The sequence below is a fragment of the Ptychodera flava genome, chromosome 20, assembly GCF_041260155.1.
Source record: "Ptychodera flava strain L36383 chromosome 20, AS_Pfla_20210202, whole genome shotgun sequence".
NCBI classification, from domain to species: Eukaryota; Metazoa; Hemichordata; class Enteropneusta; family Ptychoderidae; genus Ptychodera; species Ptychodera flava.
Genome location: NC_091947.1, coordinates 10,956,642 through 11,017,284, shown reverse-complemented (window position 1 = coordinate 11,017,284; position 60,643 = coordinate 10,956,642). Strand labels below are relative to the sequence as shown.

At 38.8% G+C, this 60,643-nt stretch overlaps 3 protein-coding genes across 5 annotated transcripts in view; 1 reads left to right on the top strand and 2 right to left on the bottom strand.

Annotated features, from left to right (window-relative positions):
- The window catches only part of LOC139120017 (MLX-interacting protein-like), a 40,858-nt gene extending 17,090 nt beyond the window's left edge, over positions 1-23,768 (top strand). The window contains 15 exon segments of the mRNA XM_070684020.1: positions 1-55; positions 2,221-2,425; positions 3,430-3,522; positions 4,709-4,825; positions 6,738-6,877; positions 8,032-8,898; positions 8,901-9,393; positions 9,817-9,941; positions 12,289-12,397; positions 13,057-13,112; positions 14,891-14,947; positions 15,436-15,683; positions 16,042-16,168; positions 17,632-17,761; positions 20,941-23,768. The exon segment at positions 1-55 is cut by the window's left edge and continues 35 nt beyond it. Of these exon segments, the coding sequence (XP_070540121.1) occupies positions 1-55; positions 2,221-2,425; positions 3,430-3,522; positions 4,709-4,825; positions 6,738-6,877; positions 8,032-8,898; positions 8,901-9,393; positions 9,817-9,941; positions 12,289-12,397; positions 13,057-13,112; positions 14,891-14,947; positions 15,436-15,683; positions 16,042-16,168; positions 17,632-17,761; positions 20,941-21,104 (2,986 nt within the window). The 3' untranslated portion in view covers positions 21,105-23,768.
- Positions 23,769-27,721: 3,953 nt separating this feature from the next.
- On the bottom strand, positions 27,722-32,539 carry LOC139120014 (ran GTPase-activating protein 1-like). The gene has a single exon (XM_070684007.1). The coding sequence runs from the start codon at positions 32,391-32,393 to the stop codon at positions 31,173-31,175; it is 1,221 nt and encodes a 406-aa protein (XP_070540108.1). The 5' UTR covers positions 32,394-32,539; the 3' UTR covers positions 27,722-31,172.
- Positions 32,540-34,041: 1,502 nt separating this feature from the next.
- On the bottom strand, positions 34,042-59,391 carry LOC139120011 (excitatory amino acid transporter-like). Of its 3 annotated transcripts, none has more exons than XM_070684004.1 (11): positions 59,267-59,391; positions 54,543-54,687; positions 53,718-53,829; positions 52,225-52,429; positions 51,529-51,571; positions 50,879-50,987; positions 50,591-50,717; positions 49,903-50,136; positions 49,101-49,295; positions 46,234-46,368; positions 34,042-37,257 (listed from the first exon to the last, which is right to left on the bottom strand). In XM_070684004.1, exons 2-11 carry the CDS (start codon positions 54,648-54,650, stop codon positions 37,014-37,016), a joined length of 1,512 nt encoding a protein of 503 aa, XP_070540105.1. In that variant the 5' UTR covers positions 54,651-54,687; positions 59,267-59,391; the 3' UTR covers positions 34,042-37,013. The 3 variants fall into 3 exon arrangements, with proteins under 3 accessions (XP_070540105.1, XP_070540107.1, XP_070540106.1); XM_070684006.1 differs by lacking the exon at positions 59,267-59,391 and adding an exon at positions 56,696-56,799; XM_070684005.1 differs by lacking the exon at positions 59,267-59,391 and having other exon boundaries at positions 54,543-54,795.
- Between the last annotated feature and the right edge of the window lie 1,252 nt (positions 59,392-60,643).

Here is a 60,643-nt window from a genome sequence, read left to right as displayed (position 1 = left end):
GAAACTGGAAACGACTGTCAATGACTACAGAAAATGGCGTATGTATGCTGCAAAGGTGAGTAGCATGTCTAACAAGCAATCGTACGTCTCAAAATTCAACAATATCAATAAAGTTTGTGTATGTATTATTGATGTGAATTAAGGTACATTGCGCCTCAGGGACAGATATTCTGACTCTAAAACTCTTACAGTATTCTTTGAATGAACCTCTTGTTGAGGCTCAATTTGAAGCTTATGGAGACAATAAATTTTCCCCCAGCTTATTTTTGAGAAAGTCAAAAATGTACATTTTTCCCTGTAGAGTTATCACAGGGATAGCGGCCATTTTGGATTTCCAATATGGGTAAATATTGGGTAATATTTTCTGTAGTACCAAAAGAATAAAAGAAGAACAAAAGAAGAAGAAAAGAAGAAGTATAAAAGAGAACAAAAAAATTTGGTCATTAAAATAACAGGGCTTGACAATTTTTTTTCCAGTTCACTTGTCCCTTGGACAAGTGGATTTTCAATTTCACTTGTCCTCTCAATAATTTTACTTGTCCTCCATTTGTAATAATCAAGACCAAAATGCTTGCGACGAAGTCCGTAGCGGCTTTCAGGGCTTCTTATCTTGGTAATTTTCGCCGATGTTGACGCCGATTTTTTTCAAAAGTTTACATTGAAGTAGGCCTGCATACGGTCTGTGTGTTTCCGGCGTCATACGGCCTCCACCACAAGAGAGGCCGTATAACGCCGGGAACTCACAGACCTGTACGCAGAGCTAATATTGAATTTGAAGGTACATATCATACATCGCTTCCCGTTTTGGCAAGCATAAATGCCGTCGTAAAAAGATTGGTCAGTTTCTGTCGCTGGTCGTCGTCATTCAGTTCACACATTGCGAGTGCGTGCGATCGGATTGTTGGCAAGTGAAACCGTACTATCGGGCTCAGCGGGAGCCAAAAAATTTCCACAATCATTGTCCCCGTCACGATCTCATCTGCGATGCGCCAAACAGTCCAAATGCGGTTGACTAAACACGTGAGACCTTATCGATTCAACGCGAAACATGTTGTATCTGTCAAGAAAAGCATTTCGCTTGGTTTGGTCATGGAGGTAGTCTCTTCCTACCTCCATGCTTTGGCAATGGTGGGGTATTTGAGACACGACGTACTGAACATTTTGGAACCGTCATATTTCAACCAAGGCCACTGTGCTTTCCAAATTCCATTTCGGGAGATAACGTCTACGGCGTTTTTCCTCATCATAACGCTTATGTTTAGATCTTTTGTCAGAAACATCGATCATCACATCGAGTCGTCGATTCTCAGACGATCCCACTCACGCTGGCCCTCGTGGCGCCGTCGTAAATCATCACAATGTCGTTTCTCAGAGTTACACAATGCCCATCGTCGTAAACTACGTGCCTCTTTACGGCAACAACTTTGCTTAGTTTTTGCGTAGGTCTGCGGACCTGAAATTACGCTCTGGCTCGCGAAAATGCACAATGCCTTGTTTGCATTAGTGGAAATATTACCGTAAAATACCCATATTTACAGCGATCACTCCACAAACTATCTGCCAACAATGTTCGTCTACCTCGCGAGGCTGCATAAATGATTTTGAAGTACTGCACGGTCGATTGCCAATAAGCACTATGGCATTGCGTTTTGCAATTTTTTACCTAATTTGTTGGGGCGGAGCAGTCAGCATACAACAAAGAAATGCTGTTTACGCCAAGTTTTAAGCAACTTTTTAATTGGACGATGAAACAATTTCATGTCGATCATCGAAAAATTGCAACATTGTGTGAGTCGGCAAATGAATCGCAGAAGAACGTCACAATTGTATCTAAAAAGTCCGTGATTGACATTTATTTTGTGTGAACGACAACGCAAATCGGGCGACACTGCAACTTAGGTTCGCGTTGATTGCGCCAGAAGTTGTATAAACAACTTGTCCGGCGGGCGACCAGATTTTATTTTTGACTTGCCCGAACGTAAATTCACTTGTCCCGGGCGTCGGCGATAGGAATTGTCAAGCCCTGAATAAGTGTGAAATTAAAGTTCACTATTGTACCTGAGGTCAAAACCTGTCCCCCTAATCTAAAAACACTTTGCTGTTTGAACTTGCACAACAACTGTAAATAGTCTCTTGGTGATCACACAAGAATAAGAACACCAGAGGTTTCACTCCAGTCACTCATCACCATAGCAATAATCTGAATCTTATCTCTTACAGGGAGAAAAGAATGTTTTCCAGTTCCAGACCTGGGAAGCCCAATTGGAGGAGGAGGACACCAGCACCCCTCATCCCCCACCCTCCCCATGCCGGGCCAGCCATCTCTCCTGTGATGATATTCCACTGCCAAGAAGGGACTTTGAGGACACTCTGTTCTCAAGTTTGAAAAGAGAGCACTTTGAATTCCCCAAGCCAAAAGAACTAGGTGAGAGAGAGAGAGAGAGAGAGAGAGAGAGAGAGAGAGAGAGAGAGAGAGATGAAATCTCTCATTGATTTTGTACTCATTGAAATTAGACACAGGGATCTATTTCGATTTGTTTGTTGTGTTGTTGATTTCTTCAGAGTGTTTGTGCTTGTTACAAATCATAACAATATGAAAGTAGGAGAAACAGATTACAAAAATCGCCTCAGTCACCTTTTTACCGCAGCCCTGTGTACTGATACTTTGTTACTATTGTGAATACTGATGAATGAGCCAAATTTGATGATAAAAGGTGCCAGAAATAATCAAAGTTCTTCTAGATCTCTGCTGGTTTATCACTTGTTATCCACTGTAGCTGAGTGATCATTTTTAAGATGTATTTAATGATCAATTTCAGTTTCAATTTGTGAACAGTAGGACAAAACATTTTGTCAAAGATGTTCTGAGTCCTTTCCAAACTGCTGTGTCAGGGCTCAGTGCAGAAAATGCTGATACACACTTGCATGAAGTGAACTCAGTGTGACACTTAACAATCCACTGACATCTCCAAAACACCATTTGTAATTAATTACGTGCTGTCTTGCCAGTATGGTCTGGCCATAACCCTGCTCATCTCAGTGTGTAATAATGCCAAGAGGGTGACATTCATATTCACACCAACAATACACATCAGTTCAACACGCTGTCACACGGACTGTGATCGTCTGTTGTGCATTCTTCAGATGCCTACCCTAGAATGCTAGGTCAAGCAATCTGACTGTGTATATCCATCTCCATGAAGTATTGTACAACATCCTGAACCTGCCAGTGTGTGTCACCGATCAGTGTCTTCACACAATACACAGCTGGTCGTATAATTCTAACCGTGACACTTGATCCACAAACTGAAGAAATGGATACCTGTAACTCGTCAATCGCCAAATTTTGATACGATTCTGTACTCAACCGCGGTAAAGTCAGACCTGTGATTAATTGATGTATTATAATTATGCGGGTTTTCCTTGCAGCCAAGAAGACTCAAAATGCAGATGTTATACAGCCAGGCTTGATGCAGCTTCAGCCGGATTTTGATTTCATGGAGACACTGGAATCTCTGCAAGGTATAAATTACATGAAAAGATAATTCTTTTTCTATCAACTGAGCTCCTTTGTCACTCATCACATACTGTGGTTAAGATACCAAACTGTGATTTATGTAACTTTCTCTGTGATATCAAGACGTCTTCTCAGATTTACATGTTAAGTAGGAAAGCTATCTCCTTCTGATGTTACTGTTTTATGATTATCACATTTCTTTTGTCTACGTATCATGTCCGGTGCTTGGTTCTTAATTCAAATAATTATTTTAAAATCAAAATTGACAGATTTAAAGATTCCATTCACAGTGTTTGCTGGGCTTCTTTATTATTGCTTTGATTTTTCACTGAAATGAATTATGTTGAATGTCTCTTTTGTGCCTGTGACATTTCTTAAAATGTGAGAAAAGTCAAGTTCAAAATGATGCCAAATTCAGACCTCTATGATTGGCTCGTGAATTGAAATCAATCAAGATACAGTAGTTGTATCTGCAAGCCAAGAGAAATTCTTGTATTACTTTCAATTAAATTCAGTGTAACCTGTCAGGAGAAAAAAAGGTTATATTAAGTACTATGTATGGCTTTGTTTTATGCTGTCATTCAACCAATCACTCCCACAAAGTGGTTCTATCCTATCGCTTTATTGTATGATCAGGGTGGGGGGTGTGGAAAAGTGGAGATACATGTAGGGCATGCCAACTTTGTTCAGGACTCTGTGTACAAATGACAGGGATAAGCAATTTCTAAGCTTCATGCTCCTGTAATTCCTAGTAACTGTAACTGTAAACAATTTTTCCTGCAGTTTGTTGTATCAACGAGATTTTCTCATTCCGAGGTGCATTGTTATTGTTCAAGGCTGGACAGAAATTTGATTGCCAACAAAAACAGAGCACCTAATCTATACGAGCTGAATACAGAGTATTGTACAAGCTAGATCAAGTAGCTGTGTTTGACAAATAAACAAAAAATATTGGAAAAAAAAAACATGTTTAGAGTTACAGTTACTAGGGGCCTGCTATAATTTGAGTAAATTCATCAATCCTTTAACTCACAGCAGATTGTCTTGGTCTCCAAACAGAGATTCCTAAACACATCCTCACAGAAAACAAACTATGTGACATGAACACGTGCTCATTCTTCGCTTCTGCTTCTTCACATTCTCGCTAAATGTGACCACAGACACTTTTTTCATTCTTTTCATCTTTTTCAGTATCTTCCATGCAAACTATCCTGCTACCAATTTCAGCTTACCTAAGCTCGCCATTTTCCTCTCTCTTTTCTCTCTTGCCATTGTCACGGACGGTTACTGTGCCAGGTTTGAATTGTGGTAAGGCGTCTCCTTATCTTTCGCTTTCGCAGAGACATCCATGACAACAACACCTCCCCTTCTACTCCCGTACCCCTCCCCTCCCCTTCCCAACACATTCTGCACAAACTCTGCTTTGCGTGTGAGCATCTGCTGACTACTGTTGCTTGAGTTTTGAGGCTGGTTGAATTGATGCATACTCTCACTTGAATTCGTGGTGAAATGGTATTCATCAAGATACAATACTATACTGAAAAGCTTTCCACCATTCTCTTTCAAAATCAAGAAAGATTTTTGATTTTCATAAAACTCCATGAGCTTCAAAATGAGCCTGCACAAGTGGTTGACCAAAACAGTATTGTGAAAGTTTGAGTCTGAAAATCTGTCCCTGCGGCGCATTCTACCTTAAAGGAATGAAGACGAAAATTGACTATGGTGTGTGATCAGTTTTCAGTTCTTCACTAAATTACTTGTTGGCAAGCAACTGTTTCTATCTAAAGGAATGAATACAAGATCAGCAACTTTATTTTAAAAAAATACAGCTTCACCAACAACATTCCAAAAGTGAAAGAATGAGCCCATATACCCAGCCTGATAATCAAGTCTGAAGCTTTTCACAAAGACCGTAGTAATGTTGTAGTTACCATGTACACCCTATTATTGACATTGCAATCCATTTCATCAGATAGAGCTCTTTCTGACTTGAACATGTTGCGTTGAGATGCGTACAGGCCCATCAGAGGAACAATGTGATAGCTTGACTTTCTAAGTGCTGAAGTGAAGTTGTGATATTGTCTCCTGGCAGGATGAGAGCAACGTTCTGTGACAAGTGATATTGCAGTACATTAGTATTCACATTCTCAACAACAAGCAGTGAATTCAGAATCGAGAAAATCAATTCAAAAGTATCTATCAAAATTTCAGAGTTCTCTTTCCATGATCAGGTACCAACTTTGCCTCCGATGTAAAAATTTGTCATCAACGAACCAGGCCTGTAATGTCCTGTGTGTTTGTGTTATGTGATGTCATTCTTCTGTAGTGCTGTGTTGCTATTGTATTTTTCCTTGTCTTCACAAGAGTACACTGAAATACTTCGGGTTTCTTCTGAGCATATGTAGTTGAATAGTGAAGAAGTTGTGGTGATAAGGTTGCATCACAAAAGCCATAATGAATGTTTGCTCCGAGTTCAATGTCACCAAATGAATGTCTGTTCCGAGTTCAATGTCATTCAATGAAATTTGAATACATGATCATTTTGAACGAGATGCAAAATGACCTGACACTGCAGCTTTTTCTTTTACAAGTTGTTAAAGGTTAAGGGTGAAAGGTGTTAAAGGTGATATGGTGGATTCAAATTTGCATATTGCATACCAATTCACAGACTGTAAAAAGTCATTTTAATCGAGGTAGTTCGCGCCTCGAAAGTGAAAGACTTAAACTTTTACTCAAACTTTTCTCAAGAAATCTTTCAACAAATTTCTTTCAAAATAAAAAGTAAAAATTTGGGGTCACCATGCAAATTTTAGTACCAGAGAAAAAATAACCAAAGATTTACCGATATTTGAAATTCAAAATGGCTGCCATCCCTGTGTTAACTCTGTGGAAAAAAATAAAATTTTTGAATTTCAAAAAACTAAGCCATTGAAAAGTTTTCTTACACCAAGGGCTTTAAAATAAACCCCCACAAGTGGTTTATCAGAATTGTAAAGGTTTGAGAGTCCAAATATCTGTCCCCGAGGCGCATACTACCTTTAGGCTTTGCCCATCTGTTGAATTTTACCAAATCCATAATAAAAACTACCACATCTGTGTGTTTCACTTTGTATTCACTGCATAGAAAGTAAACCTCACCATCATTCTATAGAGCAAGTCTGCTTGACAGTACTCGGGATGACATAAAGTTTAAAACCATACACTTCTTCATCATTTACAGATATTTTGAGCAGCAGCAAAAGTCCTCCAAGTGGAAGTTTCCTTTTCTCATCTGGATTTCCAGACACTGTGTTACAGAGGCAGAATGAGCAACCTCTGGTACATCATGCGTCAGCAGTTCAGGGGCTCACTGATGCACAGGTAGGCAGGCATTGACTCAAATGGGGAGGAGAGTTGTCTGACTCACAGACAGGTGCATTGACTCGGTTTTAACCCTTTCACCACTATGGTTTTTCCCAAATCCATTGTTTTCTATGGTAATGTTGGACCTGTACACAAGGAACTGGGGGTGAAAGGGTTAAGGGAGCTTGTAGGGATTGAGTGTGTAGGGGAGCTTACCTACCGACAGGGGTTCATTGACTTGTTTAAACTTGTTGGGGATTTTTGACTCACGTGGAGAGGGGAGCCTTCTGACTCACAGACAGGTTCATTGAGCTCATATTTTTTCGTCGACGTAGCGGTTGGAGATTTCACTTGCCCATTGGAAGGGATATAACAGTACTAGCTTAGTAGTTGGGGACCTTATTGACAAATGGACTGGGATTCATCATCTGAACTCAATGGCTCAAGGTGAACTTGAGTTTTATATCATCCCATAGACGAGGGGGTCACCAACATACAAGGGATGTACTGACTCCCTACAAGCAGGAGTTTATCTTCTGTAGGGTGGTAAAATTGCTCTTCCAACCATAATGTGCATGCATATACATGTAGCACCAGAAATTTTCTAGTATTCAAGGTATAAGCTGAGACTGAATTAATGCAAAATTTGATATATTTTACTTCCACTTGTAGCCCACCAATTAAGATTTACTGTCCATTTGACTCAGCTTCACTTTTAAATTTATTAAACAGTATAACATGAACAGCATTGCTTTAAAGGGACAAAGTCGGCCATTTTTCATGAATTTTGTTTGATACCAGATACTACTTATATTGCTTGACATGTTGAAAGATACTGAATGAATGGGTGACCATGAATATATTCCACCCTGGTTTTAGACAAATTAAATGAAACGCCGAGAAAATGAATTAATGGTCATGACCATAAATTCATTTGTGCGATGGTTTCATGAACTATGTCTAAAACCGGGGTCAAATATATGCATGCTCACTCATTCATTCAGTATCTTTCAACATGTCAAACAATATAAGTGGTATCTTGTATCAAACAAAATTCATGGAAAATGGTCGACTTTGTCCCTTTAAAGCTCTTATGATTTTATACTGTAATATCCTGGATTAACAGAAAAATTCCAGTAGTTTCTTCACCAATAAAATTGCGTTGTTTACAGGGTGGCCGAGACTCACCAATGCAAGTCACAACCGATGGTGCTGGGGTTCGTTTCCAAGGAGTCATTGATGGCATAGCACCAGTGACACAGAGCGGATTCCAGGCCATAACGACCATCCAGCAGCAACGGCAGCCAAGCCAACAGCAAATAGCACAGACTCTTTTCCCCTCCTTCCGGGAGGGCGAGGCATCTTTGGACGGTTTGAAGTTTAATCAGGTACTGATGGATGAGGATGATGAGGACAATAAACCTTTGATGTTTTCTGCTGGGCCACTTGAAAGCGATACTCAGTTCTCAATGGTCCTTGAGGAACCCATGGTGACGTCACAAACGGGGCATCAGTCTGACCATCTGACCATCGTGACAGCAGGAACCAATATTCAACAGGCTAATATGGTGACGATGGTTACGACTCCAACTATGGAGAATGATATCGTGACCATGGTCTCTTCTCAGAGTCAGCAGCCAGGCATGTTGCCCATGCAGTGGGTTTCATCAACACTACCAGAGCAGGCCAATGTCGTGAACACGGTTTCAAATACATCAGGTCATTCATATAACCACTCTGCGGTGTCATCACACCACTCCACGCCCGCGTCGTCTCGAAGTAGCTCGAGACCACACTCCAGGCACCAGTCGCTGACCAACGAACCCTCTCAGCAGGCCGAGCTGACAAAAGCGATCAGCAAGTTCATGCAACTGCAGCAGCAGCAGGACCAGCCGTACAAAGCGCAACAGATGCTGCTCAGCAGCAACAGGTTCCACAACCTTCAATACAACATCAACAACACCACCACCATCAGCAGCAGCAGTCACACAAACCACACAAGAATCATCACCACCACAGTACCAGCGCAAGCCCTGGCCTCAGCCCCTCGCCTGGGGGTCACCTGAATTTCTCTCGGCAGAATTCTTCTTTTAGTACCCCAAACAGTCCGTTCACGCCGTCGCCATACAATACCTCGCAGAGTTCCCCCTACAACACGACTCAAAGCTCGCCATACAATACTAACCAGAGCTCACCGTACAACACGGCACAGAGTTCTCCGGCACCTTCACCCCACTTATCCAGGAGATCCAGCATCGACCTAACCCAGGTGAAGCATAGTACAAGCATGGAACAGATCGGACTTACGGCCGGAATGGATCACGGACAGATGACTCCTCCACCGTACATGGAACCCATGCAAATCAGCTCTGAGCATGATCAGCAGCTGAGACATAGCACAGGAATGGAGCACCATCAATTCCAGCACGGATCTCTTGAAGCTTCGGCAAATTCCAGCCCCAGCAGTTACGGAAGGACAACACCGGAAAGTCCTAGCATGGACACGTTCACCTTACAAAGCCCACGCCAGAAAGGTTTGATTTTTGATTGTTTGTTCAGCACTAATTTCCTCCACAGATCCCTGTCACAGTTCAAAGGTCGTCACATGGTGACATTGAAAGAAAGCATTATACATTGTATAGCTAAAGCTAAACGCCTAATTGCTTGTCTAATATATTTGCAGCTCCTCAAACGAAAATGACTTCTCCTTTCGTAACTGCCACTTACTGTGTCTTTTTCATGTGTCTGCAACTGACCTAACAACTGTGTTAGAAGCTTCCTGATTGGTCCATTTTGATATATACTGTGTACCTCTCTGTTGAACACGATTATTGATCACACAAACTATGAAAGATTTTGGGACACTGGTGTACATGTAAGTTATTGAAAATGATTGTTGTGTAACAATATTTGTAGGCCCTTTATTACCATCATATCTTCCCCTACCACATTTGCAGTAGGCAGGTCTGTGGACAGATCACGATCACACCCATCGTCAAAAGCTACAAGTCCAATAGCAGAAATACCATTTAAATTCCCCTCTGGGCAAAAGCAAGAGCATATCAGTAGCCAATACATCAAGGTAGGTGCAGTTGCCTCATTATCAGTGTCGTCATGGCAATTTGGCATAATTCCAAATCCTATGCAGTGAACTTTGTCCCTCCAACAAAGCATTGTGGGTGTCACGACTTTTCAAAAATGCTGTAGTGTGTGTTTTTAATCTGACAGTATCCAGGTTCTTTGACATTTTAACCACAAACACTAAACATTATTTGATTTCATTGCTTTTGTAGACGTTTGTCTTTTCGATAACATCATTTGCGTTGTTTGTTTTGCTGTTTTTATCAGTCAAATAGCCAGACAGATTCTAATTTTTGCATATTTTTTGTGTTCAACGAGTTGTCCTGAACATTTTCTTTCAAAAAGAATGCCGAAAGTTTTCAAATAAGCAATTTCAGAAGTTGTAAACTGGCAACTGCAATGGGTGATGACTTCACAATCTTCTCTGCTTAGAAAACTGCAACCTCATTGATTTGTTGTGTTGCATTGTATGAAGGCTGTGCAAAGGAGCCCAATTATGAAAAAACCGCCACGAGAAGAATACAAATATCAAAAATGGAAAACCAATCCTTGCATTTTCAAAGGCATATTCCCATATCCCACTGAGCAGTACAATGACGAGGCGATTCCACCACAAAAACTGCCCCCGGCTACTACAGTCAGTGATTTTCTACTCACTGTTTGCCCAAACACATTTGCAGTTAAGCCTCCCAGTTTCACAAACCAATCTAGGAAGAAAGATAAAGAACTAAACACATCTGAGAAGCCACATTCTTGACACTTACCGAGAGTTCTATTTTTACACACAGCCAATTTAAGAGGGTACCTGAGATTTACACTTAGTATTAAAGGTAACGTTCGCTTCTTAAGTGAAAGATGTAAACTTAGCTCAAACTTTCCTCAATAAAACTTGCAACCATTCTCTTTCAAATAATGAATAAAAATTGGGGGTCACCATGCAAAGCTTTGTACGAGAGAAACAAATTACCCAAGATGTAGTGATACTTGAAATTCAAAATGGCCGCCATCCCAGTGTTCTATGGAAAAAATTAAAACTTTCATTTTTCAAAAAACAACAAGGTGACACCTTTTCTAACTCCAAGAGCTTTAAAATGAGCCCTCATAAGTGGTAGATCAGAATGGTGTTGGAAAAGTTTCAGCGTCCAAATATGTGTCCTCAAGGCACATTCTACCTTAATGTGTACTGATACCATTGATAAGATAGCCAGCAATTTCACTGTTTTGTGAAAAGATTGGCAGGTAAACAAACGGTTCTGCTGCTGTGACATTTTATCAAGCTGTCCATCACTAGAATTTCCTGACAAAATTTGATATTGAAGAATCATTTTAGAGATAAAGTTACAGGTTGGAGTCCCTCTGGCGGCAACAGACCTGCCTCTATCAGTATTGATAAGACAAACAGGCTGGCTGACCTATGTAAACTGTGGCAAGAGTTAGTTTGAAATTACAATACTAGTATTCTCAACTCCCACTGATCTCTGTTCTAAGTACAAATGATGGCATTATGTACTTAGCTTTGTGCTGGTTGGTCTAACCTGCATGTGTTTGCCTAGAAGAACACTATGTTGTGTGCTGTCAAAGACAGACAATTGGGGGAAGGCATGAAAAATGAAAAGAATTTGTCACGATGCCAGGTCCAATTTCTGTTTTGACTGTTTCCGTGAAACACTTTGGTACTCTTGACCTAGAGTGTAGTATTCCTCATGGCTCTGCATGTGTTCTAATGTGTTCTTTGGATACTGTCAGGAAGTGCTTAGCTATTGAACAAGAATAATTTTATCATCAAAATATGATGCACTTACAGCAACCAGTCTCTTATTTGAAACTACAACCACCATTCTTTGTTCCTCAAGTTTTCTGAATATTATGTGATCACTTCAAAAAAATTACATCTGGAAAAAATATATCAAGCAGCAAAGAACAAAAATAATTACACATGACTGTTTCCTACATGCAAATTTTTTGTGACATCATGAGTTTGATCAGACTTTTTGTTGAAGCAGCAACCTTGAAATAGTTGTAGCTTGTGAAAACTTGAACTCCGGGCAAAGTTCACTGCTCTGTCTGTCTGTCTGAAAGGAGGGATTAGAAAACGGTGAAATGACTCCTTTAAGCTGTGCAAATTGTGAGGGGGAGGGGAGGTAAGTTTTATACTGGACATTTTCTAATGCTTGTCGTATGCGTCTCTGTTGGAAAAAGTCAAATTTTTCAACCCTTAAGATTTTTTTTTCAGCCGCTACAGGTGGGTATGTTTTCTCTCTTTTGATTTGATTAAAAAAACAAAAAATATGCAGACATGATGACACTGCAATGTTTCTCTCTAAAATTTATCATATCCCCATCACTAGTCGGAGGCCAAAGGTCACAGGAAGCTTAGTGCTCAGTCAGTCAGGGAGCGAGACGCCATGGCAACGTGTGTCCCAGGCTCAGCATCGGGACAAGCATCCAACGCATCTAGTGAGTATGGGAAACCAGAGTTTTCCAGAAGCCCCACGTGAATATCTGTCCACAACCTAATCTGACCCAATGAGAATCAGTTGCAGGCGCTCCAAAACAAAATTGAAAACATTAAAATAAAAGCTCACGTATAGTATCACATGCTTCCTGGGTGGCAAGTATATGGCTTGTCAGTGTGTTGGTAGACACTGGCGACCGTCTTCTTTTCTGTGTGTTAATTCCTACTGGTGTTTGTAATCACAAGATTTGCTTAATTCTTCCTGTTGGTTTCACACTTAATATGACTGTTGCTCCGCACAAACATTTTATACTTCACTCATGGCGTTATCTTGATGTCATTACCTGCTACATTGTTTCAGCTTGTTCTTTTCAGTAATGAGTATGTAGCTTTCTTTATTAATGACTGAATTAATTACTGTATAAGAAATGTGTAATAATGATTTTCATTCAATTTTCAGCACGACACATCAATATGGAATCTTTCTCAAACATATTTTGTCAATCTGAACTGTACGTAAATTTGTTGAAGTACTTTCTCAAAAAGAAATTGACAATGTTGTCTGTTCTAGACTGTACTGAAAGATTCCATACTGATGTTTTCTCTGTTAGTTTGCAGGGAAAGAATTGACCACTGTTTTTGTGCGTTCTTCACAATGTAGGTGGTGCATCTTCTCCTGTCAGCTATCAAGATGCCCAAAGTCAGGAAAACTTTGAGGTAAGACCAGTAGTGTGTACTTCAGGTTGATGTCTGATGCACGTTCTTTTTCACTTAGAACGTAGCAGACGTGTATTGCTTTTGTGTAAAATTATACCGGCAGTTATCTGTGTCTGGCATAGTGAAGCAAACATAGCATGCGCCCCAAAAATGAAAAAACTTAAATTTTTGGTCAAAATTCCCTTAAGGAAAGTTGGCACTATTCTGTTCAATGTCAAGAATAAAATTCAGGGGTCAATGGGCCACTTTTGGTCCCACAGAAACAAATTATCTAACATTTGCCGACTCATGAAATTCAAAACGGGTGCCATCTCTGCATTGTATTTGGAAACAGAGAATTGGTTCGAATTTTACGAAAGTAATACTGTAAGGACTTTATTTACTCCTTAAAATTCAAATATGAACCCATAAAAGTTGTAGACCAGAAATCAAAGTATTTTAATAAATTTTAGAGGTCAAATATCTGTCCTTGAGGCGCATTCTACCATAAAAAAACAAAGGTTCACCAATTGTGGTGTTATGTTTGACTCTGTGAAAATCAAAGTTTTTAGAACCACTCACATAATCTCGTTGACAAAGAAAGCTCTAGCTTTCTTCAGAAAATGGACTAGAAAGTGGACATCTCTCACAAAAAATTATTTCTAATGGTGAAATAGGAAACATACATGCAGTATAACACCGGACAGATCTGAATGGTACATTAAAGCTTTGTTTATTTGTGTTCACTAGGGAAATTTTGTTGGCTACCTGATAAGATTAGATTTTATTTCACCTTTGGTGATGTAAGTTACTCTGATATGTCCTTCCCTATTAGTTCCAAAGTGATGGAGAGGCCTGAAGATTTGTATCAGTTTGTGGATGTGTAGGCATCATCCGACAATGCAAGAGTATTAACCCTACTTGACTACTTTTAATTTTTCTTGCAAAACTTTTCTTGCATTGTTTTACCAATTTTAATGAATTTTCTGTGATTTTGTGATAATTCTGGACCAAATGGACATAACTATCCAGCGGTTCTAGTTCTTTATGAAAGTTTTTGGAAAACTGGAAAAGAATTTGTCCTAATCTGAAAAATCTGAAAAAAAAATTGTCCGCTTCATTGTATAAGGCAACAAAAATTGACTTTGACCGTCAATGTGCTGACATATATACAGCATTCCCTTCAGTTGGTTCTGATGTTTAAATTTATGACATTCAATAACAGACGGCCTTTAATAATGAACAAGGGAAACAAAAATGACACTATTATGTCACTTTGTTATTTGAGTTTGCGTAGATATTGTACGGTACATCACCACCTGACCTTATGAACAAGGATTACGTGCCTCCAAAATCTCACTGAAAAAATAAAACTATTTGCATACATGATCAGTTGAAAGAGAGAAATGCCATAATTATCATAATCCCACATATGGCAAACAACGATCATAATAGTAGTATGTTTCCCAAATTTTCAGTAAGACTAGAACATTAACCCTTTGAACCCGGCTCGGACAGAAATGTCGGATGACGTCATAGAGTACCAGGGGGTCAGGGTGCAAAGGGTTAAGCCCATGCTGAGCTAAGTACAATTTAGCACTATCTTAGGGGGTATGTTCATTTTCATTCATCACAAAAGGCCCCCCTCAGGCCAGTTGTTATTCATACCACAAGGGAGATGGGCCCTGCCTTCTTCAGGTGTGCCAGATTTTGAATTAAAAAACAAGAACGATATTAGGTGGCATAGGATGGAGTGAATTTTGCATATTGCTAATTATTGTGTGTGATGAAATTTTCAGTTTACACAGCCCAAAGCAAAGAGACATAAGAAAACCACAATGGATGAAAACGAACGGGTAAGTTCGGTGGCCCATCAAGTTATCTTTTCTTTTAGAGATATTTATTATAAAAAAGTATTTTGAGTTGCTGCACAATCCAAAGGCTGTAGGCAGCAGATTCATTTTGTGACAACTATATTTCTTAGTTTAGGTCCCAAGAGGTGAAATGCTAATAACAGAACATAAATTTTTTCTGTGACTAGCAAAGCAGGAGTATTGATACCACAAATACAGGCTACAAGTGTACATATTATACCATACCAAGTTCAAAGTCATGCTTACAAGTCATGTGTGTATAGGCACGTAATGCTTGTACAAAAAAACAACAACAGGTGTTTATCGAAGAAAACTGAGCTTTTTGATATCTCAGTAAGCAGTAATATTTCATGTTTAGAAAGGGATGAGCAGATCCTGATATTCATGAAATGTGATGGTGACACAAGCACAAAAATTACTACGTACGAGTACTATCAGTTTATCTCATGACATGAATGTATTTCGTGCAGGTTGAGCGACGGAGGATGAAACACAGAACGTCAGAAATCAAACGCCGTAGCAACATCCAGGGTGGTCTGGAGGAGTTGTCGTCCCTGGTGGGCCTAAGCAACCCAGAGACTGACAGCCGCGTCAGCCTGGCGGGAATGCTGCAAAAATCGACAGAGCATATTGAGAGACTGAAAAGAGATTTGGAAAAACAGAGAGATGATAGCAAGAAAATGAAGCGACAGATCGAAACCTTGAAGCAAGAAATTAGGTAAGTGAATCATGTACATTAAGTCAGTGGGCTATGTAAACTAGATGAGTGAATATTGTAAATTAGGTGAGTGAATTATGTAAATAAGGCAGTGAATTATGCAAATTAGATATTAGGTGAATGTTTGAAATTTGGCAAGTGAATTATGTAAAGCTTATGGGCAAATAATGCAATGTGGAAGAGAATTATCAAAGCAAATTGATAAAACAGATATTCACTTTAATAACAGTATAATTTGGTGAGTGAAAAGGCAGTGGTATATTTGAAACCAAATCAGTCAGATTATGTTACAATGATTTTACCAAGGTCCAGTTATAGATTTTGTTTGTCTCATTCATTTTGGACTCTTATTTCACAGTGAAGTGCAAGAGAGACTACCAGACAGTGGTGTTCCAGTCAGAACTCAGTCCAGTGACGATGCCCTTCAAGAAATGCTGGAGAGGCATATACAAAAAGAGACTGAGAAAAACTGGAAGTATTACATGGTATCCTTGTCAGAATTATGAATCTCGCTTTGGATTTTTCTTCATTTAACACTCATCTCAGCGGTCCCACAATGTTTAGAAATGTGCACCTCGAATTTGAAAGACTGAAACATTTGCTGGAACTTTCCTCAAGGAATATTTCAACCATTCCCTTACTGAATCAAGAATAATAATCAGGGATCACAATACAAAGTTTGGTGCTAGAGAAAAAATTTCCCAAGATTTACTGATATTTGGAATTCAAAATGGCTGCCATCCCTATGGTAACTCTATGATGAAAAATAAAATTTTAGATTTTTGAAAAACTAAGATGGTAAAATTTTTTCGTACTCAAGAGCTTTAAAATGAACCCCCACAAGTGGTAGATCAGAAAAGATTGTATGCTTTAGAGTAGATATCTGTCCCTGAGGCGCTCGCTACTTTAAACCCTTTTCCTGCCAAGTCCATATTTCACCACCAGGTCAAGATGGTTAAAATTAATGAAACACAACGTATTCCATATGATGTATTTTAACATAATACTGTACATTTGAAGGCTGTTGAAAACATAATACTCTAAAGTTGATTTTTTTTGGACAAAAGATGCTATAACATACCAAGCCAAGTGGGTGAAAATCCGTCATGTTTTGGCTCAATACCGCTTTTTACTGACTTGGCTGATGGGGAAGTGATACAGTTATTACTGTCTGGCAGGAAAAGGGTTGATGTATCTTCCTTAGGGACTGTCTCAGATTGTCGCATAAGTTCAAGAAGCGAAATTTATTCGTTTATTGGGGGAAGGGGGTTTCACCTCCATTCAATTAGTGAACTTCACATTCACACTTTTATTTTGTGATCACAAGTATCTTTATATTGTGTTTGAAAATTAACAAAAACTGCACACTCGTACAAACAAATTTTGCTGTAACTATTTCCAACTCGTTCGTGTCTTACTGACTGCGGTTAGTAGTCACATTTGATTGATTACTTGACGATGTAATGTGGTCATGGGAAACACATTCTTCAGTAGCTATAGCAAAATGCTACATTGTACCCTCAGGCAGGCATCAACATTTTGCACTTTTGAACTTTCATTCAGGGAAAGGGGGTTTCGATTTAAACAAAGGAATTTCATTTCATGAACTTATGTGACAATCTGAGACCGTCCCTTATGTGCAATCTCTTAAATACGTCAACTGTGCTGTCAGTATCAATCACACAGGGTTTGGAAATATGACTTGCCAAAATATCCGCACATTCTCTGCTCGACATTTTTACAGACTTTCACTGAATAAGTATTTGGATGTCAGTTCCATTCAACCAGCATGTGCAATAAATTTAGAGTAGCTTGTTACCGATATGTCGTGATCAGAATCTTTGGTGACCCTGATGTGCAACATGTTTCAAACACTAAAATATTTCTCTCAACTGACCAAAGGAACAAAACTCTTGAGATGTTTTGCACCTTGACATCCTGTTATCAGTTTGGTTTGATACAGCAGGAGATATTCAAGTCATACCAAAGACGTCTTGAGTCGGCAACCGAAGGTGAACTTGACGAGGTCATTGAAACATGGATGGAGAAAGACTGCAAATTGAGCAAAATACGATCAGGTAAGATCCAGGGACTTAGCTCAGCTTAAGGTAGTGACTCAGTTTCGTTGACACATATTTTCAATCAAAAGTTACACATAGAAAACAGGGTCTCACATCCAACATGTGGTACATTTTCTAATAGGTCTATATTTGAAGAAGGTAAAAATTTTGTTTAGTTGTCAAAACATGCATTGGTATGTTTGTTTAAGTCAAAAACATGTGATTTTGAATTTTTTCACTTAAAAGAGTATAAGTAAGAATTGGCAGCACCCCAAAGTGATCTGTTAACGGCACTAGACAGCTGGATATCCAGGGGGAAAAACCGTATTTTGGATTTTTGAAATTCGCTTTTGTTTCTGCACAGTGAGCCTTCGAAGTGTGAACTGTCGGATTTTCGCATAAATTATCGGCTTTTGTTCACGTTTGTCAAGTTATCGTCACTTCAGGGGGTTTATCAAAAATCTAAGACAGAGTTTTTCAGGTCTATTAATGAAGTGTTAGCATGCGAAGAATTGGGGACATCCGCCCACGCGTCGCCGACTTACATTCATTTGAAGGTGCGCATACATAGCAAAAATCGGAACTGAGAAAATCGACGATTTGTGTAAACGTCCTATTTTTCACACAAAATCGCCGAAAAAAGTCGGATTTTTTGTGCGTTTCAAAAAACAATCATTCGATCTGGGTCTAGGTTAAATATTGGGCATCAGGTTAGAGAATTTCTGACAAGTCCTAAATATTAGTTCGCCTGAAAATGATGAAAATTGTCCGAGAAACGTGAGGCTGGTCAGCGTAAGCGGTGGGTACTATTTACACGATAAACACTATAAAGATAATTCAGGGCATAATCTGTTTGTCAAATACGTATGTAGCTTATAATTATATTAACTGTACACTGTTTGGTAACGGTTAGAGTCTGGTTACGAGACTAGAAAAGTTTTAAAAAACATACAGCCGGAATGGTTTACAGGTCTGCGTTCTGCCGACGACGCGCACTCGCTCTCTCGCAAGCGCTCGACTTCCGGTCTCACAGCCCGTAATTTATGCACGTACCAAGTGTGAAATGGTTGCCCAGTTCATTTTAGCGCCGATTTTTGTGCCTATAGTACAGGACGTCACTTGCTTGCTTGCTTGCTTTTGAAGATGAGACGACCAAACTCTCGATGCTCTAAAAAATTCTGTAGTTGAGAAGTTCAAGGAATGCGGGTATTTAAAGTCGCTCTTGTTTTGTGGTTTTCACATGTGATCTGCTGCAGCCCTTTTGCTCACCATAAAAAATGACCGGGGTTTCGTGCGCTATTTCGCTTTCCACTGTGACATGTACTATTATGGCCTCGGGTATGAAACCAAAATCAACTTCAGTTACACGTAAAAGCGATGCTTCATGACTTAAAATAAACGACTGAGGCGATACTCGACAGATTCACTCATTGTAAAATTGAAACGGCGACATATCGCGACACCCAGCGACACTCTCTTGACCACAGATAGAAATTGACCGGCAACGATCGTGAAGCGACGTGTCACGTAGTTGCTGTGCTCTAGACCGACATAACAGTGTCGGATGACAAATTGTACAAACCATGCTTCCTACCTCCATGGACAAACTAAGTCCAAGATATGGGCTGCTGTTATAGAACCATATTTTCCAGTGAAGATTAAATAGATTCTCTTTGGACGGCAGTGTAATCTATAGCCCCGCGTACGATGCTATGTGTTCCGCTACAGCTAATCGCCCCGCTCACCACAGCCCTGCAAAGACCCGTACGCGTACGTAGGGTCGGTGACTTCAAATCCATTTTGGGACTTGACGTAAAAAGCCAAATTACTGCCGAAATTCAGCGTTCTTGGGCCCAAGTCGTATCCCTGCCTACCTCAGCTACTCGATCGCTTCCAAATGCCAGTCTTTTATTCACTTTTCGTAAATAACCGTCGATGTCGGCAACTCTCTCGCTAGCCCTGCGTACGATGCTGTGTGTTAGCTGTAGCGGCCAACACACAACATCGCGTCCATCAGCTTTCCATTTGCTTCTTCGGCCCCCGTTTGCGTTTTCTACACTGCTTATACTGCCGGCAGTCATCAGCCATGTTGGATAGCGTCTCTTATGAAGATGTGCGCGCATGCGCAACATGGTGCGTAAAAATTTACATAATCTCCTCAAGGTATAACGATAACGCTGACAGTAATCCGGACCGTTAAAACAAAAAGAAATAATAACTCACGCAGTGGTTAGAAGGCCGTGTTTTCACTAAAATTTCAGACATTTTCCAGTACAATGTTACCTCACAGTTTTCTCTAATAAAAAGATCATATTTCAGGGGTTCAGAATATGAAATAATCACAAAATCACTAAAATTTACAAAGGAACCTGAGTCACTACCTTAAACCCATTAGAGTAGAAATGGATCAGAAAAAGTAATTCCAGGCAGACTGTGTTTTCATTATGAATTCCATCAAACATGAAACTACCATAACCAGGATATGAAATCGTACCTTGAAAGATAATGTTCAACTGCTTCAGGCCGTAGAGTAGCATCATTTCACCAAAAAAAACCCTAGTTCTGTTGCAAGGTACACTATATAGTATTGTGCAGATATTTTTGACAGTGCTACACGTAAGAAATGCCCCTGTGAAATTCACTCACCATGTTTTCCTGCATATGTGTAATATAGAGGCTTCGCTGCCATCTGCCAGAACAGCTTTCAGGTTTTCCAATAAGTTGTACTTTGGTCAACTCCTGTTACCAGGTCTGCCCTTTAGAAAAGTAGGTTTTGGCAGAAGGCAAGACCAACTCATGTATTTGATGCAAAGGCACACCGCTCTACCTGCCAAAATATCAGTGTAAATCATAATAAGACAGAAAACTGTGATACTCAAAGAATATTTCTTGATCCTATTTCTCAGTGTGGTCGTGAAGACTGATCATAACAATAGGGAGGGGAGTGGGTACTGTTGGGAAAGGTGACTGATGGATAGCATGTCATCCTATTCCATTCTCCAGCAGTCTTCCTGACATTTGGAAAAGTCAGCAGGCTTTATAGAGTTGGCAAAATGTATACTTGGTTCCCATTCTTAACTCTTTCACCCTGTTTCCCTATAACTAAATCCTCCGCGCCATTCAAGCTCTAGGGATAAGCTGACAGCTGATGACGAAAGAGGCGCCATTTTCAATGGTATCTCTCTCTTTGATTTCAGCCGTGACTACAGGTCTCACAACACTCAGCATGAAGACTGATGTACTGGAAGACGACCCATCCATGCTACCGGAACAATCCCAAGCAGCTGCCGCCAACTTACTGAAAGAAGGAAAAGAAAAACGACGAGAGCAGAAGAAAGAGAGAAAGGAAGCTCCATCATAGCACACAGTTTATTCATAGATAGCAATATATATATTTTTTCCTTCAAGTCTAAATCGTCAAGGTCATTAAAGGAAGAAGTTCTGATGAAGGCTTTTGAAGTAAAACAGAACCATGGGTGATTCTTTCCGCTTTTTAATTTATAATAATCGTCAGTTGTCATTTATACAGAGTTCACTGGATGTCAATCTGCTGATGTTGTGAAGGACATAATGCAGTGTGGAACAGACAGCAATGTTCAGTATGACTCTGTTGTTAATTCTCAAATGTGAATGGAAAAAATTACAGTAGAATAAAATGTCATGTCTTTGGCTGTTTGGAGATGGTAACTATTTGGCCAAAAAGGCAAGGTTTTGTTTCTCATTCAATTTTGACTAGCCCTGGCAGCCTTGTTTTCACTGATGGAAGAACAGAAGGACAGTGCACCATGCAGGGAAAAAGATGTTTCAGAGACAGAGGTCAGACTGAGGTCAGAGGTTGTCTGTGACTGACTGTTGGTATTACAGGGAAAGAGATACCTTGCACCAGCCCATTGGCAGGAAATTTTGAAAATCACTATTTGAATAAAATCAGGTACTTACAGGCAGATCTTGTACCTCAAACCATCCATCAGTCTTTCTTCCTTGACCTTAAAAGGGTTTTATAAGAAAATAATGCAGCAAAAAGTGGTTAAAGTAAGTTTGAAAAACATAATATAGATGTGAAAACTGATAAAAAACCTTCACATTGTGTTTCAATGCGTCTGAGCGCACGAAACAAATTGCATTTTATTGGTTGTGATATTTAAATAACTTAAATATAGACTGTGGTTTCTTTTTTTTTCTTTCTCCCTTCATGTAGGTAAGTGTTGTACCAGTGTGCTTGTCAAAAAAGCCATGTTTTGAGGATTTGACACTTACTAGTTATAAATTGAGTCGTGGAGAGCTCTGATATTCAGAGGTTTGAGGAAAAAAATGGACACAAATGTTCTTCAGACTTTAAATATTTGTTTTGTGTAATTATCATATTTTGGCAAAGATTTTCAGACTTGTCTTTTTGTTTTGGTGTAGTATTAAAATCATGTCGGACGAATTGCAATTGCAAACTTCTTTTTTCATGACGCAAGTTCTGAAAAATTTTTTATGCTTCATCTGAAATTCACTTCTGATTTTTTAAAAATATTCCTACTGAAATTTGCCAGCATTGTGCTTGAGCTTACATTGTGATAAGAAATTTTTTGTTCAATATTTCTATAAAATGGAATACTTCAGCATGTGCTGTTTACTGCTGTTATAATGTTGCTAGCATGCTCTGTAACAGATCAAAAAGTCGGTAATTATAAGGTCCAACTGCATTGGTGAACGTCGCTCTATCTTCATCAAGTGAATATTCCCAGTCAATGAAATTGCTCTATCTGATCATGTGACACCTGTCTTACTTATCAACAATCTGGAATGATGCGCAGTGCGAAGTTTGCAAACATGTTTCAAAATAATTTTAGTGATCAATCAAAAGTCTGAAATACAGGCAAGACCTACTGTTGACTGATGCAGTCTTTGCACCAGCGTCCAGGCTTGTGGTAGAAATCTACTTGTCCTAGGGAGCCTTGCATAATAAACAGATAGCAGCATACCCTCTAGGATAATACCAAATTCTAGTATGGCTCGGCAACATCATATTTTTCAGGCATTTTTCGAATCGGCACTCTGCAATTGCCAGGATCCTACATCAGACAAAGTTTTAAGACAGAATATTATAATCTTATTTATGTGTGGACATCAAGTCCTGTGTGCCAGCTTTAAAAGAAAAGGGAAAATAATTTTTATGAAGCCCATTATATAGGTCTACCTTATAATTGTGTAACTGTAGTTTGATCTCTTCTACAATGTATCAGATAGCGTGCATGTAGAGTATTTTGTGACAGCCGTCAGTTCAGTGGTCAAAGTGGTACCATCTTACTGTAACAGTTCTGGAATATTTTATTTCAATATTTTGTTAGTTGCAAATATGTAAAAAATTGCAAAATCTTGAGAAGAAAATACGTGGTTTATGAGCACAACCTTTCAGTGCGGAACTATATTTTGAGACAGTTTCCAGTTTTAACGTGACACTTTTGAAAGGCTTTGTATCATGTTGTTTGAGGCCAATCTGTGGAGTTCCCAAGAAGCAAGGCTTTACCAATGCTGTACTCTGTATAAGCTGGTTTGTAGAAGCCCCCACACTTACAGCATCACTGTGCAAAAGTGCTACTGATGCAGTGTTTAAAATTTCAGAACTTCACCACGCCAATCAAATTGCTGACTTCTCTGAAAACACAATCTGCTTTTCATTAAGTTTCTGTGACCTTCACATAATTACAATTCATTGTTGCTGTTGAAAAATGTCTGAAAGGTGTTACAAAAAAGGGTGCATATACTGTGGTTTTTCCCTGCAAATTTCACAAACTGTAATGGAACACGTTGTAATCTGTAAAACCCTGTTTTCATTCATTAAAACAATGGGACCACTTGCATGACTCTCCTCAACCCTCTCAGTAGTCAAATTTGGTACAAGTCTAACACTTTAGATGGCTAAATTGGACCTCCATATGTTTGAAATGGAGGGGGGGGGGGGGGGGGGGAGTTGAAGGCACATGTTATTGTAAGATCATTTTCATCAAAGACAGAATAAAATCATGGTTAAAATATTTTCACAGCATGTCATTTTCATTTCAAACAATCATTCCATTACATGAGGTGCCTAAGTGTTCATCACAGTAATTCATACAAAATGCCTTCCACAAATTTCACAGCATATTTCACATTCAGCCTTTTTCATGATGCAGTGTTCATGATCCGCAAAAGAGCAGTTTATGAAGACATCCTTTTAGTGGTCGAACCTCACAATACTAATGTACCTCCTGCGTATTCCGCCAAATTTTAATTTGTGTGTGTTTTGCTGTCTGTGGAGTAATTAATTCCAAAACAATTAAACCTGTGTCAAGGGTGTATGTTCCCAGGTATTAGGTGCTAGCTCAAGTCCGTGCTGTTTATGCCCAGTCTCAGCTCACCTTGCTGTAAGTTGTTTTTTCAGTCCCAATTCTACAGAAGTTTAGAGTTTTACTAATAAAATGGGGACATTCACTGCTATAACTGGTCAAAGTTCATGTGCTATTTGTTACTGGTGAACAACTCTTGACTTCGTGGCATATACATGTACCTGTCTAAGGTTGAATATACTTTCCTGTCAATAAATTTGTTATTTTGAACCCCCTTCAGAATACACAGGCTGGTCATGCAGCGTCAGTTTTCAGTTTGTGTTTTGTAAATGGCCTTTAAAAATAAAACTTTCTAATTCAAATTATTCCATTGCCATTACTGTGTCAGTTTGTTTTTACATTCACATATTAAGGTAGTATGTGCCTCGATATTGAAAAAATTAAACTTTTGCTCAAAGTTTCTGTAAGGAAACACAATGTGGACCATTCTCTGTTGAAATTAAGGATAGAAATCGGGTGTCACAGTGCAAAATTTTGTATTGGAAAAAAATTATCCAAAATTTACAGGGGCTTTAAATTCAAAATGGCTGCCATCCATGCTGTCAACTCTATATGAGGAACAATAAAATTTAAGATTTTAACAAAAATAAGCAGATGAAAACTTATTACTCCATATGTTTTAAAGTGAGCCCCACAAGTGATAGGGCCATAATTTTTTTTTAAAAAGTTTGATGTCTAAATAGCAATCACCAAGGTGCATTCTACCTTAAGAAGTGTGTTTGTGTCTGTGCCCAGTGTGTAGCAATCATTGGCAAGGGTGGGGTTGCTTGACTCAAAAAGTGTGTGCAGTGAAACCTGTAGTGATGGACACCTCTCTAATCAGGACTCCTCTTTTAAATATTGAGGACAGATTTATCAAACCAAAAGTTATACTTTCAATAGAATTTCACCTGTCTACTATGGACACCTCTATATTAAGGACACTTTTTCCATTCCTGAAGGTGTCCTTTAATAGACAGGTTTCACTGTATTAGTATTTATTATCAACTTAGCAAAGTGCCATGGTTGTATCAGTTTGATTTGAGCTGGAATTTGACCCCAGATTTGAGGTGAAGGTGTGGAAGCCAGTACTATACAGTTTCTGTTTTGTGTAATGAACAGTTCATCAAGTGAAAGCACGTCGCCAACCCTAAATCATCCATAAAGATCACACTCTAACCTGATACAGGCAATCTCTCACTCATTGAATGAAAGATTTCAAAACTTGAGGTCCAGGAGTTTACCTATTTCATATTTACTGAACCAGCTTGACTGTGTTGCAGATAAAAGAACAGATAAAAGAATTTTCTTCCATTGAGCATTGTTGAACCAACATCTAAGATTTACCAGTCCTGTCCTTGGATAACCTTGACAATGATAAGTCAAGTTAATTATTTTGTTCGGTGTATTTTTAATTCGCAAGCTTTCTGAATGTCGAGTATTAAAGTTTTTTCCGCCGTTGTAGAGCGCCTCCAGTGTTGACTGTTTAAATTATATTTGTTTAATCACAGGCCCTCAAGGGTCTATGGTTTAAGGTGGAACTGCATGTTGCCAACACAGATTTTTTCCAAGCAATATTTCTCATCTAAGATGACAAGGAAATCCCCTCATACTATATATTTTCAAACAGCAGAGACTCTAAAGTTTAGTATGGTAGCAGTAGTTTGCTCGAAGGATGACTCTGAAGTGGGTGTATATCTGGGGTAAAATTTGGTATTAATGATAAGAACAATTTAAGTCAAAAACTTGACTCTATTTTCTGAAAAGTAATATTTTACTTGAAAGAAGAGTATGTGTAGAGAAAAGCAATATTGTATTTTGCATTATCTATCCTCATTCTAAAATGGCAAGGGTTGAAAGACTTACACTCAAAAAAGTGATTAAAATCATGACTAGCAAAATTAAAATGCCCCTTATTCGAAATGTAAGAACTTCATTGCCAAACAAAACAGTCGTTTTGTTCTATAGCATTTAAAGAACATAATATGAAAATTTCAGAAAATTTAACCTCCCAGAGAGGAGTTAAATTCTTTGGAAATTTTGAAATTGGGAGGAAAAAATGCCAGGAAATAGGGTGATTTGTATATACATTTGCATAAATTAACACCTCTTTTTCATGCAACTTACGACTGCTTGACAAGTTAAAAGGTGAACCCAACCAATGTTTTAATTTTGGGTTAACAAATTGATCAATGTTGACTGGATATTTACAAAAAAAGTGATTTTTGAGCAAAATACGCTGTGTTGGGTGCAGCGTCCCCTTAATTTTACAAAGTCAAAGATAATTCAACATCTCTTGCTCAAGGGGAGATCAGTCAGCCAAAGATATCCAGATAAATGCAGGCAGGCATTTTCTAAAGTATCTTACTGTTCCACAACATGCATCAGTTACTGAACTGCTATTTGCTATATATATCCCTGCAGCAATTTAACTCCATTTAATAAAGACAATTTCCACCAATCGGAAGTGTCCATGGACTGAAACGCCTCAAGGGAGTTATTTTTGGATATTTGAATAGTACTGTGCGAGACATGCTAAAAGTGAAATTTGTGGTAATTGATCACTTTAGTTGTGTAGGGACAGTACACTCTATCAATTGCAAAGATGTATGTATGCAAACTTTCCTGTGGTGTTGTATCTGAAAGTTATCAAGCAAGGAATGTATTCATTCAGAAAACACATGATTTTTGTTCTTGGTTATGAACAAATGAAAAAGGATGATTTAAATTTCCTCAAGAAAAGTTTGCGTAGATTTATAAAACTGTTTGTAGATTTGGACATTTACCTTAACACCAGACAACATAATCAACCGCTAGGTTTGTAAGGGTATGAGTGTCAACATCAAACCACTAACAAGGAGAAATCTTTGTCTTTGATCAAACAAGCTATTGTATATCCAGTCACAGGCAAAATTTTTTCTCCTATGCGATCCAGTGCATATATTCATGCTTTAGTATATCTGCTTCCAGAATGCACTGAGAAATGTTTAAAGACAGTAGGAAACTAGATAGTCCTGGTGCTGAGGATTTTCTTCTGACTTCTGGTTCTGTCATAAACAAAGCTCTTTCAAGTGGAGAATTTTTAACCCCCTTTCCAATATGGCTTGACCAAATGGTGAGTGTGTGTGTGTAGGGAAGGGAGGGGTCAAGGGTCGTATGTAATAGGCTTGGATGGAAAGTAATGTGTATTACTTTGGACTTCATCCCTCGCATTCCCTATACTTACTTCAGCCTAACACCCAAGTTCATGTTGTTCACTGATGCAAACTAGAATTAGTTTTATTGTACGTGGTTCTGAGCCGTCTGATGAGGCCTGGCCACAGCATGCCCTGTGACATCCCTTTTGACTCAAAAACAGAATATTGTTAAAATTCCTGGTAAAGGGCTTGCTCATGGACAGTAGAAGACGTTCCTAACTTGACTTAATGAGTTCTGAAATCTTACAAGCTGGAGAGCAAACTGATTTTACATAGACAATGACATCTTGCATCGGCAAAAACTGTCACTCAAATTTTGGGATAAGCCCTGCTCTGTTTCACATCAACGCTCTTTCCTTTTGCAATCACAGTCAGGACTGTTTCAACGTTCAACATCTCAAATACCATAGCAACACATGTCAACAGAATATTATTGTAAGCACAAGTTTATTCTATGCATAGTAGTACAGAGGGACAGACATTTACACAGGTAAAACCCAAACAAAGCTTTGAAAGGATTTGGTAAAATTCTATTACCACCCATGTCTGAATATTAAAATGCCACACTTGTAACCTGTTCAGTGTTCACCCAAATTCCCTGTGAACAGGTCTGAAATCGCCATTGATAGCAATGGGTTTTGGGCTAAAACATGGTGGTGAAAGGGTTAAACTAAGAAGAATTTGCATAAAGTTGGTACATCAAGCAGCAGCCAAAATGAGAGAAAACTAAAATTTTTACAAGGAAAAGTCACAGTGTAAAATATATTAGATAATGCTGACTTTAAAAGAGGCAGCCCTCAATCCCTGGTTCTTGCATAAATGCCTTTCAACTTGTGCTATTTACATGATTTCAGGCCATTTATATTGAAAATTGTGCCAAGTTAATCAATTTGTTTCGGTGATATAGCTGACAAAAACCCTGCCACTTTAAAAAGTGTTGTTCTAAAGTGTACTGACAAAGGCATAGATTTAAATGGAGAATATTTTGCTCCTAAATTGATACACATCTGTCAAAATTTGAAAGGAATAATGAATGCATAGTCTATACATTGGTAAAAGATATCAGCTTAGACAGAAACCACATCAACAGAATATACTAAGTGCCTATAGCTTTAACTTTTCACGATTTTTTTAACCGCTTTATTTGTATGTCAAGTTTAAGTTCTTGTGATACTCTCCAAAGCATGTTGAGACACAAACTATTTAGCTTGCCAATACAGCATAAATATATGTAGAATGCACTGTTATTGTTTACATTTGAATCCCAGTCCCGACCAGAATTCACTCATCAACAATAACAAGGCAATCTACACATGTACAGGCTGATATAAAGCTGAATACTGTGTATATCAACATGCTTTTGGGAACAGAACAGGAAACTGTAGTTTCCAGCCTAAATAGTGACAATATCATTAGTTACAGCTACTGGCCCTTTTAAGTAAAACATGTTTTGAAAACCGTACAAGAATATTGCCAGACATAAGTCGAAACCATTTGGGTAAAAGCAAATCTAGACATCTTATGTACACACACGACAATACTAAAGAACAGAATGTCAAAATTCTAGTTGAGGCCAAAAACAAACTTAGCTGGGATTTTGTGACCTTGCATAAAATTCATTAACCTCTAAAATTCTCAAAAAATTTGAAATTCCAGGACAAGTACATGTACAAGCTGCCTAATCATTTACAATTATTATCTGCAAGGCTGGTGTTACTAGATTCTTTGTTTTGTGTCCCTGTGCGTGTAGTGTTTTTGAGCTTCGCAGGATAAAAAAAGTGTATTTTCTGCCTGCAAATCTCTGTTTAAAATTTCTGTAAAATGTACTTTAAATGCATGCATCATGCAGAATGTCAAAATTGTAGTGTAAATTATGGAGGAGAAGTTTCGGTTTTGAATCTTGAAAGGGTACCCATAGTACATGGAAACAATCAGGTGCTTGCATTTTTAAAATTTTCAAATTTTTACTTCTGACTGGATGCAAAACAAGGAATTTAATTACTCTGACCTAATTTGAGAAAACAAGAGAAAAAATGAATGATGAACGTGTATGTTTCATCTACCTGTTGACCTTGGTAATGAACATTAGGAAAGGAATTTCGCTGTGTACAATGAGACTCCGGGACTACATTCAGGGATTTTTAGTTAGTTTCTATTGGCCTGTCACAGTACACAATGTCAGTCCATTTCTCTCCTTTTTGTTATGCAGCATAAAAGCTGAATGCATTTTTTTTCCTAATCTCATAAGCTGATGAACCATTACATCATAGATATGTTGGAAACCTATAATTTTCAAAAGCATGGTGGGTGAAGCTTTGTAAGATTCATCACCTCAATACATTCTCCGAGTGAGCACCCTCTGGCCACACATTGTTCAGTCTACTCTGGGGTGTTGAATTACTTCTATTCTGTACAGTCACAATGCTAAAAGACAAATTGAACTCTTGAATATACTATTGAATAAAGATGCCTAAAGACCATTCCTTCAGAAGTAGACAAAGCCATACATATGCCCAAAAATACTAAAAGTATACATATAAAATACAAACTTCCTATTTCTCTCTTTTAAAATCATACATGCACACATTAAAAAGGACATGTGGCTGAGCTAAAACAGATTCAAGACCACTGCGACATGATCATGACACCTGGTGCACAATATTTCATTTACAGCTAATATTACACAGCTTTGTATGAACCCTGCAATACATACAGGTCCACTTTGCCAGTTGTACAACAGTTATTACCTCTGGACATTTGCAAATCAGAAACTCCCCCCCCCCCCCCCCCACACACACACAAACTGTAGCCCTCAGTCTAAGTGACAAATAGCCCAGGGATAGATTCAACACAAACTGATTGGTGTTACATGTGGGTCAACTGGAGCAGTTACTCTAGATATTTAAAAATTAGACCCTTACCCTAACCCCAACCCAATCCTGATCTGTGTGGTAAGTGTCAAGTGGGGTAAGTGTCCTAAACACTACTTTGGCAGTGAGGACAATGTTTGAACAAAAAACCAACACAGAAAGGTGTTGTAAGTGATGTGAAGTAACTACTCAACTTGACAATTGATGGTTTGTTCATGGGAGATTAAAAGTCCTACATAACTAATCTATTCTGTATGGCATTGTATGACTTGCACTGCTTGTGAAATCTGGACATAGCCAGTAACGGATGGAATTGTACCCAGTACTTTTTCACTTGAGTTTGATCCATGACAGGAACTGAGGGAATTGAAGCAGCACTGAAAAAAAGCACACTTTAATTGAGAGGACAGCACACTAACACGATCCGACAAACAAGCAGGCGACTCTGACAAAAACAGTTGTTTGTGGTACGCCTTGATACAGCAAAGAGTAAAATCTAATGTACAAAAAGTTGTGCGTTAAAAAACTGTGATCACTGTCTACAATGATATTGATAGAGGCACAGATCATTACGGAATCTATATGTAGTGTTTCTTGAGTTTGCCGGGTAAAATTTACAAGGAAAGCTGAACGAGCCCTCTCATCATGTTGATAAGACACACATCTATTTTATACAAGCATTATCTACGGCCTTTTTAAAATCACACGAGGTAACATGACAAGTATTAAAATTAGGTACAAACATTCTCTTCTCATAAAAACCATAGTGTTTGCCTCCAGCAGCAACAAAATAAAATTTACAAATCTTGACTGTTTCTGGACAAACTGCAATTCTACACACTTTCCAAATGCTGCTGGCTCAATGCTGTGATCCTTAGCACACAAAGATTTAAGCCAGGGTCACCGGCAGAAATTCATGCTGGAGCTTCAACTTCATCATCAACGCCTGCTTTGTTACGTATCTTTACTGTAGCAAACATTCAAGTTCAACAGGTAGGAGTGATACTTTTCAAGACCGAGGTGACAGCGCGGTTCCTTGTATACACATTGCTGGATCATCCAATAATTCTCCCGATTCATCATCCGAACCATCCCTCTCCTCCCCATCACCATCTTCATCATCATTATCATCATCATCTCCTTCATCATCACTCAGTGATCCAAGACATTCAAGTTTACCATTGTTTTCAAGAACCCCTTTCACAAGTTCTACACCTTCTTCTCCAAAGCAGTTTCCGTTCAAATCCAAGCTCTTTAATTCAGTTTTGTCCTGCATACTCTCTGAGACGGCCTTCGCTGCGTCTTTGTTGATTTCCCCAAAGGACAGGTTTAGTTCTCTCAGTTTCAGCACGCCATTCTTCAACGATTCAGCGATTGCCATGGCCCCTCCGGAGCGAACGAGACAGTCTCCAAAATTTATCACTTCTAAGTCTGGCAGCTTGCCGATTGCACGGGCCATTGCTTTGGCTCCCTTATCCGTAAATGTGTTATCGTTCAAGTTCACAACCCGCAACTGGCTATTTTCAGCACACGCGCCTGCAAGGGCCTCGATTCCTGCATGGTTTATTCCATTCTGTGGCATTTCTATCACTTGCAAAGTTCCTATCGTCTTGAACGCTGAGGCCAGTGCAGACGCTCCCTCGTCCTCAAGCCTGTTTCTACCGGCGACAAAAACGTGTAGAGCCAATGGTCGGCCAACAGCCCTACTTTTCTCATGACATTCCTTCAGAGAACTCGCAAGAATTTTACCACCTTCGATACCGAGTCCATTGTTGTTAAACCTGAGAATCTTTAGGGAGTATCCGGCGTCACTCTTTAAGAGTTGCGAGCAGGCTTTAACTCCATCTGGACCAAAGGCATTGTCACTGAGGTCAAGTTCAACAAGATGGGCTTTTGCCTTGATGATGGCGCCCCCTAATTTTTCCAAGGACGGTGGTATCTCAGATCTCAACCTACCAGTGAACATGTCGCTCCATTTTGCCCTCCGAAGTCCAGGCTTAGCTTCAAGTGCCCTTGCAATCGCTCCTGCAGCGTCAACACCGACCGTGTTCCCTTCCAACACTAACGACTGCAAATTGTGACTGTCCGAAATGGCTTTGACGATCTCATCGGCGTCTTCCGCTTTATCAAGTTTCAAAGCCTTACCCGCGAAGGAAACTTCTGCTGCTTCATCGTCTAGCGTTATCTTTGCAAGTAAGTCAGCAACATCAGGTCCCTTGTCGTTCGCCATCGCTGCCGCTGAAGTTGAAGAAAAATCCGCTGTACCGTGTGATGCCGACTGGCCCTGGTAAAGTGTGGCGAGCGTGTGGGTGGGCTTACAACTTTAGGATTTCAAGTCGAGAGGGAAAATGGCGGTGCATTATTCAAAGAATACCCGGATGTTGACCGGCTTTCAGGTTACCCGCGGTAACAGTGGGTCATAATATTACGTTGCAATGACAACACAGGATGGCGTAAAGTCCAGTGGCAGTGATAGCAGGGAGAGGCAAGGCGATTGATATAGGTAATATAATTCAATTCAGATAAAGATCAGAAAAATCTCAATCTAGATTTCACATAGCATTGATGATAAATCAGCACACTACAGAACGATAATTGCTCTAGGCTTGACTTCCCTCCTGCCTGTGACAGAAACTTTCAAAAATCCAAAAGTAAGCTATCCCTGACCGTTTCTACTTTTACTTTACTATTGCAGTGATATATCATGGGGAAAATATAAAATTTTCCGGCTAGGCGGCGCTTAATGGTTGTTTTCGGATAATAGACCACCTGGTCTAGGGAGGAGAAGGTCGCAACTACATAAATAGGGCTAAATCTGGGATGTCTGGGCCAAAACTATTTTAATTAAAGTTCAGCCATGCTTATTTCTTTTAAATGATAATCATTTGCACATTGACCTGAACAGGGGTGTAAATTTGAAGAAATAAAATGCATGTTGACGACCAAAAAATATTCATTCTGGCATCCTTACCACCCCTCCCAAGCTCTAACGGTCCTTCCTAAAGCAAACCCATTGTTAAAGATGGGGAGAATACGTATATTGTATTTATCATTCGAATACTGAACAAAGGTATAAACTTTCCTTCTTACTTATGACTAGGAAATCGTCATGATTATGGAAAGCTTTTCACGAAAATATAGTACACTTCAATCAATGAATGTCCTGTAGTCGTTTACCAGAACAATATTTTAAAAGTGATCTGAATTGCCGTAGACAACTGTGCCCCAATTCTTAGGAAAAGGTAAGCATATTCTTGGAAATGTTACACCTCTCTCTCTCTCTCTCTCTCTCTCTCTCTCTCTCTCTCTCTCTCTCTCTCTCTCTCATAGCTTACACTTTCTCCTTTTCGTTGTGAACATGATTATACGCGCTTCATTTCCGTGAGATCTTTGCCATCTGTTTATTGACTCGTTTGGTCAGTAATCCTACCCTTTCGTTTAATCAGCGGTATCTACATTTTCAAGGTGCGGCCTGTACAAAGCTGAATACAGTCATACGTCTTTCTGAAATGTCAACTCAGCTCAGACGTTGTCTTTGTCAAAATCACAGGTACTAATTGTAAGGAAAATACATCAGTATTAAGAACTAATGCCGCTGGATTGGTTGAGCAACTTGTATAGACTTGGCTTTTCCACGTATGTAATCTGAACTCCAGTTATGCCCTGTCGGAGAGTTGTACAGCCTGGTTAACCAGGCATTAACAGATACAGGCACCACGTAATTATATTACAAAATGTCATTGAATGGTCGATGTGACCAAAATTAAACCAATAATGAGCCAAAGTACTTAATATGTGGAATTGTGACATGCGTAGTATGGATAAAACAAAAGGGATGGAGGAAAGTGGACTCGGGTAAACCACCAACTTGCCAAGTGTTGAAAATTGTGTAATGTTGTGACTTTATTCGCCAATATCCTTCTCCCCGACCGGAAAAAAGTTACATCTATAATTATGGTTGGTAAATAAATTTTGTGATGAGGCTGACACGCTTCAACACGAATTTGAAAGTATACCAAGTTGCTAAAGCTGTCTGTCCATAGCGTAAATGCAATTATTTTCATTTGCCATTATATAAAGACTACAAGGAGATGGTATATTTAAACACAGGGTGAAAAATTGTAATACTGAACTTCAAAATGAAGTACTTTTTTCCAATCTAATCGGTAAATGGACAATAAACAAACATTGACTAATCACTTGGTGCACTTCTGAAATATGAACTTAACGTAGAACATAGTAAATATAAATTATATAATTCTTAATTATACAATTACCCAGTGAGTTTCGTCGTTTCATGCATCCAACCATGGCTCTAAATGACTGGTTTGTGATCATGATGCTGAATTTTTAAGCGGATGAATACTGCTGAAACGATACACGAATGATTTGAATCGATGTGCCAAAAGTTTTGCATCAATGCCGTGCTGGTAAAGTTTCAGATGTGTAACTTTGAAATGCGATACATTAACAGTATTACGACTGCAAGGATCAAGGTTATAAGATGTGTATGTACAGAATTCAAGGAATTGATCTGCTGAAATGAAGGCTAAACGACTGATGAATAATCGTGTTTCATAGAGGTCCAAGGTAAATAAATGCCTATTTATAGACAGCACAGCACATTAAAGTTACATCATTATGTTGACTGAAATTAATGCAATGAACAACAGACGTCAAGTTATTGACAAGACGTAAACTCAGGGGCTTTTGCTCCGTCTCGAGTCACACCGACGGAACTATATGTTCTGTCACGTTATTACGTTCGCAGTTAATTTTTTTGTCGTTTACATCGAAGCAAATTTGGGTATTCCTTCATTTCCCAGAAAGCAGAAACCTCTCTGAAGCCATGCTGTCATTAAATACATGGAATCTCGTAAATGACACTCACCGACAATCACCGACGACCTATACGAATTTATTTTTGAAGATAATAAATTTTTTCATAGCCTGGTACTCATGGTGAAAGCCACTGAACTTAACTGTCATTTGGTTTTCTTGCCAAGATGTACGACAATGAAACACAGAGAAGGTGTTGCCTCCCCTACCTTTGAAAAGAGGTGGGGGGGGGGGGGAATGATATTAATTTTGAAAATAACAATGGATGCAAGACTATTTTTTTCTTTTTCGCTTCAAGTGATTCGTGACATTTTGTTGTCGCTTTGCATCGCAGTGAGTACAGACAGAGGCAACTGAGCATTATTATACAATGTACCCTAGACACAAAATTTCAGATAAAAAGTTGTCCGTAAATATTTAATGTTAACCATTGGCAAGCTTTTATGGATTTCGACCAATTAAACTACAATAGGACACTGACTTCATTCTGTTTTGAAGAAAATAAAAATTATATTTTTTTGTCATTGAATTGACGGAAGATATTAGCACAAGTGGAGGTGCTATATTTGCTCCTAAAGCAAAATTTCATCGGCTCATATTTGTTTTCTGAATTGTAAAAGAGAATGTACTTTTTTACGGAAAGGAATATCCGCAAAAATTTAAAATTTCTGATTTCTACCAGTATGAGATTAATACTCTTTAAAAGGTAACTGACTTGCCATACTGCCCCGGCCATACTGAAACGGCAACAGCAGAGTGCCAAAAACACTTCTGAAGAGCGCCCTCTAATGTCAGAGGTGCTAATATTGTCAGAGTCCGCCAACCGTACATATTGACTGGCCATGAGGGTACCAGCATACGTTCGTTCCAAGGCCTGAAAGTTGCCTCGAACAGAATGTTTCACGAGGCTTGGGGCCGAGGGAACCTGTTTTTGGCGACTCTCGGGTCCGAAGGAAAGCAAAATAGCCAGTCAATAGGCGTTTTGTAACACACCTCACCCAATTTTCTCGCCAAAAAACCGAAAAGTTACCGAGTTATTTTCACTCGTCTCGGTCCGAGACGACACTTCCATCTCCTTTTCGCTATCTAGTAAGGCACTTTCAAACTTCCCAGTCAACAGTCGTTCCGCACTGTTAACCTGTTGACAGTTTTGGAAAATGTTGACTGTTAATTTGCTCTTTGCATGTCTCAGCGTCAGAGTGATGCGTAGCACTGACCGCAAATTAACGAATCGCAACAGAGAATTTGGACGAGGTATGTTAACAAAGTCTCATGTAGAACTGTTAACATGACATTCCTTCCTTCACAGTCACGTATATACTGAAACTTGTTAAATCTCACTGGTAATGCTAATGTTACTTCACGTTTAAAATAAAAATTGCAATCCAACAAGTACTGGTTACCGTATTATATCAGCCTGAGTTGAATGTGTACGTATGTGATAACTACATGCAGATATTCCGCATTTTAAGCTCTTGGAAGCGATACAGTTAATAGAAATACAATAGAAATATAAGTCTTACAAAGGAAAAAAATGAATATTATAATATACCACACTCGACCTCTTAAACTTACTCAATGTTAGGCTGAAAATATTCATGGAGAGAAAGTCCACATGCCCTTGTTCTTTTGCACTGTCGATATGTGTGTAGAATGTTGCATATTTTCGGCAAATACATACTCTATGCACCCATGAGAATATGATGTGCCAAATATTCAAATCTTATTTTTTATCGTCAGCAACTTGAAGAAGAGACGCTCAATTTTCAATTTGTCCAACCCTAGTAATTTTTAAATTGTTACGGTCATCTGTTTTACCCGCTCAAATCACTTGACGTATGGCGATAGAGTATATCTCAGATGTGTGTCAGTTAGAGAGGTAACGGTCGGCCCTTTTGGAGGGAGTCCGCACACGTATACGCGCCTTGCATGTAAGAGCTTCTACAAGTCTTGGTCACATGTAATTCACTACATAATCCGGGCAGAGTGGATAATACTTTTGGTGACTTCTTTACAGCTTGCTGTCACTTTCCACCAAGTTGGCGACTGAATTTGCTTCCACCACGTTTCCATTTTCAATTTCCGATTCTGTCTTATGCGCGATTGCGTTTTCTTTAGCTTGTATAGCTTCGGCCTGTTCTGCTTCTAGTTTGCGTTCGAGTTCCTGGGCCTCGATCTCCTTTCCCATGATGCCGTCAACAACCCCGGCGCTAGCGCAGTGGCTCATGCAATTGACGCTGGTTCTGAGTCCGTCCCTGAAAGCAACATGAAAGAGGCAAACAGATGCAAAAACGTCAGATTCATAAAAAAGTTCAATTCTCGATTTGAGTGTGGAAGATAATAGGGGCGATTGCATTGGTACGTTAACGATTGCAGTCAAACAAAGCGAAGTGTCTTCTGGCATTTTGTTTTTCGTTCAATTGACCAAAATCGTCACAGCACTGAATTGAATAAATGTCTTACAAAATTATCGAAAGTTACATCTTGACATTAGATAACGTAATGATTTCTTTAATTACATGAATCTGTCAGATTCAGACGTTTAAATATATAATCTCACCAGAATGTTAATGCAATTGAAAGATCACCGGCTTTGAACGATAGAAAACTTCTTGAATTTGAAAGCAGGCATTTTGTTATGTTTGCAAAGTTGGAATAATCTTACATCGAGTTTATCTGTGGAAAATATCTACAAATATGCAAACACCAACGCGATACGAGCTAAGGGAATCTGTACCAGATTGACATGACTTTAAGTGATAATATAACATAGAAATAAAATGTGGGAAATAAAAGCATGTTGGTGTATGGAGGGAAGCCCACCACGGTATCAGAAGCAGCAAAAGGCCATGGTTGGACACTGTCCCACTTTTACAAATATAAAACCAAAATTCGATCAGACGATGAAAGCATAAAAGTTTACATGTAATACATAATTCGGTCATTTTTTTGAAGGCACAACGTTCACAACTTTGATTGTATGTTGCCAATATGCAGATTCATTCCTATATCAAAATATTTCTGAGCGAAGCTTAACTTGCCTAACACCAATAGATCTACTTTTGTATCGCTTGGTATGCACTGTTTGGAGTCTAGTCAGAGCATAGAAGAATACACGGTTGTAGTACATAGAAAGTACCTATACCAGGTTATATTTGTGGCATGCCACGGTTGTGTCGTTCTGCACCACGGGGGAATATGTACAACAAGCATTTGTAAACATTGGTCGAAAAAGACCTCATTTGTGAATGCCACTGAAAAGTTCACTTTATGCTTGAAGATTTAAGCATTCCAGGCAAAATTTTGTATCATCCCAAACGTTAATATGTTATTTCGCGGTCACACATTACGATCGATTTCGGGGTAAAATTTGTGCTATTCTGTCAGTCAATGATAACGAAATGGTACGATGAATTTAATATTAACGTACATGCGATAGTGTCATACTGACAGGTGCTGGGATTGCATCATCGGGTTGTCCATTTGTATCACCATTAAGAATATTAAAATTCATCTCTAGAAATGCTTTGCCGTAAAATGTAACGATGACTTGAAAGTAACATTAAGTTCGATGGGCAATTTTAAATAGTAGTCGATGAATGACGATCGGAAAAAAAGTATGGCGCGACAAAGCCGACGCTGTCATGTTGCATGAGGTCACAGGTCAAAAGTTTTAGCTGGTGTAATGAAACAGGACTCGAATACGTTTTGAGGTGTGGCATGTGAGCAGGCCTTTTCTAAACCGACGGACGGCCCTTTCCCGAAGAATGAGGTCAGCTATACTGCGTTCGAAAGGTCTGCACGGCGCTCGCTATTGAATTACTTGAGTGCTATCCGTATAAATTTGAATTTCATATTAGGCGCTTTCAATAAAATCCTGTGTTTACGGTCATCCGCGTGCTGGTAGGTTTTCAGAGAAAATTAAGAAAACAAACACAATGTGAACACTATTACAAATAACAATATTATCTTTCGAAAGGAAAACAAGTAAAAATTGAGCTTATGTTAAATTAATACACTTGCTGTGTTTGTTTTTTCCTTGGCTGGCTGGTAGGTTTTTGAAAAATGAAAGGACGGCAGACAAAGAATTTTCTTTAAAGCCCCAGTATTTGTAACTTTTAACCCTTTTTTATGTTCGAAATTACATCTTATTCTCTTACATCCATCGTGAAATGTTGTTCAGTGAAGAAATAAGCCAAATTTGTGCTCCTGTAGTGACATACAAACGCTAAATATTGCCCGATCGAGTTGGATTGCCGCGCGGGTTTGTTGACAACTTGTAGGCTGTGCACGTGATCGAGAACGCCGATACTGATGACGACATCGAGTCTGCAACATTCCTGGGGCCTTGCCATGCCACGCCGCCTGTAATCGCCCATGGTCGCCGGCTGAATGACCTGCGAATGGTTTTATTTCGTTCTTCTCCGTTCAAATACGTACTGCTACTGTGTTTCAGAGGATACAGAACTTTGGCAGAGGAGGCTAACATTCTATTCTGGTACCGTGTGCGTTATATACGGATTATTCAAACTGCAGTCGGCAGTGCACCGACGTGCACCCTGCAGTTGGTCACTCAGAACTCCGGGTACCGATGTAAAATCACGACGACACTATATACACTTGGCTCACTTCTGTAGGCAAATAGCTATCAAAATTGAGTAACTTGAAGTAATAAATTTCAGCTGATTGTCGCTTTAGCGGCAAGGTGATTGCGAAATCGAAGCAACATAGTTTGGCAATGTATGATAGGCTGTCGAATGCAGTGAACGCGATGGCCTTTGGCAGCAAGTAAGGGAACCGTCAGTATTTACGACCTGGGGGTCATTCAAAAATTGAAAGTTATAAGGGGGTGCTCAAAATGTTTTTTCTTTGTCTTACTCTGTCCTCAATGACATAATGATTAGTTGATTATATATATATTTTACTCTGATACATATTAAATAAAAAGAATATAAATACTCTAACAGTACAAATAAATATCAACTGGATGAAGCAAGGCAAAACACTACAAGTAGCTGCTACTACTAGCAATACTTATTATGAAAGAGATGATGGTGATGATGAGAATGATATCGTTGTTCATGTACGCAATGGCACCAGCGACATTAAAGATGAGGATCAACAGTGGTGATGATGATGTCACACAGTAGTTTTCTGCAGTCGTTACCAGGGTTGGAAGGAGAGGCTGGGTCATGGAGAAATGTTCTCGACAGATACCATTATAAGTGCACAGGATCTAGGACAAAACTGAACTGTTGTGAATTCATCCTTTATATTATCATAGAAATGTATATTTTATTTGACTTGAGTTCAACAACCATTTGGACATTTAACCATACCATAATGACATGCTACCCATCCAAATTTAACAATACTATATGGTCGGAGACTGCTTATTAGTGAGCTTTTATATCTACATTAGTTACATGGGCTCAGGTAAGCCAAACTTTCTGTTAGAGAGAGGGTTACTCAAAGTCATCATGGTTGGCTGGGGTGTGACTCAAAATTTCGGAGTTTCTAATGTAATTCCTCCGACCCCAGATCGTAAATAATGTTGGCTCCCTAAACAGTTGTGAAACGCCTGAGTCAGAACGATCGGGACAAGTATACGCACTGCTGTATCTCAGCGAAAATTTAGAAAACAATGAGCTACTGCTAAGAAATTTACAGACTCTTTGCTCTTGATGCATCAGTTACCGAGCTTTTATACTGGTAAAAAGACATTCTGAATACAGCGGTAAATTTCCTCCCAAACGAGAAAGGATAACACGCGGGCATTCTGCAATGGACGCTGTCAACTTTACCTTGCTGCAGGCCCCACACCAATCTCGGCCCGGCCCCGCTGCACTTGTACAGTCTACTACCTCCATGTAGTACAGCCTTACAGGACTAAGTAGCCGGCCAAACACACAAAAAACAACGCCGCAGTGTAAAATCCGTAGCTCAGAACCATTGATCATAAATTTTCAGAACCAGTGATGTTTAAAAGTTTGGTATTGATCACTTCATTTAGGTTTATGTGAATGACTTTCTCATCGAGCTGCGTCTCTAATTGTCCCGGGCATTGTCCATACAAATTTGGGGCCTGCCTTAGCTCCCTCCGATCGTCTGTAGACTACAGCCAAACTCACAGTCCTGAGCAAATTGTACAGTTGTGAAAGTCAGATATTTATCATGAATTTTATACAAAAAATATATAAACAACAGAATCATACCAAGAGGTTAGTTTGCTGTCGGGCCGGGTGCGCATGGGACGACTTTGCAGTGAGGCCGGGATCTCTCTTGTGTTCGAACTTCTAAGCTTACAATGCCTAGAGCTCCATCGCATCGCAGCTAGCCGATACTTGTTGTACTACTGTAGTCCTTGTGAGGATTAGATACCCGTTACGTTCGATATTATTTTGAAATACTTTTAAATCTAATAAGTAAGACTTTTGTACTGCATTCAAGAAATGATTTTTCCTTGATCGTTTTCAATTACGCCGTACGGCAACGATATGCGAAGTTGATAGGCTGTGTTGCCTAGCCTGCAGCGTAGCCTGGCCGTACACAAAACTTCGTTTGAGTAGACGGAGCAGAATTCAGTCGCGTCATTTATTTTCAACGAAATTTTCATTATACTCCATAATGGAAGAAACAACTACTTCAATGATTACAATGGTGAAGTGTTGAATTTTTATTCATATATGTTTTTCTCTCCCAATTCATTCAGCAAACTTGATCTCCGTACCATCGATCACAACGTGCAGTGCCTTGCATGAAGCTTACAATCGACTGCCTCCGTCGTTAGTTTAGCTGTTCAAGACGTTTGTTTGCACGGCTCATTATAGTCGGAACAATCTGTAAACACTTACATATCTATATCTTTCCGGTATTTCACCCAACTTTCGCGCGTTTTTAGCTGAGTCTCCAGTTTCGATGGACCAGACCTTTTCGAAGAGCGTATGGTTTCTCCGGACGCCACAGTAAAACTTGCGTAGATGTCAACAAAGCTGACTTCTGGTCCGGACAAGAAGTCATTTTTCACTCCTTTTACTGTTAATCGTGAGGCGGGCTGGGCATGCAAACCATGCGATTCAGTATTAATTATGGTCTACTTTCGCATACTGAGGATGTCATTTTAATCAAAATATGAAAAAATTGATAAAAGTTACAAATACTGGGGCTTTAAATGGCCTAAGTAAAATATGCGATATTTTTCTGACCTTATGAACATTAAATCATCATATGACAAAGCACTTTTAGAGATCCCTGACCGACAAATTTCAGTCTGTCGCATGCCCTCGTTCAGTTCACCGAAAATATGACATACTAGTATTCCTCCTGTACACCTCTCCAACATTGAAAGCCATGCTCGAATCCCACTTTAATCTTATCAACATCTTAACGGTTGACGCTATCCACACAACAGAAATAGCCGTCTGCAATATGTCAGCTGTGGTGGGAGTTCAAAATTCTCGAAGAGAATAAACACATTCAGGGTCATGCCACAACTGGGTCAGAGTCCCTCTGAGAATGATATACGTAATGATATATAGGCAGTATATCAAAAGACTTTGGCATGTTTGGATTGTATTTGTGTCACTCCTAGAAAGTTGAAGGCAGTGTGTGTGTGCATTACATCGGACTGGATTACAACTAGACACTGGGCCCAAACATTTCTGTAGTCTACATAAAACAATCGCAAGACAGCGGAAACCTTTTGTGTTACCTTAGGGAGCCGTCATTATTTACTGCCTGGGGGTCGGAGGAATGTGAGGGGGTCACTCAAAAAGTTAAAAACTTCAAGGGGGGTTGCTCAAAATGTGGAGAGGAAGAAGGGGGGTTACTCAATTTTCGGTGCGAAATAAATTGAAATACCTCTCAGATTGCACCATTGCACACACATTAATTTCTCAAAATTTTCGATGCGAGAGGAGAGACACCCTCCTCTCGTGTTCTTTACTAGTAAAAACAAATTGAAAACACCTCTCAAATTGCACCAGACTGCACCATTGCAAACACCAATTTCTCAAATTTTTCACAGGATCTAGGACAAAATTGAACTGTTGCGAATTCATCCTTTATTATCACAGAATCATATATTTTAATTGACTTCAATTCAATAACTATTTAGTCATTTAACCAAACGTATTCAGGCTTTTCATTAGAAGCTGGCAGCTAGAGAAATGACACAAGAAGGTCACAGGTTTTCCATTCCTTTATATTCTTTGGTCTTCAATCTCTGGCAGATAGAAAACTGTTTTTTTACAAAATGTACTGTCATTTTTGGTTTTTGAATATCGTGACTCAAACACTGATCATGCAAAAAATGTAATAAAAATGTCAGTGTTCAATGTTATTTTCAAACAGTTTTACTGAGTGCAAATAAATTGGAACACCTCTCAGATTGAACCATTACATACATCAATTTGTCAAAATTTTTGGTGCGACAAGGGGGAGACCGCCCTCTCGAGCTCTCCCCATTGGGGTGTTCTAACAGTTTTAACAAAACATATACTTCTAAACATTCAGTACTTCACGAAGTTAGTAATGATCAATCAAAAACCTAAGAATTTGAGTGAAATTATGCTGCTGACCTACAATTTCTACGACATTCACTGTCTTTAATTTTTGATTTTTCCCGGTAAAATTGGACTAATAAAGGAGTATAATGATAAGGTTATTCACAAAATACCGGGATTTATGTCCTCGTACATCGTACGCGTCGGTATTGTCCGAGACGGACAATACCTCCACTGCACGATATACTCGGACCGTGCTAAATCCCGGTATTTTGTGAATAACCTTATATTATTGGCTTATATTATTGGAATACGCTAGGTAAAATGTACGCAGCATTAGATGCTACTGTAGATGACAGAAAAATTTTTTGTGATCAAATTTTGCATGAGCTGAATTTAATAAGAGATTCAGACAAAAATGTTTCACACCGTAATGATGATTATCCGGTTATTGACACCATTGAAATAACACAAGATGCTCAATGCAAGAATGGCAAATCTTGTGGCCCAGATGACATACCAAATGAGTTCTTAAAAAAGGGGGTAAAAGTTTGACTCAGTCGTTGACCTACCTTTTCAATACTCTTAAAAACTTTAATAAAATTCCTGATGAATGGAAGCGATGAACAGTTATACCAATACACCAAAAGGAAGATTTGAAAGATTTGAATACATACCGTCGCACAACTTTAAATTCTTGTATTTCAAAACTATATTAAAACATTATTGAAACAAAATTAAGAGGCTTTATTGAAAATAATAATATACTTGGAGAAAGCCAGGGAGGTTTTCGAAGTAAAAGACGTTGTGAGGGCAACATTTTTATTTTGAAGGGTATAGCTGCCTTGAGGAAGTCATTGAAAGAATAAGTCAACATATGTAGCCTTTTCAGACTTCCCCAAAGCGTTCGACCGGGTATGGCGTGATGGTTTGAGAGTGATTTTATGGAAAGTAGGTATAAGAGGGAATCTCTGGAAAATTATTGATGACATGTATGATAGAGTGCTTACTAAAGTTAACATTAATGACATTGAAACAGATTATTTTGAAACTACTGACGGAGTAAAACAAGGGTGTGTTCTCAGCCCTTTGCTTTTTTCAATTTATATTAATGAATTTGCAAAAATGCTGAATGATTCAAATCTTGGTGTTCACATTGATAAACAGTTAATACCAGGGCTCTTTTGGGCTTTTAATATTTAAAGAAACCAATTCATATAATTATCTAGGCCTGGCTATAATACGATCATTAAAAGATCATGAACATTTTAATATGATTTACAAAAAAGGAATGAAACTGATTGCATACTGTAAATCACTCATTAATCATCATAATAGTTTTAACCGTTTTCTATATGGTGATGTTCTATGGACCAATATTGTTTTGCTATCAATCAGCTATGGAAGCAGTGTATGGTTGTTACAAAGTAAGGAAGACATTAGGAAATTGAGAAGTTTACAATACCAATTTGGAAAATTTTTTTTTAAGAAAATAAAAATGTTGCCAGCTCTGCAGTTTTAGGTAATCTGGGCTGGATGGATATTCACAATTTGATTGATAGATCACGTGTAAATTACCTAGATAGATTACAAAAAATGGACAGTGATGGGTGGACCAAGGTAGTCTTCATTGCACTTAATAAATCATATCAAAGTGATGCTAAGTTGGTATGGAATTGGCCAAAGTATGTACATGATATTCTCATTGACAATGGATTACATCATCTCTATAAATCAGACCCTCCAATGATTTCAAGATGGCTGACTAGTTTCAGAACTATCAATAACCATAATGTTTTGGTTTCGTTTAAACAAACCATTGAAAATATAACATCTTTGCAATACTATTCCTGGGTCAAAAAAGATAATACACGAGAAAATTATGTGAATGATCCTCAAGATCATCATGGTGTTGCTTTATTATTTTGAATTAGAACAAACTCTATTGACCTTTAGGGATATAAACTTAACTGGGCAAATTATTAAGGTAATGGAAAATGCAAACTTTGTGATGAAATAGAAGATACTTACCACTTTCTTTTTACATGTAATTACTTCACTGATAAGAGAAATTCTTTTTACCTGCATTTAAATGAGGTTTTTCAGAATTTGGTAACACTGCTATTATAAATAAGTTCCACTCTGAGAGCTTGAACTTGAGGTTCAACATTTTATTTAGCAAGACCTTGTGGGAGATAAACCAAAACTTGGGAGAAAATGTCTCAAAATTGACCAAGACTTACATAAAAACTCTCTGGAAGTGAGAAATACTGCCCTTAAAGACTCAACATTTATTTGTGTTTAACGATTGACTCTTTTTCCTTTGGCGTCTTCTTGTTTGTATGTGTTTGTTTTGTACTTAATGACACTACTTTTTCTGCAGTTTTTGCCTTTTAAAACCGGTTCAAAGGTAAATAAATAAATATCATTGGAGGACGGATGAGGCGTTTCTAGAAAATTAGAAAGTCAAAACTTTAAAACTCTAGACACACGGTCCTGACTGTACAATCATAATCCCACCTGTGCCCATAGCAACGAAAACAGTGAGAAATTCGATGTCTATAATATACAGTCTGTAGTAACAGGCCTGTGAATACAGTCTTGAAATTATATAGAAATTTTAGGTTCTATAACAGGGATGAAGGCATGGATGAAGGGTCGCATTGTAACTTGAAGTACTCGAACCAGCATCATCTGACATATCATCTGACATTCATAAGTACTTACAGAAGCCACTCGACTGACAGCAAAAGACCAATATTTTCGGACGGAATTCCTGCTGCGCTGCAAACTGTTACCATAGCTACCAAACTTGCACTCGGTACTGAGGGTAGACTGTTTCCCATCACCCACGCTACAACTCTACAGAGTAGGGAAAGACAATTAAGATAATATAATTTATTTTCACAGGGTACCCGTCTGATGTACAACCTCATTTTTTTGCTCACGTGTTCACACACGTGAGCATGTGTCGCAGCGATGTCTGTCTGTCTTCGTGTCTGTCTGTCTGTCTGTCTGTCTGTCTGTCTGTCTGTCTGTCTGTCTGTCTGTCTGTCTGTCTGTCTGTCTGTCTGTCTATGTGCTCGATATCTCAAAAAACGGCTCATCAGATCAGAATCCAATCCGGTACATAGATTCAGTTTGCAAATGGCAAGAACTGATTAGTTTTTGGTGGGTGTTGCTTGCTTACTTTTAGCTCATTTGCATAATTAATGATTTTCGAAAAAACGGATATACATTGAGAATGACTGAACACAATCTGATGAGATTTGCTAAAAATGTTGATCACACCAAAATGTATCAGCAGTGAAAAATATTAAGGGGTGACACGAAAGATAATTGCTTATTTGCATATTCAATGAACTGTCCTAATTAGGGATATACATCTGAATTGGCTGGAAATTGACGAAACTTGGTATGTATATTGAAGATACCATGATTTTAACATTATTGAAAGTCATTAAGCATTTAAACTTCAGTAATTCCTAATATGCATATTTAATGAACTTTCCTAATTAGGGATATATATCTAAATTGACTAGACTAAGTTCATGAAACTTGCTACATATAGTGAAGATAATATGATACAATATTCTTGAAAGTTATTAAGCATTTTTACTTCATCCAACTCCTAATTTGCCAATTAAATAAACTTTTGAAATTAGGGATATATATTTCAATTGACTTGACCAAACTCGATGAAACTTGCTATGTACATTAAAGATACTATGATATAACATTATTGAAAGTCATTAAGCATTTTCCATGCAGCCAATTCCTTATTTGCATATTTAATGAACTTTCCTAATTAGCGATATATATCTGAATTAATGTGACCAAAGTTGATGAAACTTGCTATGTTCATTGCAGATATTGAAAGTCTTTAATTATTTTTACTTCAACCAATTCCTTATTCTAATATGTAATGAATGTTTCTAATTGGGGATATACATATCTGAATTGACATGACCCATCGTCGTAAACCACGCGCCTCTTTACGGCAACAGCTTAGCGCTACCCGTTAACTTGTTTTTTGCGTAGGTCAGCGGAGCGGAAATTATGGTCTGGCTTGTGAGAATGACATGACCAAAACTTATGAATCTTGCTACATATATATTTAAGATACTATAGTACTACATTATTGAAAGTTGTTAAGCATTTTTACTTCAGCCAATTTCTAATTTGCATATTTGATGAACTTTCCGAATAAGGGATAGTTATCTGTATTGACTAGACCAAAGTTGACGAAACTTGCTATGTACATTAAAGATACTATGATACAACATTATTGAAAGTCATGTAACATTTTTATTTCAGCCAATTCCTCATTTGCATTTTTAATGAACTTTCCTAATTAGGGATATATACTGGGAGTTACTTGATCAAAGTTGACAAAACATGCTATGTACATTGATGATTGTACCAGGTTATAACAATATTTAAAGTCATTTCGCATTTTCATGTCAGGTAATTTATAATTTGCATATCAAACAAGCTTTCACAGTTTGGCATACATAGCTTGAAGAACTTGACCAAAGGCAATTACAGGTGCTATATTAAGTGGTGATACAATGGCAGTATTCAAAGAAATTAATTATTTTTATTTCAGCTAATTATATATTTGAATACTTAATGACCTTTAGAATTGATCTGTGGTGAATATTGTTCATTATGTTGATCATAACCCTTTCAGTGAAGTTGCAAACATGTGGCAAAGGTTCAAATGTGCACATAAGTGCAATATGTAATGAAACACGTGAGCATTTTCAGTTTATATCTGTTTTTTATGTTAATTCGGAGCCTTCCATATCATGATCCAAAACCCAACCATAATCCGCTAAAGGGACGTTGCTTCGATACTGGTTTACTCTTCTGTCTCTACCTCTATCTATATATGTTCATTTATGTACGTATTTTTTTTCTGAACCAACCCATTCGAAATTTCTATGAGTTGCGCGAATTTTAAAAATCCAGCGACGATGATGTAATATTTGTTCTTGTAATAAATCCTGCATAAACCGTTCCACACGTGATACAAGACGATGTTGGAGTATCGCTTATCAAAGCGTCGATCTTATCTTAACTGCAGCAACGATATTAATACGTTGGTTATGAGGAAAAGACAGCCCATTAAACCTTGAATTGTTTTGTGCCGGTCAACTACAAATTTTGTGTTCTTCAAGCTGTTTCATCAAATTAACCATGAGTTATAAAGACAAGCTGAATGACTTTCTACTTTAAAGGGAGACGGTCGTCGGAACTGAGCTCACCAGGGACCCCTACGACCGATGTAAATACTGTATTCAAGGTACGTTGGCGATTGATGAAAGTTAAAACATGTCTGTCATAATGTATATCCTGCAATATAAATGTTGCAGTTATATTGACATTATGCATCTGTATATATCGTGTATGAAATACATTGTTTGTAAGCAAGCAAGTCGCATATGCGCAGTTCCGACGACCGTCTCCCTTTCAACACTTGGTCTTTGCTACGAACGATTTTGAAAGAAACACACACAAATTGACGACAAATGGTGAAAGAACACCAACATTTACACCGTTGTGACACAACTGTGGCTCTTGACTCTTACCCTGCAGTAATAACTTGACCGGCATTCAACGGTGTATTTGAGGTCTGAGCAAGCCAAAGAGCGCCACTGATGATGAATACAGCAGAGCCGTCTGCCTTTATACCAGTATTTAACGGAACAACGTAGTTGACTATGGTTGCCCTGACTCGGCACTTGACTTCACAAGCGTGCAAGAGCTCGGGAAGGATGGCCAGACTGAAATGAGAACAAAATTCTTCATTTCACAGGGCGAACAAACAAACAATTCATTTAAAAAATCTGCATTACATTGCATATTACGATCACCGTACGTCATTCGAAATAATTTAGTAACAAGTCTACATGACAGTGATGTTTAAATTCACAGTGATTTCGGTTATCATTGCGTAATCGCAAATTCATCAATGTGGGAAATTTGATTTCAAAAATCCACTGTAAACCCTGGAAGAATGAAAGACAAATGAGGAGGAAATTGACTCTGAGATGGTATCAGACCTAATACAATTTATTAAGTATCGGGGGGATGGATACTGTTCAAAAATCTTGAATGTTCAGTTCATAGAAAAGGTCTCGAAATCTCCGCACACGATGAATTTGAACGCCATTGTGCCCATCTTTTCATAGGTATGTCAATTACACAGTCGGTGAGTAATTTTCTGGGCCAAAGAGCACGAGACTTTACGAGATTATGTGTGACTTTGAAGGATCGAACCCCACAGTCGAAAATGAACAACAGAATGAGAAACTTTACTTGTTTCAGTTTGCTACAGACAAGTAAATCAAATATCAAAGTCTAGAGAGCTCTCGTAGCCAGCAAGCTTACTTGGTTTTGGTCACCGTAGCCAATATGGCGGGTCTTGCACATCTCAGCCAATAAGCGTAGGGATTTTTTCTCGTGGAGAGGAAGAAAATCAAAGGTAGGGTTATGAAAAAGTGGATGGCAAGACCAGCAATGACGACACCGATGAACAGTCCTAGGGAAGTCCACACTGCACCAAGGTCGCTGACGTCGATGAGGGCGGAAAATATCAGACATGCCGTCCCCAGTGGAAGGAGCCTGTTACAGAAATATGGAATGAATATATTTTAACGAACGTGTGATTCAATTGAACGAAAATTGATCTCGTTAATTTAAAACTTCAATAGATTATCAGACGTTTACTTTTCATACGCTGTCCTTAGGTAAACAGATATCTGTCTGCATCGCTCTGTCGTTGAGCGAAAACTGAGGAGTGAATGACAATTTGGGATTTGAACTGGTTTCGTTACTCCAAGAAACCTTCCTATTTCTACCTGTTCTTCATCGATAGCATCATGTATGAAAACATTAATACAGAAATAAACCGTCAAGGGAATATAGCCGGAAAAGCAAGCATCAGAGCAGGTTCGATCATTGCACTGAACCATTTGTAGCGTGCAAGACTATTATGTGTACCTGTGCGTGTTTTATTCCAAGGCTCCAATGAGCTGTGTATAAAATCATACATTTTATGCAAAATGGGTGTACATACCACAGGAAGACGGACAAAACCTTTAATGAGGTGATGCGAAGTGCCCACATGAAATCAAACATGGTTCGTGTTTCCTCTCTCTGTCGGCTCATGGAAATTCCAATTGCGGCGCTGAACACTAACAGGCCTGTTGAACAGTCAACAAGTCAAAACTCATGAACGAAAATCCAACAAATACAATCATTTGTGGCATTGAATACAGTTAGACACGATAACAAGCGATGGGCACAAGTCATTATGACAAGTAACATGATGCAAAAAGTGACGTGCCCTGTTATGTATACTTACCGAGGATGTTGGTACTGCTGGTGTAGGCTGTCGTCTTCGATACGGGTACTTCTTCTGTCATGTTTGTTCCCGTGACGTTCCTTTCCTCGAACGTGTATTCTGTAAATATCTGAGATGGGCCATTGTGGAAACACACGTGAACAATGTGCATGTCAATCTTATCTTTTCTATGTTCGCCTTACTAAATTCAAGCTTTAGGAATATTGATTTTGGAAGAATAGTCCGTATAATTCCATATTGCTTAGATTCTGCGAAGCATATATGCGTACTTGAAAATTTCACATGATTGGTATATTTACTAAAATCATCTACGTTTTCTATAATAACCATCTTCTCGTTAAGCTTGTGAATTCTACATGCAAAATTCCTTATCGCCACCTAAAGACTGGATTTACAAAATGCGACAGAGACTGTATAAAGTGACTTCTGTTTTCACTTAGGCTTGAAAATGCTATATCGCGTCTGAAGCAAAGTTAGTGTCAGTTTTTTAATCAATGGGTTTTTTTTGCCCTCGACGATTTTCATATCAGAATACTTCAAAATGGTTGGCATTATCAATTCGAACATGTGCATTACAAGTGAGTTTTTTCAGAGAGAGTTCATGACAGGGAGGAAATTAAAATCAAAATACACGAATTTTTCCCACTCACCGTTTCTAGACAAGCCTGGACAATGTTTTCAGGGATAAGATTTCTGCAAAGAAGACAGTATGGAAATATTTGTACACTACCGTGCTGTCTAAAAGTGTTTAAAAAGATCCTGTATCTTCAAGTGCCGCCACAGGGGGTTGTCTACATCACCGTGGTTTTAAATTGCTGTCTAAAAGTGTCTAAAAGGATCCTGTATCTTCCAGTGCCGCCACAGGGGGTTTTCTACATGTCCGTCCCCAGGGGTGGGTAGGTGTTTCGTTGTATCGCTAATAAAGATATATTCTACCAACCTTTGGTGTTTCGGTCTTAACTTAGCACTGCCCTTGACAATCTTACGTATACCATGCATATACGTTTTATCAACATGCTGCGTCTATTATCTGATGAGTTTGAGTGCCTAATCAAGGGTAAATTACTAATTTGTGGACGCTCTCACCAGATTATCACCGGATTAAATTTACCCTTGATTACTTTGGCTAATTAGGCACTCAAACTCATCAGATAATAGACGCAGCATGTTGATAAAACGTATACGTAAGATTGTCAAGGGCAGTGCTAAGTAAGACCGAAACACCAAAGGTTGGTAGAATATATCTTTATTAGCGATACAACGAAACACCTACCCATCCCTGGAGACGGACATGTAGACAACCCCCTGTGGTGCCGCCGCTACGTAACCTCTGTGAGCAAACTCACCTAAACAAATCAGCAATGACGTCTTGCGTTTCGTAATACGCAGGCGCGTAGTCACTGTCTCCAAGATCAGCACCGGTGTCGCCTGGTTTGATGGTCAGGCTGAGAACGAGACCCGTGACTACACCCAGGAATACGGTTCCAAATATATACGTAAGGGCGACTGCGCTCATTTTGCCGTTGGATTTAGGGTCGATAGACGCAGTTGCTACAGGAGAACGGGGAGAAAACGTTAAATTTAAAATTGAGGAGAGAAAGTTGGTCGTCATGGTGAACTCCCGTCATTATTTCACTATTGGGTCACGTGCATCTATAGAAACCTGTCATTTTCAGTTTTGGAGGTCGTGCAAGGAAAAGTGCGACGGCAAAACTTTAAAGTGTGACTATCTACGCAGTGCAGTAATTGGCTGACAGATTGTATGCATATTAGTGGGTTTATAAGGATTTACCAAGGTTCACCATTTGTGCCGTCTCACTGCGAGGCGGGACAGATTGCAATCACCAATTCCCCCTCCAAATGATTAACCTTAAAACGTGGGTCAAAGTCAAAAAGGAGCTCATCCGCGATGATATGGGTGAGTAAGGCACGGCAGATAAACTGCAAGTCAGCCAAGAAATCAAACAGAGGACCCTGAACTCTTCAACAATTAAATTAAAACAAGACAACATTATCAAATGAAGATGGGGAGTTTATGCTTCACAGTACGTATGACTAGCACTGTAAGATTATATACAACGTTGTATATAATCATACAAGGGACAGTAATGTAACTTTTCAAGGCCCAGTAATGTAACTTGCCATAATGTCTTCACTATTTCTATTGTTAATTCAACTATAGTTTTTTTTTGTCACTCCCGAAGCATGTTGAGACACACAGCGTTCAGTTTCTCAACTATAAGCCTATAAACTTGTAAACTACTTTGTTATATTGTTGAAAAGTGAATTCTGGTCCAGACTAGAATTAAAGAATAACGGTGCGGTACATTTTATATGTGTAGACTAGACTCAGTATTGACGACCCAAATTTATAAAAAGCTACTGTACTGGCCCTTTAAGGTAGTATGCGCCTTGAAAGTGAAAGACAAACATTTACTCAAACTTTCCTCAAAGAAAATTTTGAACATTCTCTTACCAAAGCAAAAATAAAAAATCAGACGTCACTATGCAAAATTTGGTATGAGAGAGAGAATTATCTAAAAAATTCAAAATGGCCGCCATCCCTGCCTTAACTCTATGGGAAAAAATAAAATTTTCGATTTTTAAAAAACTAAGACGGTGAAATCTTTTCTTTTATCAAGAGCTTTAAAATGAGCACCTACCATCGGTAGATCAGAAGAGCATTGATAAAATTTGAAAGCCCGAATTTCTGTCCCCGAGACGCGTTCTACCTTAAGACCGATATGTGCAGATGTGCAGACACTTGGGAGACGCGCGAATTTACGCATGCGCGAAGCTCAGGACAAGTGAAATTGAGAAATTCCATTTTTGTTCATACCTGTCATAATACTAGCCACCAGGACCGGTATGATCATACAACGCAGACCTCGCATGAATAATTCACCTGGGAGTCCAATCCACATCTTAGCATCATCAGATAAGTCCAGAGACTGCAACGGAAATAAACGCCTGTCTACTTCACTGATGTTGGAGACAGTCATGTGAAACCGGGTACGAGGGTGGGGTATTTATACGTAGCTAATTAGATTGCATAGAGAAATATGACATCGTGTTTTGTGACAGGTGAACGCTTAGATTATCGAGAAGATAGCGAGACACTTACAAGTGCCAGCGTGTACCTGGTTTACTGAGTGCCATGATGTTATAAATCAGCATTTAAAACTCACTGTTGAACTATAGTTCAGCTGAGAATTTTTATTGGCACTGTTTTGTTTTCAGCACATATAATGTTCACTCCAGCAGTATATCCGTGCAACGTTCGCGTTGAGTCTCTGGAGTAGTTTACCGGAAATTTAAAGTCAGCTTGCAGAATCGTTAGTCAATGCCTAAAACTTAGCATATGTCACGTCAACGGCCTGGCAAAAATAAACTTTGAACATTTTATCAACAGCTCGACATAATGTTAGAAACTTTCAAAACAGTCCAATCGCTTTAGGTAACAAATCAAATTTAACGAGCTACCTTTTTCTAGTCAGTTGCTAAGATTGGCTCGGTGACAGAGAAAAATTTCTTCTTATGCAAGAACATTAGAGCCACAGAATGTTTCTGGTGTTCTCAAATTGAGAAAAATTGACACATTTTTGACTGTCGACGACGCTAAACGTTTGAAGGGTGGCAAACTTGCCTGGATGACCAGTCTTACCTGTAAACTTAGGACCAGGATGAATCCGACGGCGACGCCTACAAGCGTCAGCAGCAAAAGTAAGTTATCCCGCAACCATCCTTTGAAACATTGGCCCGAGCACTTCATCGTTATTCAGCCTCGATTGCGTCCAAAAGTAACTAAGCTGCGGAGAGAAGGAAACGGGTGACTTTCTGAGGATTCGGAGAGCCTTGTCTCACTATCGTCCGGGCGAGAGTTGTGTCTCGACTGGTCGAAAATCCAGGCCTGAACTGTTTACTTAGTCAAAGTTCAGCTCGGCTTGCAATGCATGATTGTGCAGCGAGTACATTAAATCAAACGCATTATTATCGTCTCTTAATCATAAAGAGTTGACCGAGTTTGACTGGTGTTGACGAGAAAGTGTCGGTAAACACAGCTACACACTTTGGCCTTCGTGACCAGGTTGCTATGCTAGCAAGATATTGAGTCCCCATTTGCATGTTGTCGTCACGGCGGGAGCACAGTGTATATATGAGTAAAACTTTACAGGTCATGCTCAAATGGCAAACCTTTAAACCTACAGCATGTAAGTCGCTTGAACTTGTCAATATTTGCTGTTTGTGTTCGAGTATGTTATAAACATCGACATTCTAAGTACAACAATTTCTAATCAGAACTGTTTGCTGTGTTGAGAAGTTAAACACTTGCGCAACTGCTCCACATGAAGGTTTTTGGCCACTTGAAATAGTCTCGTGACACTTCGAACCTCTTACCAGGTGATTAATAATTAAAATTGGATCCCTAATAATAACGTGTAAATCATCCGATGCTACAGGGTATGGAAGCAACGGAACGGGGTTTCTGAAGAGTTGTCCGGTTTAAAGGGCCAGTATTGTAACTTTCGATGTTTATTTCCTCCATTTTGTTTTTTAATTTCAACGACTGATTCTTGTTCTACTTCCCAATGCATACTGAGATACACAGCATTCGACTTGTTAACTCAGTCTGTACATTCTTAATCTGCATTGTCATGATTGTTGAAAACTGGCAGAGTGTATCCTGGTCGAGACAAGAATTCAAATTGTAAACAAAAATAGCGCATTTTACATGTATAGACGCTGTGTTGACAAGCTATTATGTAGTTAGTCTAATATGTTTCAACATGCTTTGGGGAGTAGAACAACAAACTCGCTGAAAATGAAAAAAAATTCGAAAAAAATCACAAAAAGTTGCAGCTACAAGCCCCATAAATTAAAACAAAGTTTTTATAAAACACCTCATGATTCGGTTTGTGAACTTGGAAGTGTCATGTGCTTTTCTGCAAAGAGATCTTCCAATAGAAATACTTTTTGAGTTTACTCCTTTGCTATGTACGATGTTCGGAATTCGTGATTTTCTGGAGAAATAAATTACAATTACAATTACAATAAGGAATGTATAATGTTACACACGAGAGAAAATAAAGGATGGTATATTGACAATCACATAAAGACTCAGGGAAGATGGAAATCGTTCGGTATTTTTGTCGATAGTGTATTTTGACCATGTACAAAGATGTGCCCATATCACTGTCCAAAGAAAACGAAATTAGTAGGAGTAACTAATTGTGACACTTTTTATTGATGCTTTTACGACATAATAAGCGGTTTTTTTCGTCTTTTCGTGTGCATTTTATTATTACGTCACAAGGCATGATATAATTTTCTTCATTTGATGATTTTAACAACATGTAGATTTTTAATAGCGATTGGACGAACTATGACGACATGTCAATGTTCTTTGGCCGTTTTTCATACACAACCGCTATAAGCTAGAATTGTCAATACAGCTTATCCAACCGTTTTGCAGTGCAGTGCATTGCTATTGTTGACAGTTTACTTTCTACCAGGACAGATTTTCATTGCCAACAATAACGATGCTCTTCACTCATATAGGTACCAAGATTGACTGTCAAATACTTGGTTCTTCACGATTCGTCAGGCCTAGGAGCCAATATCTAGGTTTGCAGTATTTTGTTCAGGAAGACTCACGTTTCTGTTTGGGTTCACTGACTTTTGCAGGATGATGTACGGGTCACTTTTGTTGTTGACATGCTGGGTGCGTCTTTTGCACATGCTCAGTGTGCATTGCATTGTGTTTACGGGTTTGTGTTGGGTGAATGCACTCCAGTCTTCATACAACAAGAGACTCACCTGTCTTTTTGTCTTGGTACTTCTACCACCAGAGTAGGAGGTATGGCATTGTTTAAAGGAGACAATAACATTATCTTGCGGGCATGTTTTCTTCTCGACGCTTTCTGCTATCTGACAATGCGCCGCTGTACTGCTGATGGCACAGCAATGTCTTTATACATATTTGAGTATGTACTGAGTTTACTGGCTACTTTTTTCCAATCAGCGAACTTCAGCTGCATCGAACAGTTCCAGAGAGGCTGTTCTCCAGACTTAGTTAGCACTACCGTCTGCAATCCACAGTCTTCTACATAAACACGCTTTGTACAGAAAAATGCTTTGAGTTGCCCAGGTCAGATAAACGCGAATATTTGTCAGTAAATCTGACATCATCTCGTCTCTGTAGCCGCTGCTTACTACAATGAGGTTTATCTCCCAGTATTGTGTTATTATAGTTAATTTGTATTTTCTCTAATATACTGAGATCTTTAGATGAACCTAATATGTATTTTGTCTCTGTGACTAGAGATACCCACTTGTCGCCAATACCAGCCCAGCTGACCTTTCAATTGAAGTGAAACTGTGCCCATGGATCTGCTTGTACCTCCATTCTATGACATTGCGGCCAAATCTACCCCTAGACCGTCATTGAAAAAAAATATAGATGTTACTTGTATGGGTACAGTTTCTAGAGTCTACGACGTCACGGAATCAATCATGGGGAAAGGGCATTCTTGGGACAAGTGGTCTGAAATCGACATGTGTTGGGAAGATCGTCCTTCAAATGACCATCGAATTTTTCTTGAAGGACACGAAGGGCGTGGTAGCGTACATGTGATCTTAAACAACTAGCTGTTTATCACGTAATGTTTGGCCTTTAAGACTACCCTTTAGAGTTACGATGTCTCCTACTATCCTTGGCCTGTTGGCTGTTCTGTAAATTCTTGTAACAACTTATCTGAATAGTCCGTCTTACGATACACAGGGGCATTTCTGCTTCACAACAATGACTTGCAGATTCACGATGACGTAGATATATTTGTTCAACTTATTATTTTGAGTTTGACTGGCAATTTTATGTTTCCTCCTCATGACTTGCAGGATCACGATGACATATATATATATATATATATATATATATATATATATATATATATATATATATATATATATATATATATATATATATATATATATATATATATATATATTTTTATACATTTTGTGTGTAATATATATATATATATATATATATATATATATATATATAAATATATATATATATATATATATATATATATATTGTCATTTTCGGGTATGACTGGCAATTTTTTGTCACACCATCTCATGGCGAATAATAAGGTCATTTCCGATACATAGTCATGACTCGAGACGTTGCCCCATGTCGTGATTCGCTGTGTGCACACATTCGGACACAGCGCTTTTTTCCGATGAAACTTTTGTATCAATGAGTTCAAGAAAGTGCAATTGAAAGGCCGTACACTCCTTGCCAAGCTGTGGCCCCAGTCATCTCCTCGATTCGGGAACGTTTGAGGGAAACGCTCGTCGGAACTACGCCTGTGCGAGTTTCTTGTTTACAAACAATGTATTTCGTGCAAGATATCAAGATGCAGCTCATCATCATAGTAGATTATGACACACATGTTTTAACTTTTATCAATCACCATCGTATCCTGGACACAGTGTTAACATGTACAGCGGTTGGATGGGTCCCACCTGACTTTCGAGAGCAGTGCCGACGACTGTATCCCTTTAATATAAATGCCATGTTGACATCCTTCACAAACACTGGAGGGGGTTTCATCGTCCGAGAAGTTGAATGTGTTTGCATAGTCTGGACTCTGAACTTTTATGATTCAACTTTGCGAATATATGACACTCAGATAAGCTGTGTTAGCATGATATCGCAATTTTACTGCCATTTATGAATGGTGTGACCTAGAAAACCGACCCACGAAGGAGAAAACAACTTTTTTCCTGTTCAATAACCGTACAGCCAAAGCAATGTTCTGCACTGGATGTGTTCCGACAGTATTGAATATCGGTGTTTCGCATGGTATTGACCGTAGCAGGGTGATACCGTTTTCCCCTTTCGGTCGCACACTTATGGTCACGCGACGGACTTTCTGAGAGCTGCCATTAGATAAGCAACGAACCAGAAATTTCAGCATGTTATTAAAGTATCTATCTGTGGGTTTTTTTCTACATTACCGGCACTTTCGCCTAGAAGCACAATATGCTCTGTTTTGCCCTGTCAGGGTATCATACAGGCATTGGTGACATCATTAGCCAAATTCCCGTCAAATTGAATATGTCTCATCGGTATCTGGAACCATGTTACAGACACTCGTATCATAAACACTAGTCCTATGAGGTACTCTGACGCTACCTTCAATATGGACCGGTTTGACCTATGCCACCCCCCACCCCCGCTTCACTCCATGATAGGGGAGCCAAAACCATATTTTTTCCTTAAAATTCGCCTAACAGCATCTTACCAATTCGGAAAACGGAAAACTAAAAATTAATAACCGTACACAGTAAGTCAAAACAAGAAAAAGCGACACTTACCTAAACAGAAAACGAATGTAAATTATCGCAAGAAGCTCTGCAAATTGTCGCGTGCACTGGCCAATACCCTGTTGCCCCTCTACAATCATATATTGTGAGCTAAATACATTGTCGGTACAGTATGCAAATATATATACTGCAAAGTCTGAACCGGCACGAGTTCTCTCCATTCATTGGTTGTTCATGCTGAAATCAAACATGACGCACATATATATCATATTTTGTGGCGGCAATGCAAACAACGTTACAGTAGTTTGGTCTAAGGACAAACAAAGCGGTCTGTTTGTCCAAGGCTGATGCAATTCCTGGACATGCTTTTTGATACGGGAAAGCTGTCAAAGTATTCTGACATACTTTATTTGGTTTACTTTTCTTCCAATGTGCTGGATGAAACAGATTGGAAACGACAACGTGTTGGAGAGTCCAGTGGATATATTATGTGTTCTTTTTCCGTCGTGCGTGGCAAATGGCAAAGTACGAAACTACGGGTACAGTAAGACAGTAGTTGGATTCGCCTATGCGATAATGTTATCGCTCCACTGTCTATACGCATAAAAATAAGGCCAGGACATATGGTTAAAGCGACTTTCCCCGTTGGAAGAAAAGTTTACAAAAATTGGTACAGAGCGAACACATATTTAAAATGAAAATTTGCCTTCAATAAGTTAAGGATACCCCGACCCAAATAAAGAAAACGGCCACTCATTATTCCTGACATAGAACACATAATTTAAGTTATCTTCACCACTCACTATCAAGTGCAAACTCTATAAACCAAAATTGTCGTTTGTGATACTAAGATTGGGGTTACACCCGTTTGCTGTAGCCTCCGCCTTGTTTATGAGCTGATGCACTTGCTCCACTGACACGCACTCGCGTGTAAATCCCGAAACTGGAAAACTGGGGAGCGGGGCGGGGTCACCAAAACGACTCTATCCACTCACTCCGATATATCATTTATCAATGAAATTTTGCGCAGAGGGGCGTACAGGATCTGCGTTGAATGGGTTTGATTGGCTTGGCCGTGTACATGTAGATATATATGTGTCATGTAAAAGATAACGGTGAGAATCAAGCAGCCGGTTAGGGGAAGGACACGTTTTTTTTTCAACGATGCTGTGGTTCTTGTGATGTTACATCAGCCTTACCTGGGTCTGTAGCAAAGGATGATAGCTATTCCTGATAATCTTTGAATGTTTCAGCTAACCAAGGTACCATAGCTGCAACTTTTTGATAATCTTTTCGTAGATTTTGTTCCAGAAAGCAAGAGTTTCTATTCTGATTCTCACAAATACCAAAAGTTGTAGCTTTGCAAAGACAATGCATTGTATATATGCAATGCTGTTGACAACTGAATTCTAACGCGGACTAAAATTT

Bases quoted from the DNA above. Each gene is read 5' to 3' on its own strand.
- LOC139120014 (XM_070684007.1), bottom strand. From the start codon at position 32,393: ATGGCGAACGACAAGGGACCTGATGTTGCTGACTTACTTGCAAAGATA.
- LOC139120011 (XM_070684004.1), bottom strand. From the start codon at position 54,650: ATGAAGTGCTCGGGCCAATGTTTCAAAGGATGGTTGCGGGATAACTTA. The intron at 52,430-53,717 runs GTATGAACAAAA...GTTCTCCTGTAG, and splicing joins GGTGGCTAGTATTATGACAG to CAACTGCGTCTATCGACCCT. The intron at 46,369-49,100 runs GTAAGAGTCAAG...CCTACTCTGTAG, and splicing joins GGTCAAGTTATTACTGCAGG to AGTTGTAGCGTGGGTGATGG.